At 48.9% G+C, this 70369-nt stretch overlaps 1 protein-coding gene and 1 long non-coding RNA gene across 4 annotated transcripts; one reads left to right on the top strand and one right to left on the bottom strand.

Moving 5' to 3' along the window:
* Nucleotides 1-25364: 25364 nt before the first annotated feature.
* LOC138117664 (uncharacterized) lies at nucleotides 25365-35268 on the top strand. 2 transcript variants are annotated; one of them, XR_011154764.1, is made up of 4 exons: nucleotides 25365-25503; nucleotides 29981-30033; nucleotides 34111-34167; nucleotides 35147-35268. It is a non-coding gene; the product is annotated as an uncharacterized lncRNA (long non-coding RNA). The 2 variants fall into 2 exon arrangements; XR_011154765.1 differs by lacking the exon at nucleotides 25365-25503 and adding an exon at nucleotides 29755-29825.
* A 16026-nt stretch (nucleotides 35269-51294) lies between these two features.
* On the bottom strand, nucleotides 51295-69661 carry GATA2 (GATA binding protein 2). Of its 2 annotated transcripts, none has more exons than XM_069027402.1 (6): nucleotides 69578-69661; nucleotides 62020-62507; nucleotides 60713-61312; nucleotides 57880-58025; nucleotides 54789-54914; nucleotides 51295-53960 (listed from the first exon to the last, which is right to left on the bottom strand). In XM_069027402.1, the coding sequence occupies exons 2-6, from the start codon at nucleotides 62246-62248 to the stop codon at nucleotides 53661-53663; spliced, it is 1401 nt and encodes a 466-aa protein (XP_068883503.1). In that variant the 5' UTR covers nucleotides 62249-62507; nucleotides 69578-69661; the 3' UTR covers nucleotides 51295-53660. The 2 variants fall into 2 exon arrangements, with proteins under 2 accessions (XP_068883503.1, XP_068883502.1); XM_069027401.1 differs by lacking the exon at nucleotides 69578-69661 and adding an exon at nucleotides 63054-63310.
* Between the last annotated feature and the right edge of the window lie 708 nt (nucleotides 69662-70369).

Raw genomic sequence — 70369 nt, 5'->3', positions numbered from 1 at the left:
AGAAAAGTCTGTTGGAGAGGGTTCCAGGCCAGTTATCAACTGCGGGGAGTGGGGCTGTGCACAGAAGGAAGGAGGTGACCCTGCCTTTTGCTGTGTCTTTGCAAAGCATCTCCTCCCCGACTTTCTTTTGATGCTGAGAGCCCATCTCAGACTGGCTGGCGCACTGGGTTATCTGTCTTGGATTTAGTGCATCCTACCCAGCTGAAAAGTAGGGAGTGTTTTTCTCCTGCCATCCCCGAATGGAGGATGCTCACTGCCTGTCTGTCTGCTGCCTGCAGCAGGCGTCAGTGATTAGCAGCCGTTCAAGACAGGCCACTGCTGTGAGCCAAAAGGGTTTGCAAGGAAAAAAGAGAAAGGGTCGAGGAGAGGCAGGGAGAAAGGGAAATTAGACATGCACACATCAAGTAACTAGACCCAAACTGGCCTGGCAGCCCCATCCCTAGAAACCAAGGCTTTGAAATGAGAAATGTTTTTCGTATCTTAAATCTCAAGTACAAACAATAAAAACCAGCCCAGACTGTGTTCTTTGAAGAGAAAGTACGAGTGACCTGAACAGTGGTTATCAGTAGCGTCATTAAGATAAACCCTTAACATGATTTAAAGCATCCGAAACTGAAGGCAGCACTTTCAGATACTAACAAAATGGTCTGACATTGGGGATGAAAATCAATAGTAATCTGATGTCACTAAAAATACTCAAAAGTGTCCCATGGCTGATGGAGGTGAGATTAGTGTAAATATTTGTATTCTAATCAGTGGCACGCGAGGGCTGGAGGCGGCCTTTCTGTCTATTTAATTAATGGAGTGGCTTTTTAAAAGGATCCTAATCATATGTGATTGTATCTGCTTATCAACATTTTTGCTAATTAGATGATATGGAGGCAGTCACTCTGCTAATTCCCTCATCCAAACAGCATATCCTGCACAGATAAAGTACAGTCTCTTTTTAATAAGAAACAATCATGAGACAGACTAACCTTAATGGTGCTTATTATCCGAGGATCTTTGGGATTTTCTTTTCTACCCACCCCCTCCTTCCTTTTCCTTCATTCCCTGCTTCAGTATGCCAGATGGATGTGGACGTAGCAGTCCCTGTCCCCCCAGTTCCCCACTCCAGGCACCACCATGTCCAACCTTCTCTTCCCTCCCAGCCAGACTTTGGGTCTGTAAGAGCAGGGATTGTCAGACAGGTCAGGATAGGGAGCAAAACAGAAGGCCCCACACAGCAAAATGTCCCAAGCTTTTGGTCACCCAGATGGCAGGTGACCCCAGCCATGCAGCCCCAATCCCTGATCTGGCTCTTGGCACCCCAGTGAGCCCTAGTCCAGAAAGGATTGAGTGCCTCCAAGTTGTGAAAATATTTTTCTATTATTATTTTGATTAGACTAAATATTACGAAAAGTTTCTTCAATGAAAGAACTGTGGAGAATTGGAACAGGCTGCCCATGACAGTGGTAGAGTCACCATCTCTTGAGGTATTTAAAAGCCATGTGGTTGTGGTAGGTTAGTGGTGGGATTGGCAGCACTGGGTTAACAGTTGGACTTGGTGATTTTAAGGTCTTTCCCAACCTAAAGAATAATTATTATTGTCGTTGTTACATTTTTTTTCTGTTTTAAAAGCGGCTGAGGACAGAGGAGGCCTACACAAGTGATTTCTCATCAGCCCCATCGATTCTGGGGTCCTTTTATCTAAACCAACACAAGGCAGAGACATTTGTTCCAAGTCCTTTGACTATCCAAACAAACATGAATCGTGCTTTGCTCCACCAGTCAAATTGTCATTAGATGCCTCCCTGCAGGTCAGCCCTGTAGGAGGGATGCTGTGCTCAGCCCTGGAGCCACGTTCCCGGGGATGACAGTCAGGGATAGGCACACTGGGCCGACCTCCTGCTGGGGCTGTGCAGAGGGACCTGTCTGACTTCAGAATAAGACTGAAAAGTAAATAGAGAATTTGCCCTGAAGAATGTCTCCTAAACTCTCAAAATACAAAAGCAACGTCTAGATAAGGAGAACCCATCCTGAATGTGTGTAGCTCCCATCCCTAGAGAATGTGGGTGGAGCAGTGGAGAAGGGTAGGTGCCTGGTGCTTAGTTTCAGGAGGTCGGGAGTTTGCCTGCTGTTTTTCTTTTGTGAATGTTGAGCAGAAAAGGCTTTAATGACACAGATTCCCTACTCTGTACAGGAGGGAGCGTCAGCATGTTCTGTGCATTGATCTCGTGTGTTGAGCTCAGCACGGAGGTGGGATGTGGGATGGGAGATGGGGTGGCTCTGGGGGGTGCTGACTGGAAGTGGCCCCCAGAGGCTGGGACACAGAGCTGGGTCTGTTTCCAGCTTTTCTGGGACTCAGGTTGGGGCTTAAGACTAAATCAAGGTTCAGGCAAGAAGACAACTGTCTCTTCTGAGTGGTGGTGAGGAAGGGCGGGAACCTCACAAAACCATTCTTTTTTGAGATATGAAGACAAAGAGGAGGCCTGGTCCTACTTAGTGGAGTCAAGAATGAGCATGATGTGTTTTTCATGTTAGATCATGCCCCATTTCCAGGACTGGCCCTTGCTTCAGTCTTGGAAAGCCCCAATGCTGTTGTAACTCATGTCCATGAACTCTGACCCCATCAGAACTCAGAGCACTTTTGTTGCACTGACTGGGTCATCTCCACATGTCCTCTGCAGTATCCTCTCCAGACATGGCTATGCTGAATTGTACTCAGCAACACAGCTGGCCAGTCCTTCTACCACTCCTCCTCTTTGGCACGGTCCCTGGCCCTAAATCCTCTCCATGCAACACACAGGAATTAATCCAATATTGACCACTTTCCCAGAGGGGTTTCTCATTGCTTGTTCCATGACTGAGGGCTACAACTTGAAAAGAGGAGGGACTTCTGGGGCAAGGATTGCATCGCAAGCCGTTGAGTCCTGGGGCTTAATGAGGCACTGCTTATCAGCAAAGCATGCTTATCTGGAGCCCGCTGCCGGTGTACCTGCTCCAGCCTCATCGTGAGCGAACATGTTTTACCACCCAGTTGCAGGGAGCCAGGAGCACGGTCAGATGGCACAGTTCAGCTGATGTGTGGTAACTCGTGAAGCCACAGCAACTTTATCACTTCACAACATCCATACATAGCCACAGCCTTGAGTCTTCGCAGGGGAAGAAAGGATGATGAGTTACTGTTCTGGGATTTTCTCCCTGTTTCCAGTCAGTGGGAAGTGGTATGTGGAGCATTCATTTAATAAACCAGAGGGGAAAAGCTGTAGATCAGCTTCTCATTATTTCAGTGCTGGCTCACGCCATCACTTGGGCTCGTGCCTGACAGTTCAGTGTGTTATTTGAGGCCACTCAAGCATTCTGAAGAAATGATGCCACCCTCCTCTGAAAGTGTGGGGTTCATCCAAGCAGGGAGGGCCTGACTCCATTAGTAAGTTTATCAGTGCTAATTTCATCTCAGTTTGAGGCCTGTTTACAAAGAAGGTGCTCACTTTGAAGACTCATCCCTGTTTAGATGAAACCTTCTGGAGATGTTTTACTGATGTGGAATTCTGAAGTAAAGCAAATCTGGATGGGTAAAAAATGCACCAGTGGTGCTGGTTTTCAGGGTAAGGAGGGAGTCCTAAGTGGTACAAAATTTAGGTGAGGGTCCCGGTGATGTGCACAGACATGCAGGAGGCATGGTAAGTGTCTGTGCCCCCATATTTTCTAATGTGTTACACTTATGTCTAACAAGGGGTGCCTGGCAACTCAGGTAGCAGGTGAGGGACTGACCAATCTCCCCAGTTTCTTTACTGGGAGTGGGGAATTGGAGAAGAACACTGAAGCCATCAGGAAGTGTGTTCTGGTCCCGCCCATGGGCACCTTGTACACAGGGCTGCCAGGAACAGCGAAATTTCCACACTGCCTCAGCAAAGGTTTAGTCTGAGTTTATTGCTGAGATTAAAAGACTGGAGAATATAAATTGTAAATGTGATGACTTAAGAGCTCATAAATTCAGTATACAGCCCCATTCCAGAGAGCTTGCATGCAGTGCAGCCACACTGCCTTGGGCTCACGAGTTGCCCTTGCTCCCATTGCTCAAACCCACACCCTGCAGGGAGCCCTTCTGCCCTGCCTGGCTCCCAAAATGTTGCATGTGCGTGTGTGTGCACAGATGCTTGGAAATACACACACACTGGCCAGGGATGCCGTGCACGCTGGGAGTTTGCTGCTTATGTACAAACATGGACTCCCTGCTGCTTCAGCCCAGAAACCAGCACTAGTGTGGAACAGTATTTGCCCAGAGTCACTGCAGTGAGGGAACAAGTAGAGGTCTTTGAAGATGAGCTCCTGGAAGGAGGGACAGTCCCTCCTCACTGAGGAGCCATTTGCTTGCATTTATCTGTGGTCCAAATGTCCTTGCTCGGTGCTTGCAGAGGAGCTCCATGGTCTTACCCCTGTCCTTGTGTGTGAGCAGCAGGAGTTGTGTGGGCAAATTGGTCCCACACACGGAATCAGTTGAAGCAGCATTGCTTCTGATCTGCAGTGGAGAATTCCAGAGCTTTTGAACAATGCACAAGTCCCTTCCCCAGTTTTCCACTTATCCCACTTGTGTCCCTCACCCTGGAGCTGAGTTACCCCTGTGAGCAGAGGGCTTGAGGAGAGCTTCTTGGAGCAGTGCTTAACGTGTCGAGCTGATTCTGAGGTGGGTTGAGATTAGGTTTCTACAACTGGTTTGCAGCTGTCACTGAGTTTGTCCAGGACAAAGTTCCTTGGATAAACTGCCTAAGTGTTGTAAGCACCTTTGGCATTATGCGCTTTTCCACTTTTTCTAGGAAGATGGAGAACTGGAAATGAGCCTGCTTCTAGGATTCATTCAGCCCATGCCAAGGACAAAGCTTTTGGTCTTGAAGCCCTAATGTGGGGACGTAACGCCCAGTGCCAACCTACTGTCCTGCTGAGGGCAGAGTTTATGACAGTCTGAGCAAGGAGAGCTGGGAATAAATCCTGGGAGAACACCAGAAGATGCAATGGGATGCCTTTCTTCCCAGTCAAGTGGACCAAGCCCTCAGCACACAGTAAGCATGAAGGGGATGGGCTTGGCAGTTGGTTCCCGCAGACCTTGTGGCTCCCTGTCCTTGCACAAGCGTCTGGGGCTCAGTGCTTGGGGCAGGCTGTGCTTTGGCTGTCTCGGGGTAAGCCTCAGACTGCTTTTTGAAGAACAGTGCCCTGCAGCCCCCTGTGCACAGGCCCCAACTCCCGTGGCATGTGTGGGACAGCACACTGAGGCTCCTCTGTGCACCAAGGTTCACTTTCAGGGCCCAGCACAAGGGCCAAGAGCAGCACCTGCAATAATGTACACCAGCCTTTCAGCAAAGCCAAGTCCTCGAGTTCCTGACGTGTTTCTCTGAAGAAAGTGGCTTGGGCCTCCCTGAGAGCATTGCTGGATGTTTCCCATCTCCCAGGGTGGAGCGTGCCCAGAGCAGGCAGTTTTGGCAGTGTTTTGTCCCAGAGATAGTTCTAGTCTGTGGGGACAGCCATGGGTGCTGAGGGTGGTGTTTGGTACACCTGGCGTTTGCTCTTTTCTCAGACCTTCTTTTACCAAATGAGGAACAGGAAAGGGGGAGATGGTATTTTTTAAATACTTTTTAATCATTGTAACATCCACATTCCTGCTCTTTTGCTTTTGCAGTAGATGTAGCACTGTTGCCACAAGAGCGTGTGCGAATGTAGGGCCATGGGTGCCTGTGTGCATGGCTGGGAGATGAGGCTCGGGGTGCAAGCCCAGGGGCAGAGCAGACTCAGGAACACACTGCATATATTGGCCAAACCATGCTACATTTTCCTACCCTGGCTGGACTATATTTGGCAGGTTTGTGGTCTGACAAAACTGTCTTCCCTTGCTTCCCTCCACCCAGACCCTTGAAAACTTTGGAAATTTGTCTGAAATATTTGCCATTCCTCAGCACCCTATTTGTGTGACCCACCAGAACTGTCCTTTCCCGGGACTCGGTTCTGAACGAAGAGCAGAGATAACGTTTAACAGGCAAAAGCAGATGAGAAGGAGATAAAGGAATAAGGGGAGGGAGGGGAGGAGGAATGCGGAGGTATGTGGCTGCATGTTGTACTGTGTTTATGCATAAACAGGCTTGCTTATCGATATCCAGATGTAAGCATGAGTGCAGGGTAATATCTCCCGAAACAATAGGCGCTGCTCGGCTCGACGAGCGCTGCCGGAGCCTCCCTGTCAGATGCTGCCGTGTTATCAGGTTGCAGCAGGCGTTCGCATCTAATCAGGGATCTGAGCCCCGTGAGCCGCACCCGGGGGTTTCGGAGCCTCTCCTCCAGTCTTCAGCCCACTCTGCTCTCTGAGGGGAGAGGGCAAGAGGGGCCAAGCATCTCCGGAGGTGATACTGGTGTGTCTGGCTGCCCGGCTTCACGCTTTGGCAGGGATGCAGGAGCTGGTGTTGCCGCCACGTTTTGGCAGGGATGGCACCGGGGTGACTCTTAGGACTCGGCTAGCCCTTGCGAGGAGGGGAAAGTCTGGCCAGCAGTTTGTTCAACCTGGGGCAGAGCATGTCACAAGGACCAAACCGGCCACTTCACCCCCATCCTCTGTGCTGCGACAGGACAGAAGTTGGCCCGGGGGCACCGCGGGCAGCCAGGGCTCTTTTCTCTTTTATTTTCTTCTGTGTTTTTAAGGAAGGCTCCAAGAGCAAAAAAACTTACAAAACCTTCTTCCCCCGCCGCTCCCTAGCACCAAAACGCAATGGCCACTAATCTTACGTGGCTCATAACTGCAAATAGCTCTGGAACTAATTAATTTGACAGTACCGCGGCTGCCTGCCTTTTCCACCAAAATCAATTAAGAAAACGCACATTTCCCCTTCTCCTCCCGCCCCTCCCCGCGCCACATCGCAGTGAGGCAGAGGGGAGAAGGCGCAGCCGGGACCGGGCGCTGCTTTCCCAGGGCTCCCGGGGGTCAGGGTGGGGAGCAGAGCGGCGAGAGCTCAGTGAAAGGGGATTAACAAGGTGGGGGGAGAGACGCCGCTCGTTCTCCACAACAGGAGCTGGGATGCTCCCTGGGGACGGGTGGCGGTGGGAAAGCTTGATTGCCACATGCAGCCACGCTGTGCCGCGTTCCTCCCTCCCTCCGTCCTGGCTCCCTGAAGACCCCTGTGAATTGTCATTCCTTGCCAGTGCAGGGGGGGAAATGGCCATCGGGCTCTCAGAGCATTTTTTATTTGCATGGCTGATGAGCCACTCCAGAAGGGGCTGCAAGGGAGAGGCGGGTGGGAATTTCAGCACTGTTTGCTTGCCAAGCGAGGGCAGAGGTGTGTGTTAAAAATGATTCGGCAAGAAATTTAGGGAGACGAATTTTGCATTTTGTGGGAGGCAGTGGTAGGAATCGGAGTGGGGTCTCATGCAATTTTTAAGGCTCCTGACCCTGGGGCTCCTTGCCCAGGCAGGTAAAGGCAGGGAGCGTGCCAGAGGGGCTGCGGCTCCCTCTGCCCTGCGCTGGGTGTGGGGTGGGAGGGTCTGAGCTGGGGCGGTGCATCAGCATCACACTGCTTCCCAAAAAATCCAGCAAGAACAGGACCCCCCCTCCACGTTTTTTCTTCTGGTTCCACTTCCAGATGGAAAAGAAAGCCAGGTCTGGGGTAAACGAGTTGAGTGATAGCAGGGCTCCATGAGCATGCAGCTCCCCAAAAACTCTCTTCTCAGGGAATGCAAGACAACTGTTCTTAAGAAACGGTGGTGAGACACCTGGCCAAGCTGGGTAAAACCTCCTGAGCATTATTTCTGTAAATGCCTCCATTTGGTCCATATCACCTCCTCCCATCTCTATTGAAATGCCCTTCTATTAATAAATAACTCCATTCTCCATTACCCCATCTCCACAACTCACGTTGAAGTAACTGGGAATTTGGGTTTGGTTTTTATAGACATTAGAAATAGATTTTATCTTTATTAAGGGCTCTGTCTCCACCACCCCAACCTTTGCTCCATTGCGCAGAGCATAGCAGTGGCTGGAGCAGAGGAAGCAGGTCCCTGGGCTGAAGTCAGCAAGGGGAGAGGAAGGAGAACCTCTCCCTGGCTTTGGCCAGGGCAGAAGGAGTTTAAAAGGGCCAGGTTCTTCCCTGTGTATTGGTGACCTGTGAGTATGTCTCTATAGCATGGTGTAAAGTGCTTGAGAAAACAAGGGAGAAAATGTGAATGAAGAATATTTAAGAAAATTTATATCTGAAACATTTAATTCTCAAGAGTTTGTTTGTTTTGCCTTTGTAGTGTCTTGAAAAATACCTATCAGGAAACCACCTGAATGCAGTCATAGTGCTGAGCCACCACATGAATTTGGGGAAGATTTTCTTTTTCTAAGCTGTGGGTTGCAAACAGTCCCTGGAAAATATTTGAGTTTTGAAGTGCATCGGTTGGCTGTGATGGGGCAGGGAAGTCACAGGACAGCATTTTTATGCTGGTTTGGACGGCAGCATGGTTTCTGGCATGGAAATCAGTGCATGTAAATTAGAATTGTGGTTTCCATGAATACTATCATATATGGATTGGAAGCTGATTTTCCAAGAGCAGTCGTGCCAGGAAAACTTGTGCTCTCACATAGCCCCAGGCAGCAAACACAAGTGACACAAACATGGTGAGGGTGAGTTCATTTACAACTGTGACTGTTCAAAAAGTATTTCTAAAATTTGCCTTCCCTGCTGTTCCTCCCCCATCCGTCCCCCCTTCCTCCTCCCCTCCCAGCTATGCCAGAGTGAGCTCGGAGGTTTGGTATCCAGCCTTACGCAGCAGCTGGTGCTGGGCTGCCGGGGCTCGGCGCCACAGCCGCGCACCTGGGCGCAGGTAAGGCTCCGGCAGGGTGGGGACTGGATTCTTTCCCGGCCCCTCTCAGCAAACAGCTCCTGCCCTGGAGCCCTGCGTTCCTCTGCCCTTATCTCCCTGTGCAAGGCAAAGCTATAAATGTTATTGGCCATGAAGTTATTCATCCCCTTCAAAGTTACGCATATGCAAAACAGGCTCTCCTGCTGGAATGGGAGTCTCCGTACCAAGACTGAGTGTTTAAAGTTTTTTCGTTGTTTTTTTCTTAAATAAAAACCTCCAAGAAAGAAGCATATTAACATATAGCAACATTAACAGCACTGGATCTGTATAAAGCTAATAATGTATGTTAGCACAAGTAAATAACCACAGCATTTCTTACAAGGTAAACATACTGTAGCTCCAGGGATGGCTACACTGAGGTGCAGAACAATAGCCCAGCTCGTCTGTGCAGTTGGCAGTGGAGACAATAAGGAGGAGCTTGAGTTGGGACATAGATCCTGCCTTCATCACAGGCACAACTCATCCCCTTGCCATCCCTGTCCCAGGGATGTGGCATTGGTCCTGTCCCCGGAGTGCTCTGCAGCCACACTGGCACACAGCAGCCTCCATCCCAGTTGGATGCAGTGATATTCCCACCAGAACAGCACACAGTGGTGGGGGCTGTCAGCAGAGACCAAAATTTCAAAACTCAGAAGACCCTGCTGCCCTCTGGGAGTTTACGAAATTCATTCTGGTTCATACCTGCTGTTGTTTTAAACTCATTCCTTTCTGAGGAATGACTCAGCTCAAGAAAGAAAGCAGCTATTTTACTTTACTGGTAACTAGGAGAATTCAATGATATATAAAGGGATGGGAGATCTGTTACATCTCTCTGACCTCTGCAGCTGGAAGAAGCCATTCCCCCATTTATGGCATGTCTCCTATTTTATTAGACTCATGCACAGGCTATATCAGTTGTTCCCTGTTTTTCCCCCATTCTGTTGATGGCTCAGACCAAGACCTTTGCAATGCTTCAAGCCAGCTGAGCCTGCAAACCTCTGGATGATCCAAGCAGCAGTTCCCAATCAGTCCCATCCCCTTCCCTTCTCCTGCTGCAGGGCAGCTCTCTGCAGAGGGTGGTGGTGCGGGGGTGAAGCAATGTGGGATAGGGCTTTTTGGGGAAGCAAATGTGAGACCCCGGACAGATTCTGTCCCACATTTCAACTTCCGTGGCCCAACATCAAACATGTCACTGCAGCCTGAGCCCCCACGGGTCTGATGGAGGAGCAAAAAGAGAGGGCTAGAGGCAGCAGATCCTAATCTTTATTAAATAAGAACAAAGCTTATGCCGGCTAATGAGAAAAACAAACCGATGAAAGATCCGGCGAGCTCCTCAGAAGGACACAAAGAAATTCTCTCTGAACAAGAGCAGGCTAAAAATATTCCTGAATATTTATTTTGCTGGCAATGTCTTCACAGGCTCCAGATCTGATGCCGCCTCTTTGGGGATTGGCATGGCCGTCACAGCGATTTCAGAGGAGGGTGCTCCAAGCTCTGCGTGACGCCCAGAGTCAGGGCAGAAACAGCCAAGACGCGAGAGCACAAACTGCCTCGGTGCTGTGAGATGACAGCCAGTCCCCATGCACTTCTGCTTCTCTACAGGCAACAGGGTGTTTACCATTGGTTTATGTCCATCATCTTGTTTGGAGCCAGTAAGTAAGAGCCAAATGCCACAGGCACTTTTCTCCAGTTTCATTCCCCTTCTCAACACGGGCCATTGTGCACAGGGTGCCAAGGCTTGCACTGGTGCTGAGCATCCTCTGCGTCACGACTTCAGACACATCGGGGACAACTGGCCAGAAACTTGGGGCACTAGTGGTCTTATCCAGTTTGAGCCCACAGAGTTCCCCGAAAAGATCTCCATGACCTGCTGGCCTTATCAGTCCCAGGTCTCCTCCCTGCAGCGAGCCACAGCCTAAGGAGCCGTCATCAGCAAAAGTAGGAGCATCGTTTGCAAGCAAACCCAAGACCATGAGAAGATGCCCGGACTCCACACCTAATATTACGAATTCCAGAGCACAACCGTGCCTGAGGAAACCATCAGGCCAGAGAGTGTTTTAGGAGGTTGTGATCAGCCTGGCATGCGCTGTGAACCCCAGTGAGCAAAGCTGCACCCATGCAGGGGTTTGCAAAGATTCAGCCAGCCCAGCTGTGTCATGTCTCCTGCCCTTGCCACTTCCCCTGGGCCCCCATGAACCTCTGTCCAGCCCGTTATCTCCAGAAATAGTTAGTGGGAGGCAATGCCATTGCCGTGCTGGGTCAGACCACCCAGCCAGGACAGACAGCTGTGGGGGCTGCTCAGAAATCAACTCCCAGCTTCACAGCTGCACCCCCTTTCCCATATGGGCTGAGCCCCAAACCTTAGTATTGAGTACCCACTGAACTTGGCTGAAAACATCACTTCTGAAAGCAAAAGCAATGCAGCAACAAGGCCTGCAGTTCCCCCTCTGCTTCTGCCTTCACTGACCATGAAACTTCAGCCCCTGCTCTTTTAATGTATTGTGGCTGAACTTGCTGCCAGCAGGTCAAAGGGAACATAATTTACTCAGGCTTTGATTCATTTGATACAGTTTGGGGTGAAAAGGGGGAGGGGGAGGATAGGAGACGAAGGGAATAAGTGGTGGCAGGGAAGGAAAGAGGTTGCCTGTTTGTGTGGGAACTGGATTAGTAAGAAAATGACAGAACCATTTTCTAGCCAAGAGGGATTTAGCAATATCAAGGGCGTTTTGACCAGAGCAGGGGCTCCCTGTGCTCAGATCGGCCATGGTGGGCAGGAGGCAGCCTGAGCATTTGTCTGCAGGGTCCTTTTTATCTCTTTCCCTGACTGGGAGATTGGCAAGGGGAGAGGGGTGTTTGTATTCTGTATTTCCTGGAGAGTCCTTTTACTGCTCAGGCAGGACCATGGGATGGTCAGAGTTCCCTTCCTGGCAGCTAGCTCTCATCACATTTGCATCCCCTTAACACCCTCCTCATCTTAGACCCTTTACCAGCTCCATCATGAATTTCCCTGCCCATTTTCCTGCTGGAAGGAAGCTGCAAGGCTTGGAAGAGACAAATGAACCCACGTGGTGCCACAAGTGGCTTTTTTCTAGACACACATTAGAGGCAGTGATTGTCCTACCAATACTTGGAGCATGGGGAGCTTACAGGCACCGAGGATGGACTGAAATCAGGGGAGCACAGCCCTTCCCTCACATTGCTTCTGGCTGTACTTTTTCATGGCAGTCTGGTCCAGCTCAACTCACTAGCCTTGTCCCCACTGGTGCTGTGCAACCCCCAAAATATTGTAAAAACCCCCACTCTCTGCCCTGCTCACTCCCCTAGTCATCACCATCAGCCTTGCAGAAGTCAGGGGCTATGCTGTGCCTCTCGATGTAGGTTTTCCTTCAGGTACTTAAGCTTTTTTTTTATCTTGGCTATGGGCTTCAGGACAGGACTGAACTAAAAGCAGGAGCCAGCAGCTTTTGCAGAGAGTCTCTCTTGATGGCAATGCCTTTGGGTCACCTCACTGGGCTGTGTGCACTTGGACCACTCTGATGCTTTCAGACACAGATTGTTTCCCCCTTTTTTGTGGGAGAAAATAGAGGGAGAGGGCAACATTCCTTGTAAGAACCTAAATATTTTACTCTCCTGCTTTTGTCCTGACTGTCTGGTGTTTACACAGGGGTGAAGAGGCCAGGAGGAAGCAAAGCAATGTGGCTGCTGTGGTTTCAGTTCTCACTCCACCTTGCTACTGAGAAACTGGACCTGTGGTTTGGTTTGTGGCTGGGGGGGAAGAGGAATGGTCCTTGGATCTGATCCCTGTTGGGAAGACTCTTTCAGTCCCACAGAGGCACCAGCAACACGGAGGGGGCAGGAGGAAGAGGAGAGAAAACCAGCCCTCCAACAAGGCCCAGTCCAGCAGCTCACAGTGCATTAATATTCACCGCAGAGCCAGGGGTGTAAATTCACCGCTATCTCCTCGGAGTTTGCCGTTTATGCCGTTCATTTCACATAGATGTCACTACTGCCTTATGAGCACTCCTCCGAGCCAGCCGCTTAAATGGATCCAGTGCATTATAGTAATGGAGTAACTGTATAAAAACAATGAAATCCAATCTCTTTAAACTGATTTGATGTCTGCCTGAACCACAACATTTCCTGCTAATGGCTTCCTTCATTTTGTAACCGTGATCTCCACCTGATCAGATTACAGCTGTTTTTAATTACAAAGCTAATAGAGTTTGTAGGCAGTGTCAGGCAGACAGCGCATGCCTGTGTTGGGCACAGGGTGGAGTGGAGCCGGCGGGGGCTCTGGGTGACTGTTAACACACTCAGCTCATCAAGATGACTGTCAAAACACTGGGAGCAGGGGGCAATAGGAGGGACAGTGGTATTTTTCAGCATGGAGCAAATATGCTGCTCTTCAGGTCAGTCTCTGTGACAGCAGACAGCCTTGGGTTGTGCTCCTGCTTCATGTTTTTGCCACCAGGCTGGGCAGCTGGTGATGCCCAGAAGATTCATGACATATGTTGGTGCTCCTGCAAGGCAGGTGGCAGGGTCACAGGGAGGCATGAGAAGGGCAGAAAGAGCTTTTCCTGATGATGGAGAAGAGAGAAGAGAAGAAAAAAGAAGAGAAGAAAAAAGAAAAGAAGAAAAGGAATACATGGTGCCATTTGACTTCTGCAACTGCTGGGGCAGGAAAGAGCATCACAGATAACTGACAGTGGAAAAAGCCATCGAGATTGATGTCTTTCTTATGGGATAGTGCAGTCAGCTGCTGGGTCTGCATCCTTCTCCTCAGCCCAGGCAGAGGAACCCCAGGGATTGTGTCCACAGCACAGCCCTGTCCCCACTGGCCTTGTTTAGTCCAGCAGTTCATTTGTGTATTGATTACTCCATCTCTCTGGGTTAGGGATGTGGATCAGCACAGCTGCAGGGAGAGGAGCACTTTGAAAGAGCTGTTCCCAAGTAGTGCTGGGCAGGGATGTTTGTATCCAGCAGACCATGTGCACACACTGCAGGCGAGCTCCAGTTTGTCTCTCTAGGTGTGTGTTACAGTGGTGCTGGGTACCTTGTGTTGATGTTCAAGATTCAGCTGAGGTGGTGCTCAGTTGAAGCTGGGTGAAAAGTCTTGGCAGAGAAACAGCAGCATCTTCCTCTCACACCTCCCTGTCCTGCCACGTGAACCTCTTTCCCAGCGTGGGGGAGCTACTCCTGTCTACCAGAGCATAACGCCAGGCAAGTGGGACAGCTGGATGGTGAGGTACCTGCTTACAGAGCTGGGGAAGGGAGGAGCAGGCAAATACAGCACCCTGAGGCAGCCCAATCCCTGGGAGGGTGTTCCTGGACAGTGTGACCCACACCAGAGGTGCCCTGGTCCGTTCACTCTGCTGCGGGAGCTGCTCATCCCTCGCTCTTGCCATGCCAGAGCTGCACATGTCCGGTGATGCACCAGCCTTGTAAATGATTTAGGGTCCACATCAAGAGCCCATCAATTATGTACCCTGGGACTTAATTATTTAGCTTGACAGGAGTCTCTCCCCTTAATTTCATTGTATTCTCAGTCTCCTGTTTCACAACAGAGCTGTGGATGCTCTGCTGGGAAGGGTGCATTGTCACATGTTTCTGCTTCTCCTCCGTATTGCCCAAACTCATCTGTTTCCCCCTTCCCTCAGCAGATGAGGAAAACGAGACCCCGACATGATTCCAGGGCCAGGTGAGGGTCTGGGCCCTTCCACCATCACTGCTGTGCTCTGCCCTTGACTTGTGTCAGGGACTGGACTTTGACACTGGTCTAAATGAACAAATTTAGGAGGTTTTGGGGATGCTATGGGTGAGACGGATGCTGGGATGAATTTTTGTGGTTTCTAAAGTCTTTTCTGCCAGCTGGTCACACACCAGCAGACAATGAAGAGAGTTCCAGCAGCCATTCCAGCAACCCTTCCAGGTGCTCCCTGGCAGCACTGGGAATCCTGCCTGGGGTGATGCCTGCCCATTACACCGAGAGCCACCAGCACATGCCATAATTCACTCCTCTCTTCCTCCTTGCTCTTTTCTTCCCTTCTATCTCTTTCTTTATCTGAACTTTTAAACTCCACGTCTGGTGCAGGTTTTTACAGTAACTCAAGCCTTTGAGAATTGTTAGTGCTGGGCTGTTTTCACAGCGACATTAATATGCACTGCAAAAATGCCGGGTATCAGAAGTCGGTCACTGCTGCTGGGTCGTGACAGCCACAGGAGAGCAGAGGTGAGGACATGACCATGCTGGAGGGGCGCAGCTCAGGCAGGCAAGGCCCCGGATTTGACAGGATTTTCTCTCCACGCCATCTCTTTACCACATCTTGGCATGTTTTTAAGTGTGTTTATTTTTCAACCCTCAAAAACTACCTTTTCCTAAAATAAATAAAACTAAGACCGGGAGTCTAGGATTTTAAAGCAACCCTACAATAACAAAGCAGTGTGTGCAGATCAGTTGTCACCAGCAACCCAACAAAAACAAAATAATACACGCAACCCTATACAGCACTGAAACAACTGCTACGGGCATGCAAGGAAGGAAATATATTTTCCAGTGTCAAGCTTAACAAGACTTTGTTCTGCAGTAAACTCAGGGGTCAGAAGGGGGATGTAAGGACCAAAACACCTTGAGTGGAGTAACTTTAATGTCACGCAGCAGGCAGGGTCGTGGGACACGCGGCAAACACCACTCTGTTAGCACGGGGTTTAATAGTCTGGAAAAGGAAAAGAAAGCGAGGGTTTGTGATGAAACAGGAAGTTCCCTTGAATCCTGGAGCCTTTGAAGAATTGTCAAAGGAATGAGAAGTCTGAATGTTTGAAAAGGCTCCGGACTGTGGAGCCAGAGGGGGCAGGGGGACACGGAGAGGGAGGCATCCAGCACAGACCTTCTCCAGACCCACACTCCACTCTTTGTTCCTCTTTTCTTTTTTTTTAAATTATTAGATTTTTCTTTTCATTGCTTAGCTTTTTTCTCTCTCACACACACATGCACTTTCTGAGGCCAGCAAGAATTTTCTTACAGTTTGAGCAAAGCCCCAGTCCTGCACCATGGCGTGGCATTGCCCACACCTTGCTGCGGAGCAGTACGTGGAAGTAGCTCTGTGATCCAGGCTCTGCTCATGCATGACGCACAAACCATTTTTTTGAGGAAGTATTTAGGGAGTTTGAAAAGTTCTGGTTAGCTGCCTTTTTTATATTTTTTAATTAATTTTTTTCTGCCTCGTCTATTTTTTGGGTATGGCATTTCTGTGTGGCTGCAGGAGCACTCAGGCAATGCCTCCACTTCTCCTAGTGCCTGGTCAGCCAAGAGTCACCAAAGAAAATTCCTGTATGATTTCCAAGACGTTTGCTCAGCATTTGAAATGCAAATATGCTGAAAAAGAGTAGTTCAGTGGCTTAGCTATTACTAGAGGGAATCTGGTTGCACAAAACTGGTGATGATGGTGATGATAATGATGATGATGAAAGACTGGTTCAGGGTTGAATTTAATGACCTGTGGTGTGCTAGTAAAGGGGACTAGACACCAGACCTGAGAGAGATTTTCAGCCAGTTGAAGGCATCAGGAGGATGCCCAGTGCTGGAGGGGTGCCTGCAGGCACATCTCTACAGGGAATGGGTTTTACTTCCTTTCAAGCCCGAGGTGAGGAAGACCAGCTCTTTCTTCCTATGTACTGAGGGAAACAGGATCTGCCCTTCCCAGGCAAAAACTGCTGGTGATGAGCTGCCTTTTCATCTTGCAGGGTGCCCTCCCCAGTGCCCAGAAATGGCAAGACACAAGCAGTGAGGTGGCCGAGAGGGAGCACCCAGCTGCTCTGAGGGTGAGCCTGGTGAGGGGAGGCTGGAGGGAAAGCCAAGACACTGTCATGACACTGTGCTTTCCTCTGTGCTAATTGTACGCTTGGGACCAAATTTAGACTGGTGTAACTCTGCTGAAGTCACCAGGGATTAATTTGGCCCCTGGTGGCTCCATTGTTTCAGCTAAATGAGTCAGAAGAAGCAGCTTATTCTTATCTGCGCACAGTGGGGCAGTGGCAGTGATGGCTCAGCCAGGCAGACCCCAAAAGCAGCGTGACTGGGACCTGGGATCGGGGCTTCCACGAGACGAATGGGGCTGCAAGAGGAAATGTTTTGACATTTGGGTTATAGATGGAGGCAGGCTCAGCGTGGGTGCGAGCGGCGCTCACCGCTGCTGCAGGCGGAGGGGAAGGGGGCTGGCAGGTTCCCTGAATATTCGGCAGTGCCGTTTGGAGTTCCTCAATTCTTCGGCCACCGGAGAGGGAAGCTGTGGCTCTGGAAGGGGCACGTGGTGTCAGAGGGGACTTCACACCACTTCCCGGCCCGGTGAGAAAGGGAGCCCAGGCTGGAAACGTTCAGAAAGCACCGGCTGCATCCCTGACTGTTCGTGCCTGGGTGTGGGGAAGGAGTGATGGGACTGAGCATGGGCTTGCACAGGGCTGGAGTAGATGTTTTGGGCAAAAGTTTTGACTGCTAGCCCAAGGCAGTGTGCTGGTTTAGCATGTTATGAATTCCCTCAAACTTCTGGGAAATTGAGGATGATTTGGAAAACCACGATTTTTCCAGCCCAGGTTCAGTACGAGCTGGTTCCAAGCAGAGAGGTGTTGGCTGGATGGCCTGAGGGAACTGTGTCTCACTCAGCCAGCATCCAGCCTTGTGGTGGGCAGTTTTGGAGGGGAAATGGAGCAGGCAATGGAGAGGAAAATGTTGTTCCCCTTCCCATGCCTGTTGCTGCCCCATCTCCCCTTTTTCTGCTGTACCCACTGGAAGCACAAGACTTCAGTCTCCAAGGCTGTCAACCTGGCACATTTCACCATGGCCAAACACTCTTTAAAGCGAGTACAAAGGCAGATCTTCTTCTGAGGATGGAGATAACAATAGGTAGGAAGGGCGGGGGAGAGCAGACCTGGAGCCTCGCTGCTCCCAGTGCTCCTGCACCTCCACAGCCTGAACGGGCGCATTCCCAGCGTCCGGGGCCGGATAATAAGCAGAGCCACAGCAGCTATTCAGGAGGCTCTGACCCTGGCTAGGTAACTACATAATGAGCCTGTTTGAATTGCTCCCGTCCCTGCCAAAGGGGTGGGATCGGGGGATGCTTTTGTTTGCAATAATGAACCTGTAATTATGCTACATTTCTTGGTTTTAGCCACATTTTTTGTGTGTGTGTTGTTCTCTTTGTATTGACAGATTTATGGCCAGGATACTCCACTGCACCAGCAGCCGTACGGCACCGTGTGGAGACTGTCTGACTGTCGGCTCGGAAAGGTGTGGGGAGAGGAGGAGGGGGGTCTTTGCACTACCTCAGTCCCTGAAGGGTTAAATAAATGTATTTAAATTAATACAGATGGCACAGGTGCTGCCTTTCCAAAAGTCACAGGTTTCAGCAGGGCAGGAAAAAATAAAATCTTTTGGGCTCCAGGTGAATTAAAATTTGAAAAAAAAAAAAAAGTAGGGAATGAAATAAATAAATAGCACATACCAGATTTCAGCTCCAAGGCGCTCAATAAAATTACACTTTGAAATGCAAGGATTAAGTAGAGTAGGTGACAAGGTAACTTTGTTAACAGGCTAATCTCTTGCCTTAACAGAGACAGGGGATTTACATGTGACTGCACAAAACTGCTTTATGGTCTTTTTTCCAGCTGGAGATGGTAGGAAGGGGGAAGGAGGAGATGGGACAGGGTTGGATGTTTTCGAGCCGTTTGCAAAATAGGTTTAAACTATGTTTTTCTTATTGATTTAGGTTTCTTTTGTGGGTTTTTAAAGCAAGTCTGCATGGAAATGTGTCACCAATAATCAGCTGTTTCCAAAAGGTCCAGGTAGGGGATGATGAAGATGTCACAGAATAATGAATAATTGGGTAAAACCATTTGTGGCACCATTTCTTCCTGAATGGTTTTATTTTCTTTCTTATAAAAAGCCAACAAGTATCATGGGCTATTCAAAATGACATATCAGGACTATTTTGCCCTGGGTCTTTCTCCAGATTTGAGCACTTCTTTACCAAGGAATGTGTGAATTCTAAATTCAGAGTACTTTTTTCAAATGGCTCCTCTGTTCTTGGGCAGGGAAGGTGCAAGGGGAGAAAGAAAATTAAAAATAATTTAAAAATTAGAGCTTTCGGTCTTTACATTTCTGTCCATTACTAAGATGAGACACTGATGAGCAAATGAACATGAAATGAGACCTGGATCCCCCGGTGAGGGTTTGTATCATACAGCACCCACTTCTCTGGGCCCAGGGTCCAGCCACCCCAGCCATCCCTCCCTCTGCAGCAGGCAGAGGGCCCCTGGCTTTTCCATTTACCTGCTTTGAGTGTCAGTGTGGACACTGGGGTGAACCAGGGGAAATGTGGGGAAGCAATCCATTCAAACCTTACCCAGGCTTCTTTGTTTCTGGATAAAAACGACAATGAGAAAAGCAACTCCTCGATAGGGTTCATCTGAAATTCAACAGAAAACAGGCTGAGCATGTTCTCTGGTTTTAAATAGATCTGGTGAAAGTATTTATCATGTTGTATTTGTTGCAGCATATCTGGGGTGTTTGTGGTGACTGCAGGCAGAGGGACAGATTCTGTATGGAAACTTGGTGTCAGATCCCCAGCCCATTTACAGATTCATGTGCTGGACCATTTCTGGATGAGATTTCAGCTTTTTCAAGTGGGTGAAGATGATCTCATCTATGAGGGCATGGAAACAGACATTCTAGTGAGGGAGGGGAAAGTTGCTTTTCCCTTTGCTTTGATGCCTGGGTAGCAGGAGGGAAGACAGTTTCATTCAGAAGGGTTGTGCACCTCAGCTGAGTATGACTGTTTAAACATTTCCAAGCAATCATCCCAAAGAGTCTTGTCTACTGATGCTGAAAAAAATTTTTTAATTATGTAGTTGAGCATTACCCCTCAGGGTTACATCCAGTCCTGCATTTCAATCTACCTTTGCAGGAAGGCAAGTGTAAAGGCTCAGCAGTCCATCTGCCCAAATCAGCCATGGCCAGCTTGTCCATGGACATGCCAGGAAGTCATGGAGCCGACAGGAGTACAGGCAGAGGTCAGAACTGCAGTGGTGTGGTGGGGCAGGAAGTGGAAGGATGGGACAGGGCTGTCACCCAGCATGGCAGTCACCATTTCCCTTGGGGAGCCATCCAACTCCCCTAAGAAAATATTCAGCTTTCTGTTGAGTTCAACAAACCTGATGAAAGAGCTGGTCCGAGCCCCAGCAGTAACTTGGCCAGTGAGGACCTGCAGTATTGCACTGAGTCCCCTCTGCCCCTCTGGCTATCAGGGATAGCCAGAGCACATCCTCCACACAGTTTTCAGGTGACAGTGGAACTCATCTGCTCGCCGCTGCCCAAGGGTTTGGGATTGCACAGGGGCCATGCAGGCAGCCGTGTGCCAGGTCCTAGCAGGGCTCATCAGAGGTGGACTGCTGACTGTGACCACACCAAGCACTTTCTCGAGCACAGACAGAAGAGAAAGTAAAAATTACTCATTTTAAAAATCAGGCACAACCTCAACTCTGAAGTTTATCCACTGTTTGGGTGCTAAAACATATTCAAACCTAGCAGCAGACACTTATTCTGTGCAGGAATCTGACCAATTGTTTCCCTTCTCTCTCTTGTCCTTATACCTTAAATCATTTTGACCTTTAATTGGCCCTAATTTGCCCACAGACGGCCCTGGGACCCTTCAACACATTTGCTTGTAATTGGGTCTCTTTGTTATTTTTCCAGAGAGCCACTGCTGGTTGTTTCTTTTTGAAAACACTGTGGCGTATCATTGAGAGCGGAGCCGCTTTTAAATGAGCCCTGCTGGAGGCCAGGAGAGCCCTGTGAAAGCCCAGCAGAGAGAGACAGGGCTATCTAAACGCAATTATCATATCACTGTGAAAACGTGAAACCAGCCTGAGCTTAAGCAAACATCACCCGCCCCTGGGCTGAGTGAGGGTGGTAAAAGCTTTGCTGGGAGGTGCGGGGTTGAACCCAAGGGAGAGGTTATCCTGCCATCACACCTTTCGCCCGGCAAAGCAGGGAATGTCTCTCTGCCTGTTGCTTGCTGCGGCTGGGCATGTAACTGGGCCATGTGTTTTCCTTGGTGGTTTTATTTAAATTCTCCTTATTTCAGTGTGGTGGTTTGCAAGGGATTGCTCTGGTAGAGCCACGGGCCACTGCTCTGCAGAGCAGGAATGGGACAGCCCAGGAAAGGAGCAGCAACAGCAGCAGGCGACTGCGCCAGCAAGGCAGCGCTTCCCCAGCCAGGTCCTGTGTGTGCCACTAATCTGGCTGTGGCCACAGTTTGCCCCTAGCCCTGCTCATAATGTCATCAAGATCTTAACTGTCCACAGCGAAGTTAGGACAGCGAGGGATAATACTGCAGCCAGATAACATCTGAGCTGCCTCCTGCACTAATGGACACTTGTTCTGTAACCGAGTCTCTGCTCAGTCAGCCCTGCAGCAGGAGACCTCTCGTTAATATTCGCTCCATGCAGACCTTACAATCAAGTTAAGCTACAGGGCTGTCGAGCCTCTGACCACAGGTTGTTGTGCCCACGGTCCTCTTGGAGCTTGAAGCTGGTGCTCAAGAACATGGGAACTGCAGTGTGTCCCATAAAGCCATTTTAGTGCCAGATCCCAAACAAATTTACCTTCCATGGCTTACAGGATTCACGCAGGCAGCACCCACAGACTCCACTGCCTGGGAATAGGTCAGCAAACTACATCTCACTTTGTACAGAAAGTCATGTGAGCCAAGGCTGGAGCTAAGGCTGGATTTCTGCCCTGCAGAGGAGAGTTTTTTATCGAGTTGTCTGTTCATGTGTGGCTCCAGCAAGGAAAAGACACTGCTGTTTTCACCTGGCTGACACTTGTGAGGGTCAAATGCAACTGAGGAGGACGTGCTGCTCTGCAAAGGTAGCAGGTATGATGATGCCTCCTATCCCTCGAGGTCATGCACTGAGACAGGCATGGCAAGATGGTGTAAAATGTAAGAGGCACATGTTTGGAAGGAAGAGAGTGCTGCCCTACCAGCACAGCTGTTAAATAGAGCTGAAACCAGCAGAGATGGATCTTTAGAAACAGGCAAACCTCCAAAGTCCTCTGTTGCCCCTGGATAATTCTTGATCTGTGGGGCTGGAAGCTGTAGTTTCTAATGGTCAAGGCATCTAATTGGAGTTAGACATCTAATTATGTGGATGGAATTATCTCAGTAAAGTGAGTCTTAACAGTTGGCAGCAAGACTGCTAGTTATTTAAAGTTCCTACCATAATTTGCCAACACGTAACTGGCTTTCAGGTGCTGGGGGAAGAAGCCCATCAAATTGTCCCCTGTCCCTCCCAGGTCAGATCATGCTCAGCCAGAACTGCGTGAAAGGGACAGGACTCCTTTGCCCAAATCACCACCAGCTGGGACAGCTCACCCAAAATACCAGGCTCTGAATGCAGCTGGCACAGAGAGACTCCAGGTGTGACTGGAGTGCTGGTTTCAGCCTAGGGATCAACTGCAATCCTGCAGCTGCAGTCAATGAAGGCTCTTTAGACCTTTTCTAAAGGTAACATGGAGCCAGCAGGCCTCGGGGTGAGGTTTGGGATCTACACAATGCACCCAGGCATGGCTGGGTCCTTCCTTGGAGGACAGACTGGGCACAGAGAGCACGGCCTTGCCAAAAGGCTGGACACTCTCAAGTCTGCAACACTGAAGCTGGGGAGCATTTTGTAGTTGTCTTCAAAACCTGCATCTCTCCCCTGACTTTACTGCTATTTTTTTTCCTCTGTTGTTCTGATGTTTCTGTCCAGGTTGCTTAAGATCCAAGACATTTTATTTCTGCTGATGAGGTTCTGGTCAGATGTTGGCTCTTGCTGGGGTTCAGCAGTGGATCCCTGCTGTAATACCCCAAAGCCTTTACAGTGTTCTGGTAGATGCCAGTCCTCACAAGTATATTTAGGTGTGGGATCCTTGCCCTTGACCTCCAAGTGCCCAGGGTTTTTGCATATGCAAGTATTTGCAAAGTCAGGGCTCTGTTTGTATTGCCTGTTAAATAATTTAAGTTTATATTTAAATTTCTGGTGCTGTATTCATTTTTTTTTTTTAATCCAGCCATAATTTTAAGGAAAGAGGTTTCTTGCTTTGCTTTTTAAGCAGATGTCTGATGTGTCACTCATGAGTTCAGCGTGTTGCTGCAGCAGATACAGAGTCTGGGCCCAGTGGTTTGAGCTGGGGTGATGAAGTGATGCAGAAACAGGAGAACTATACTGTACAGAGTTAAATTGTCCCATCACCATTCCTGATGCTCCTTTGTCCCAGTGGCTGCTAGGACATGCTTTCTGCTGTCAGACCACTATACAGGTCTGTGCTTGGTGCTGAGTCAGAAACCTGGTCAGCTGTCCTGCCTCTGAGCAAGACAAACACACCAGGACATGCCTGCACATGCCAGCTCCTCTGACAAGCCAACATTTCTCAGGGGGCTTGGATACAATCCCTGGCATAGGAAGGAGATGTCCATGTCATGGACGCCCTTTGCACCGCCTTGGTCAGATCTGGAGAAAAAAACACAGAAGGGGCAGTGGCATGGGAGTTTGTTCCTGCTGTTCTCTGACAGCAGTGCATGGAGCAGCAGAGGGTACTGGTTTCAGGGCTGCAGTTCAGCACTAGAAAATTCCCCTTTCAACAATTCTCTGTTTTATTAAAACAAAAAAGCTTGAATGCTCAGGCAGGAAGAAGTCATTTTTCCAAAATAGACAGTGATGAATTTGGGAAAACTGGAGGGAGGCCAAGGAGTTACAGCAGACTGAAAGCTGGGTGACTTTCCTGGGAGTGACCAGGGAAGCTTTCAAAGCCACCAACCCCCCTTTCCCCACCACTGCCACAGGAGAGCTGAAACCTTGGCGGGCAGAGGAGTCGCTGCCACCACTGCTGCCTCCTTTTCTTGCTGCCAGATAAAGAGGACAGACTCTCCTTTTTCACCCCATTCTGCTCACACAATGGGAGAAAGGGATCAGCGCCAAAATTACAAGTGTGAGTCCTTAATGCATCAGGTTGAACAATGGGCTTTGGAGGCGTCTGCCTTGTCGCAAGAAGCAGTACAGCTAGTTCTGACTACCCAGTGCCATGGAAAAAAACCTCATTGTCCTGGCAAAATGTTCCCCAGAATGAAAACACCCTCCTCCTTCTTTCTTCAGCTTCCTAATGGGAAGCAAAATAACAAACCAGGCCCACAATTAAACAAACATGCCACTAACCCAGCCGAGCTCAAGTGTAACAGATGTTGTTGCAGTTGGACCAGGCTGGAGGCCGGGAGCAAGCCATGCTGGCTGGCTGCTGCTCCCAGGATGCTGTTGCTGAAAGGGTTTCTTTGCCACACCACAGTCTCCTTCCACCAATCTTTCTTCCTGTTTCTCTGGTATGCTTTTTTCCTTGCTCTCCTCCTTGTCCTGGTGCAGCCCCATCTGCTCTACTTCATCACGTCTCATTCATCACTTCATCAATTTCACTTTTTAGCACTCAAAACCACAGGTTTTATTTCAGAAAAGCTCAAGAGATGGGGCAAAGCCACATCAATTAACTTTTTAGGTCATGTTAGTATAGGAGAAAAAAACAATTCTTTTTCTCCATTTCTTTTCTCTTGATCTGTCTCCTCATTGGCACCTGGGCTCTGCAAGGATGCTCAATGACACCTCCCAGTTCCTGCAGTCCCCCTCAAGTTTGATGTCTGTGGTGCAGGTGACTGTGGGGCTGTAGCTCAACACACCTGTAATTCCCACCCCGAAAGTGCTTCTCCTGCAAATATTGCAGGCATCTCTGCAACACAAGAAATTTGGTGTTTGAGAGGTGAGAGACGGCTAAAGAAGGGCAAATGAAAGGGAAATTGTGTCCTTTTCGTATCTGGCTGAATCCATCTTCTCTGCGGCTTCACAACTCTGGTGCAGTCCATGATGGGACTCTCATCACCTCCAAGGCTTAAAGTCCCTGAATCCCCACCTGGCACCAACTGACTGATGCCTCTGATGGCCCACACACCCCCTCACTCACTGGGATCTGTTCCTTCCAACTCCTCATCAAAGGGATCAAAATAATTTGGCACATAGCAGGGTCAGAGGCTGCTTGGCCTTGCTTGTTCCCCAGGAAAGCTGTGCCAGGGTTGTGTCACTGCTGGAGGAATGAGAGGGACTTGGGGCTGGGTGACAGCCCCGTGGCACTCCAGGGCTGGGGAGAGGCTTCACAGGCCTTTGGGTCACTCCCTAGAGCAAAGCCTCCTCTCGTCGGAGAGCCATGGTCACCAACACCTTGCTGAGGTGTTTTGAAGAGGAATACAGGGCTGTACATTGGAGCATCTGTGCCCACACACATCTTTGGCTTGTCTTTTGTTCTACTTGCTCTTGCAATTACAAGGCCCTGTGCAGTGGGGTTTTGTTTTGCCCCAGGCTGCTGCAGCACTGCAACTTCTGTGACTATTAATAGGAGTATAAGGAAGTAAGAAAAGTTAACTTCTCTTTCTCCTTCAAGCAGGGAAGCTGGAAGATCCCTGAAATCTTTCCTGAGGTGTCTCAGAACAGGGACTGTGCCAGTACAGAGGCCCTGAGAGCCAGATGTCACCAGCACTGTTTGGAACTGGAGCATCCTCCACCTGCCACGCTCAGAAATTCTATACAGTGGAGCAGGTAAGGAACTCAGAGTGAAACCTTGCTTGGTTTACCCTGTTTGTTAGGCAGGACAGGCTGCATACCCTGGGCACTGGCAGTATTAAGCCACCACATCTCAATGCTCTGCTGCGGAACCAGCCAAATACACAACTGTTATGGACCAGGTCTGCCAGTTCAGCACTCTGATGGTCAGAGTGAGAGCACCACAGACACAGAGAGCTCCAGCCAGAACAGGCTTTCACTGCTCCCAGTGCAGTGATGAGTGGTATTTCCACTCATATGACAAATTCATGAACAAGCAACAAGGAGCCTTTGGCAGAAACTATCCCTGTTGTCAAAACGCCCTTCCAGGTGAAAATGAAAAACAGTTCCAGGTGAATATCCAGGTATTCCAGATGAGGGAGGTACTGGAAGTAAATCACAGCAAGCCAACCAACCACCTATCTGTTTACCTAAGATTTGGGGACTTTACACTTTTGAGCCACTTATACTGAGATAAAGCACCTCAGATGGAAAATTTGATGGAGTTATTGGGTTTTACTTCCTTTTTCACAGTTGATAGACACAATGCATGCACATAATGTGACTGCCCATTTGATAAAAACAGCAGCAATTTGACAAGGTTGACTTTTTAAAACAGTTAGATGACATGAGCTAAAATGACTAGGAATTACCATCCAGAAGTGGATGCAAAATTATCAGACTTCAAGTAACTCAGGAGTTATCCTGTCTTATAAAACAGTGGTGCTTTGTTCAAAAAATGCATCTTTCTTCTCACTGCCCTTTATTCTTCACCCCACCCCCTTTCTCTCATTTAAAACACAAATTTACCTCTGTTCAGTTCCTGCTCTGTTGCCCACAGCATCTTTTATTTCCACAGCAGCTTGGAAATGCAGATTTTGTGACTAAAACCTAGAGAGACACATCTTGTTACAGCAATGTATGGGCTGTGGCTGCACAGCAGCCTCCTTCCTCTCACTGGCTCTGGGACTCACTGGATACTGCTCTGAGCCTGTTCAGGATGCTGAGCAGCAGAATGAAAGCAATTCTTGGTTTTGTTAGGTTTTATGCCAGCTCAGTGTATTGAGGCAGTTTTTTACAGGGTCAAGTGAGAAGGAGGGGAAAAGAGGGAGACCAAGTAGGAGAGTGTGCTCAGCAGAGAGGTTGGCTGGGGATGCTGCAGAGCTGCTGCCTCCAGCCCTGTTTCTTTAATGATGGTACATTATATGTCTTGTATGGATGCTTGTTCTGGTTCCTGCTCAATGCATTGACCTGAACATGCTGTTTAACAGCAGTTCTTCCCTTAGTCCCATGCCAGTGAAGACCTCTGTGGTATCTGTATTTTAAAGCTGATTTAATTTCAGTCTGCTTTAAGCAGGACTATTTTGATAGAGCCGGGGAAGTGATGACACAAATAGTTGATAGCACAAATAGTTGTGCTGGCAGATCAGAAGAGGTGGCAACCTGTGGGTGAGAGCCATGAAAAGCAGCTGTGGACAGGCTCCTCTGCACAGAGTTTGGCTGCAGCTGGAACAGGATGCACAGCCTAGAGCTTCAGTCACCATTCTATCAGGTCAAAGGAAGGGGAAGAGTGAATCAGTCCAGAACAAATGAAAACTATTCTGGATGCTGCCTCATAAAATGAAAGGGAATTTTAAAAATCTCAACAAAAAAAGGTTTGGCTAATCTTCCACTATTCTGTTATTTCTGTTGTCAATCTAGCACCTGGTTTAATTCCCATCCCAGACAAAAGCAGAAATACCAGGATACCACCAAGTAATTGTTGGTTCTGTAGCTCTTCAGGTCAGGAAGAAGCAGAAGTAGTGGGGATTTCTCATGAATTATTCTCCCAGTTTCTAAAAGTGCATCTGTACAGTCTTGAGTGTGTCAGCCACTTCTAGAGCAGACACTGTAAGGCACCAGCAATAGCACCATTTCTGATTGTGACTCAGTCCAGTTTGGCTGCAACATCTTAGATGCTCTGGAGCTCTCTATGCATTGCTTCATGTCCAAATGAACATTTACTGGAAAGAGAAAGTAAAATGAAGGGGAAGCACCCCCTGTGACACAGAGAAAGAGATGAAGGCAGGACTGAATGAGATGAAAAATGCTGTGTGGTGGCAATTCTCAACCACCGTAACAGCCCTCAGGAGAACTGCTGCAAACCAGAACTGCTGGTAACAGCCCTGTGGGACCAGGGCCAGAGCAAGGAAGGTATCAGCCAGCTTTGTCCCCCTCACAGAAGTGAAGTTTAGCATGACCTGGAAAGCAAAAGATCTGTTTTTCTCTCCTTGGAAATGGGGGTCTAAGGATGCCAGATGATTAGGGCTCTTTTAACAGGAAATGCAAAATAGAAGTATCTCCTAACCCTGCAACCTGCTCATCTTTCATCCAGTGATTACTTTCTCTTTTAGATCCTTCTTCTGTCCCTCCTGGATGGAGCCCTCACTTTTGCAGAGCACTGGCAATGTGATACCATGCTCATGCAGGCCCGGAGGAGCCTTGCTTTTTCCAGTACCACCATCAGGATGAAAATGTGACCTTTTGCTGCAACCAGACCTGCCCTTAATCCTCAAGTCACTGGTGACAGCATGCCTGACATCCACGTATGCCTACAAACATTCCGGGAGATCTCTCTGATGCAAAGCCCCTTTGGCCATGTGCTGCTATGTGAGGCAGCCTCCGTCTCTTTGCATTTCAATCGCATCCATCTACAGCCAATCATCCGGGAATCTTGTCACTTGCATGAAGTCCCCTCTGCTCCATAATTACAAGGGCCAAACTAAGGTCTTTAAAAGGCTTGTGAGGTGATCCAGGTGATGAGGATGTGACCTAAGGTATCAAAACTTCCAGCAATAAAGGGGCATCATCGTTAGTTAACCCCCTTCAGGGGCTGGTATGTGGCAAGCACTGGAATGCACCACTTTTCTTCCTCCTGGCTTGATATAATTACTTTCAGTGTTATTTAAAGCTCTGACTAATCACAGGCAATGGCCAGGTTTATAATGCAACAGTGTGTAGCCTGGAGCAAATTCTGACATAATTACACTGTATAAATTCCCCCATTAGAAATGACACTGCATTGGCATTGTGTACAAAGCAGCCATGGTCCAGTCAACTGGCTCTGTGAAAATCTGTCTGACAATTGTTTACCCTGTTGGTATCTTATTGACACTTCTTACAATGATGAGACTGTTACATGACAGCAAATGGAAGCCAAAGGCTGAAGAGTCTCTCCTTTCCTCTTTATGGCTTCAACTGTGGTCCTTTGCTTGCCTGGTTTTCTCTGGGTGAGGCCTTGCTCAGCTCTGATCGCTCTGAAGTAGAAAAAGAAGCATGTGGTTATGGTACAAATCACAAAAGCCCATAGAAATCCTGACTGGGGTTGCATCATCTCCTTCAAGGAGCAATTACTCCCCTAGGTCCTATCCCTTCACTGCAGTGGGATTATGGGCTATATTAGGATTTGTTCCGACCTGGCATTGCCTTGCTCCATGGCAGGGTAGTGAGAGCTAAGCTGCCCTCCTGCTGGTTTTAGCTCGTGCCAACAGAGCAGCAGGGTGTTGTGATGGGCTAATTTGTCAGATCCTGGTATGTTACTCTGCAAAATGATTGCATGATATATTTGTTTCCTGCTGCAGTGTCAGGGCTGTGGCACATTTGGACAGCCTGGAAAGAGGGAGACTGCGCCCTTGGTTGGGAGGAGGATGATAGAACTCTCAGGACTGTGGCCAGTGTCATTTGGGCAAAGAAAACCAAACACATTTCCAGTTTTGGAGCACTGATTCAATGTAGGTCAAGGAAGGACTTTGACCTTTTCGGCCATTATCTTACATAAGGATCAGAAAAGAAAAAATAATAACCCAAAAAAAATCAATGAATATTGGTTATAAAAACAAAAGCTTGTAGAGAACTTCAAAGCAGTTTTATCACCTCCCTGAGGAAGGTTCAGGAGGGACCCACTGAAAACATATCTTAAACAACAGGCTTTCTAGCAGAAGAATAGCAACAAATGGTGATATGGTTCAGAGGTTGGGATAGGGCAGTATGATTCCAGCCTCACTCTAACCTGGGACACCTGAGCTAATTTCAAGTATGGGGAATGGGATCTGGAGCCTTTTAAGATCTTCAGTTTCAAGCTGGCTCCGGAGAGCAGGAGGTCTCCAACACTGGCAAGATAAGAGATAAATGGAGGGGTTTTTTTTAGTTATAGCTGAAAAAAAAATCCTACCTGTAGAGGATTATCCCTTGCAGTATGTTGTCTATACCAGTTAATTTACAAAACCCCAAAGACTGAGTTTCTTTGTGAAAAAAGTGAAAAAGACTATTCTTTAATGGAGGTATTGACACAACTATGGAAATCTTTTGGGCTTCATGCAATACAAGTAACATGGCATTTGTCCATTTTCACCAGCTAAGAGATGAACTCATTAACACCCACCCTCACCCCAAAATCGGAGGCAATAATGCCTGTCTTTTGTTTGCTTGTTTTCAGCATCATCAGGAAAGCTGTGATCCAGATGCACCACACAGTCTCCCTCTTAAGCAGTAAGTAATGCCTCTATGAGATTCTTCCTAATGGTATTCAGAGGCTGGAGCAAAGTACTGAGATGCTGTTGCATGTATGGAGACAGTGGGGTGGTCCCCTGCTTGTGTTTCCAAATCCCAGTGTCCCCACACTGAGCTCCACACTGGGTCCCTACGGGAATTCAGTGCTTTCCCTAGTCCCCGCCTCTCTGGGGTGCATGCCCTTGCCTGGGCCAGCAGCAGCATGGAAGAAGTTAGCACTGCTGTTCTCTATGGCAAACCAAGCTGTGGCTAAAGGAGTATTTGGATACCCTGGGCTGCCAATTCAGAACTTTCCTAAAACCAGCAGTAAAATTTGCCTCAGATTCCTTTTTAGGAAAAGAAGGCTGTAGTATAAAGTCCCATTTTCTAGGCATTAAAAGTTTACAACCCACGCCATTAAAAGCAACATTCTGTGTCTAACTTAATATTTGGTCTTCAGGAACAGCTAGGAGGAAAAGAGAAGGTTCCCTGTTTGTTCTACAAAACAGGAAAGTGGTTGCTTTCTATACTGTAAATATGCATTAGAAAGCTCTTATAGGCTCGTGCTGGGGATTTGATGTTTTTAACTGACTACATTCCTTACATTTTTGTATAACTGCCAAGAAAGCTAAATAAAATGGCTTTTTTAGTGTTTTCTCTAAGAATAGCCCCGCTTCTTTGTAAATATAGCAAAGGAATTGTTGATAATAATTCTTTGGGAGAATAACTGGTGTTATTGATGTTAAAAGTAGAAAGATTGCTGTTTCTCTGTCTCAGAAACAGGGCTAGCCAAGTAGGCTGGGACTTCAGAAAGCCTGAGCATTCCTTGGCCAGTTACTGAAATTAGGCTGGTTTCATTCCTGTGCCAGAAGGTGTAGAATCAGAGAAGACCAGCACTGAAACTCAAGTAGAAACAAAAAACCCAAACCCTAAGATTTGCATTTTCTTTCAGGATGCAAAACTGAACTTTTTTTCCTTCTTGTTTGCATTTCTCCATTTGCAGATGGTTCTGCCTTCTGCCAACTTACCCTGAAAAACTGGGGTTAATTTACTCAGTCTGATTCAAATATGTACAATTAACACTTGGGCACCCTTAAACCTTTGCAGGTTAGGTGAAGTCCCACTCTCCTGAGATACCAGCATGCAAAGTCATTCTCAAGTTGAGCCAAACTTTAGACTACAGGACCCTGGCTGTTGCTGGTTTGACACCCCTCATATATATGCCAAGACCTTAGATGTGTTTTGTAATGCCATGCAATAAACTGGTGGTAAAACCAGGATAGCAGCATGAGAATTTGAACCAGCCTGTGCAATGCTTTGACTGCTAAACATTCCTGCCATCAGGATTATGAGAAGGTGGAAGGCTCTTAATCTACTTGTATGTCACTTCCAGGGGAAAAAAAAAGCTACAATTATTTTTTTAGGGTTGACTGAAAGCATCTGTCTTCCCTGCAGCTGAGACAACCCCTCACAAAGGCTCCCTGTCATTAACCAGACCTGTCCTTCAGTTGAGCATGCAGAGATTTGGTGCTTGTTCAGCCGGGCTTCGTCAGGGCTGGTGGCCCTCGTCAGGATTATTTTTCAAAACAGAGACTTGGCGGGGCCAGGCTGTAGCATACACTGCCCAGACACTGCCTTCTGTTTGTTCTGAGTCTGCCTCCTCCCAGCTTCCCCAGTTGCTCCCTACCTTTGCCATAAAAGCTGCTCAACGGTTGTTCCTGGTTCACCTTTGCCAGTTCCACACAGCATTTTATAGCCCTCTACGATCATTTACTGTCTCATTTACTTCCCAGACTGAAATGCCCCAGTCTCTTTAGTTATTCCTCATAGAGGTATAGTAGGTTAAAATAGGGTAATTTTAGGAAAAGCAGTAAGCAGTCAGTGCTGTCATGGTTGGGGTTTTTTCCTCTACTGTCACTTTGGTTACTTGCTCTCTTTGTCAGTGAGATTTCCACTGTGCCAGATGGCATTTGAGACCAAGCATCCTGGCATCTTTTGAGGCAGAGGAAGGGTTCTGTGTTTTACCTTCAAGCCTGTGCTTGTGCCACAGCTTTGATGATATCCAAAGCTACAATAGCACAAATGACAAAAAAATCATGCAATCTATAAGGGAAAGGCTTCTCATCATCTCTACAAGTGACTTGTGAATGTGAGGTGGTGAAGGATGGAAGGCAGAGTTCCCACCCCATAAGGACTTTCAAGATTAAAAAATTAAAACAGCTCCTAGTGGTCCCTGTATTTACCAATTTAAGAAAATAAAAACCCAACCAACCAAAAACCAACACCACCAAAACCCACTTTGTTTTTATCAAGATTGAGAGATGACACACAGGCTGACTGCAGCATTAATGAGCTTGTCTGTGGTTTAGGAAATTCAGATTCAGATCCTTCTACTGTTGTTTCCATTAGGCATCTGGGCTGGTGTCCGCTCTGCTTGTCTTCTTAGATTTCATGTTACCACTACTAGTTCCAAAGTTGGGTGGATTTTAGCAGATAGGACTTTGTTTGGGTCTGAATAGCAGCTAATTTAGCAGGCTCATAGAACTTCAATCCCAGATGAGGACAGAATTATGAAAATTGATTGTCCTATGAGATTTCTGCCATTCAAAGCCAAATTCACATGCTTAGCTTGATTTGTCTGTTCCTTTTATTACTCTTTGGAAAAGTCTGAGCACTGTGATAAGGACTGTGTGGAGTAGAATGAGAGCAGAATAGGTTTAATGTTGCAGATGTGCTCAAATTTGGGTTAAGGAGAGACCCCAGCCTGGGATCCAAACTGCTTTATGACTTCTGCATAACTGGATAATTGAGATGTAATGGGATGCAGAGTGGTTTCATGTTTGTCTGCCCATGAGAGGCACAGCTTCTTTTAAGTTGCCTGGACTACAGGCCCAAAAAGATCTTGTACTAGCTATAGGATAAAATATCTGTTGCCTCCCTGAATCCCTCCATGCACCCCAGTAAGAGGGATGTGAGTGAGGGCTGAGTTCCCAGAGTGGGTGCAGGGAGCACAGTGTGAGAGCGTGCGATGCTGTTCAGAAACATGGCTTAAGGTCAGACTCCACTCTAAAGCTTCCCCAGAATCCCAAATCCTCTTTTTATATGAGTTTCACTCAAACACAAACAATTAAAGAATTTCATCTTCTCCTACTACGGTGGGAAAGCTTGGATGCTTCTCCAGTCTCTTAACTTTATTAAACAGCCCCAGAGCGTTCCCTAGAAGAGGGTCCTGCTTGGCTTCAGACGACCCAGATCTTTGTGTTTGATGTGGGTAAGTTGGTCACTGATGCCAATTGGCAGCAGGGAAGAGAAATAACGCAGCTTGTTGCAAAGAAGAAAAAAATGAGGGGCAGCTACAAGCTTTGTGTCTGCTGATGTGATTGGAATGATGTGGCAAGGACTCCCATCAACAGCAGCGTTTCAGAGACCTCAGCATGGGCCACTGCACATCTCCACTATCTGTGTCCTTTTATGTTTCCCCTCCTAAAGACAGCACCCATGCCAGCTTTGGAGCTTAAGCACCATATGTTCTGACCCCTGCCTGGAGCACGGGGAGGTGCTTTTTGTAGTTTTAATTTTGGAATTTGCCCCATTAATAGCCATGGTCTGGTGGAATGGGGAGAAACATTCCTCCTGGGCCAGATTGCTCTGGTCTCCAGCAGCTCTCTCATCACCAGGGGTTTGTCAGGGCGTGCAGTATGCTAACATCCTGCCAGCTCACCTTTCGAAGGCTGACTCAAAGGCATTAGTCCTACCAGTGCAAATAAGGTGTCTGCCACATGTCTGCTGGTTTCTCCCTGGTGCACTCAGGCAAAGCAGCCTTTCCTTGTCAGTCATTGACCAAAACTGTTGATTCTGGAACAACTGACTGTGCTGGTTGTAGAGGATCCAAAACCTCTTTAAAGCTGGGAGGCAAAGGTGTTTTCTTTTTAAATGAATTAAGCTGTAGAAGGAATTTTCCTGAGAGCTTATTTGATATCTGGAATAGAAATGGCTTTCCTTCTCCAACTCCACCTACTCAACACTCTGAGCCACATCCAGAGAGCCTTTAGACACATTTCTCCTCTTCCTTTCCAGACTACCAGCATTGGAGTTCTACAGCATTTATTTCTAGACAGCTGACAAATATTCCAGGTGAGTCCAACTTGAATTTGCTTGCTGAGTTAGTGTAATGGACTTAGTCCAGTCCAGGGCGAATGTAGCAGTTGGAGGGCATTTTCTGGTCTATCAGATACTTCTATCAGGGCTGAGCTGGAGGAAGTTTGGTCCAGTTTGGTTAAACTGTTAAAATTGCAGCCAGTTCCTGAATTGCTTGTTAAAACTCAGGTCTGGTACCTCCCACTTGATGTAGGTGTTTTCCAGGGAACCACCCCTGCTCTGTTTAGCAGACAGTTCCCCCCCTTCCACTCCCCAAGGGCAGGCTGACAGGGATTTCTGGGTAGCTCCAGGCCCCTGGATCACCCAGACACCTCATGACCTCCCTGCCTCCCAAGAGAAACACAGCTGTGCCAAAGGAAAGCACAGCCCAGTATCTGCATATGCCCAAAGCAGCACAGACCTGTCATTGCTAAACGCTGTCGCAGGTTCTGTGACTGAGGAAGGGCCTTGCATCGCAAAGGGTGCTTTGCAGACACATAGAGAGCAACCCCATGATAAGAGAGGCTTTTAAAAAACAAATCTTATTGAGAGGAGTGGTAAGCCCAGCTCTATCTGTACCTAAAGACACAGATCCTGGTGGCACTGATAAACTGCTGGAGTGAGAGCCTAATGCCCCTTGGCTTCTGTAGGAAATAGGACCTCTACTAGCATCTGTAAATAAATATCCCCCTGTGTCTTTATACACTTAAATACCTTTGCAAACCTGGCTCCTTGCCTGCCTCCCATACTTGGCTGCTGCTTCTTAATGTTTGCAGGGTAACAGGAGCAAGAGCTCAGCTGTAATTTGGGGTTGTATTGTGCAAATGCTGTACAGGCACAGAACAAAAGACCTCTGACCCTTCCCAGCATCCAGGTCTTGTTGTTTTAAAAACAACCTCCCCTGTTTTGTTTGTTTGTTTTATCTTTTATTCATTGTTTTCTTGTTTCCTTTATATTCCTGATGCCTTCAAGCTAGAATACCTTTGCTGAGCTCCTGACTGAGCCAGACCAAGCCTGCCACATGGAAAGGACTTTTTACCTGTGTCCTGCTTATCTGCAAGTGGTGACTGTGGCTGGAGTGAAGCTGCAAGGGCTGAAATGAAGGGTGTTAGGGGTAATACTGCACAACAAACTTTGTGCTTCGAGATTCCCACTGGGATTAGGGAACATGAGCACTGCTGGAATAAAAAGCAAAAGTTTAGACCACAGAGAACTGAGCAGATGTGAACATGTGACACAAAACTGAAAAACTGTGCTCCAAGAGAGGCAAATGCACTCCAGCTGTGCCCAGAGTGGGTGGGTCATGCTTTTCCTGTGCCCAGGCTGTTTATTCGACAGCAACTACCAGGATGGGATTTCCTCCAGGTTTACGTCAAGGAGCTTCATGTTGTGTCTCTTGACCCTTAACTAGGTAAAAGTTACTGTCTTAACAATCAACCAACCTTGGGTTCCAGACTGAGTGACAATTTGCATCCATCCCCAACTTACATAAACCTAAACTACCATACTTTAAAGAAAAACTTCTTGAGCTGGTGTTTCCTGTGAAATCTCAATAGGACAAGTGTGTCTTCTGGGTGCTTTGATGCATTTCAGGTTCATTTTGGGGCTCTGTAATTCATGGCAGCTGGTTCTCTGATTATTTTATATTAAGGACCAACTTCCAGTAACATCAGTGGGAGCAGGATTTTAGCTCTAAAGCTATTATTAACTAATGCAGCACAACAATGCCTGGCTTTCGTTCTGTTTTGTTTTCTCCCAGGGTCGGAACGTGTGTGTATCCCATTAACTCTGTCCTCGCTGCTCTCAAGATGTTCTGCCCAAATGATTTTATTTTTTTTGTAAGAAAATATATTTTACTAGGCAGTTTTATGAGAGCTGACAAAATGCCTCGTAAATAACCCAGCAGGAAATATGGGGTAAATAAAATTTTTACAACTTTATCATAAACCTGAGAAGTCTTTGGTTCCTTTTCGAAAGGAATGAGCAAGGTATTTCATTAAAGGAAAAGACATGCTCTCTAAAGCCCAACGATTATAGACACAATGCCTTTTTAACCTGCAATTCAGTCAAACAGGTTTGGTGGCAGTGGAAAATGTTAAAGGCCCTGTTTTGACACTTTGGGTCATGCTCCCCACAGATCAATTTGTGCTGCAGGTTCCCAACACAGCAGAGTTGGAGAACTGGTGTGTGCCTGACCTGTCCCCAAAGTATCCAGGACCTCTAAGGAAATACATATCTGGGAGAACCTGCCCAGGACAGGCTGAGGCTTTCTGCTGCCTTTGTACATCTCTGAGTATGGGGCTGTGCCTGGGCCCCTAAATGCAAAGGAAATGCAAACAAATACGGTCCTCAGGTCTTCAGCACAAGCCTGAAATGCAACGATTTGGTCAAAGACCAAGAGTCTGAAATAGAAATGCTTGGAACAAGCCTCAGTCCTTGAACTTTGCGTGAAGGGGGAATTCAGCTCTCAGCAGGAGGATCTTTGACGTGTGATATTTTGGTACTGTGGGAAGACAGGAGGGGGTGTCACTTTTAAGTTCTTTTCACTAGTAAAAACTCATATTGACATCCATGCCTATTTTCTACTTGCAGTGAAACAGAAATTGGGCAAAATACAACGTGGTTTGGGGTGCATAAGAGGTAGGGAAACCACCTCCCAAAAGAAGTGATAAGGTGTCATTCTAGGCCTGCATGGTGTGATGAAATACCAGATGAGGTGATCTGTAGTGAAGGTCTTTGCCATTCCTCATGCCTCTAGTTCTCTGATCCCCACCCTATTTGTGCCTCCAGCCTGGCTAAAAACTTGAGAGAGAGCAATCCTGGAAAGGCTGGGTTTCACAGAAGCATTGGAGATGTTCAGATACCCTTGTTATCTTCCCTGCACTGAGAGCAGACCAGAGTGGACACCACCACCCAGGCCTCACCTTGCTGGCACCACAGGTTGTACTGTGCACCCATGGCCCCCGCCTGTCCTCTGGGGCATTCTTGCATAAAGCCCACCACCCAAGGTGGTATGGGCCCCACCTTCCCTTGGAGGCACTGCTGCATTCCCTGCCTTCCCTCCCAGTCCCTCCCTGCTAGATAGACCTTCCCCACCTACCCACCGGATTGCCTGGGTCCTCAGGACATCAACAGCAGCTTCCTGCAGGAATGTCATTTGAGGAAAGCATCTAAAGCTGTTGCAGCTAAAATGGCATGTAAACAAGGAGGTAAGTTCACACCACCCCACACTCAAAAGCTCTTGTGATGTTTATTTTTTTAATGGCCACCAGCCATCAAAAACTTCCCAGCCACACTTTGGGAACAGGACACCTTCAGGAGAGCTGGTCCCTGCACCAACAGGTTTGCAGTCCTTCAGCGTGATCCTCCATAATGCTGAGTACTTGGAGCCCCACCTGGCTTCCAGGCCAAGTCAGGGTGTCCCTGGGAGATTTGCCTGTATAAGGGCTCCAATATCTGGCATGTTGTCTGGAAAGCACTGTGTAAAGAGAGACAATTACCACAGCCCTTTCCCGAAAGGAAATTCCATCTTGGCACTAAACAGCACGGTGGTATGGCAGAGCACAGCCCTGGCAGAGCTGGCCAGGCTGCCTGCAGGGCTCTGCCCTCCCCCAGCAGTGGCTGACAGCATGTCAAGGGAAATTGGCTTTTCGGTGGGACATACTGCTTTAGTGAGAGCCCATATGTTCCTGAGTTATCTGTTCTGAATCCCCCTTATTATCCCAATGCCTCTGTCACCACCCCCATGCCTCTACCCTCCCCTCAGGCCCCCACCGCGATGCAGAGGTTAAATAAAATATCATTTCCTTCTAATTTAGCCTTTGTCCTTGGCAATCAAAATGCCCTTCAGGCCCCTGTGGATTCAACCTTCCAGGTCAGGGTAGGACATGGGAAACCCCTTCCCAGGCATTTCACTGTAGATAATGTCGTGGCTGATTCATGAGATCATTCGAAGCACTGCTTTCCGCTGTGGCTGCTGCTTTTGGTGTTTGGGCTCTACCTCCTTTTCCCTCCCCACAACACCACCTCTCCTGGCCAGATTTTGCAAACCATCTCCTGGGAAACTGGGAGCCACAGGAGGAGAAGAAAAATAAGAGCAGGTTATATCTACTGCAGCAAAGTCTCTGTGCACTGGAGAAAAAAAAGCTGTGTGAGTCCAGAGAGCAAGAGAACTCTCCCTGCTCCACGAGGGGCTGAGCCACGGAAGCAGCAATACTTTGCAATTCTGCCACTCCTGTTTGAGCCCTTGAGTGCCAGAGTGAGTGGACAGAAGAAGTGGGAGGACTCACATTGTGATACTGCTGGGCAAATATAGCAAGAGATGGGGGAACATACACAAGTCTGCCTCTAGAAGCATCACCTGTGTGTTATTCATTAGGCTGAGAGTGCAATACAAAGCAGCGGCATATATTTTTATTTTTTATAAAATCCAGTATCCTGTTCAGCATCTTCCTGGAGACTCCCTCTAACATAACACCCAACAGAGATAATGCTGGTAAAAGAACCAATGGTGTAAAAGGAGGACAGTATATAATTTATAATGGAGTGTTGTTATTTTAACCTCTCCTTCCTTGTGCAGTTTTATGTATTTGAGTTGAAAGTGCAGAGGCACCAGGGAGATAGAGAGTGTTAGCTTCACCCTGTAACATGCAACATCGGTAAAAAGGGAGGGAGGCTGACTTGGTTCTGGCTGGGTTTGTCCATTTCTGACACGGCTGAGTGTGCAAATGTGTGGCTGAGGAACAGATATGACTGTCCTGTGTCCTAGGACTTGGCCCCAAATATCTCCTCACTGTCTGCTCTCGGCAGGAGACGCGGTAGGGATGCAGAAAAAGGCAAACAATGAGTAAAGGACAAGCTATGGGTTGTTTGTGTGCATCCATGGTTATCCATGAATTAAGAACCCTGTATCATTGGTGGATGGAGCTGTAGGGAATAGTATCTATCTAGCTATCTATCTATCTATCTATCTATCTATCTATCTATCTATCAGCAGCAGCCTCCTAAATAACTATTTAAAGCATTTCAAAAAGCCAAACTGGCAAGACACGAAAATCAGAGGGAGACAGCAGGGTGGGGAAAGCGCCTGAGAGCCGGGAATAGAGGACAAATGGTCCCCACCCCTGCAATGGTCCCAGCCCCCATTCTCACCCTGCTAACATCCCTCCCTTTGGTAAACAGAGACAGGCAGGTTGGCACCTTGTCTCCTCAGACAAAGGAGCTGGCCCTTTGTTTCACTGTGTGACTCCCTGGCAGATGGGGGCTGGAGGGTGCCTGAGGGGTCTTGTTCAAGGAAAGGCTCCAGTATGCAAAACGCGCCCACAGGCAGACAGGAGAGGGGTGGGTTTCCTCCTGTGAAGGAGCTGGGTGAAACAGTTTTTGTCTCCTGATGGTTCTTTTTTGACTTTGAGAGGACATAAGTAGTCTGTAGTTTTACTAACTGAGCCTTTTGTTTTTATAAAGGAACTGAGAGGGAAACCTGGCATCTGGAGCCAAACTTTAGCTCTGAAGAGGGAGAAAGCCAAAATCCTGACGTCAGAAATGTGCGCATATTTCAAATATTTAAAATTCTTGCGCAAAATTTCTTAGGAGGTGAGAATCTGACCCATAAATCAGTGAGATGCAAGCTTTGCAAAGTCCTAATATTTGCCAATCCTGGCTTCCAACCCCAGGGGATTTACTGGTTTCTATTCTTGTTGCTTTCATTGGAGGTAAGAGAGGCAGACAGAGGAAATAGCCAAGCCAAGGTACAAGAGCTGATGAGAAGCCCATGGTTAGTTGGTCAGTTCCTCTATCACTCAATGCTGTGTTTTACCAGGTCTTCTTCCAAGGCCATTGCACCACATGTGTGGCCTAAACTGGGTGTATGTGCTGTCTCCAGCCTCCTACAAAACAAAAAGCCAGGCTGAGGCACTTACATCTCTGAAAACATATTGATTTCTTGTAGGAAGTGTTAGGCACTGCATGATTCATTTCCATACCCATCTCTATTGTGATGGCAGCTCAGATCTGCCCCTGTGAATGGGGAGTCTCTGGGTTGAAAACAGTCACCATCAATGGATCTGTCGTGCTGGTTTGGAGGTCTTGGACTGGCTGGTAACAGGAAGATGCCCACACTGCTGTTGGCATGATTTGTCCCCTTGTTTCATTATTTTCCTTCCCTACTCTGACCTATTATTAACAGACCCACCTTCTACCTAGTGTTTCTGTTTCCCCTGATATATTTGTAAAAGGCCTCTTATTCTCCTTAATCCCTTTGGCTATAATTAACTCATTCTGCATTTTTGCTGCCCTTATCTTTTCCCTGCAAGCCTTAACTGACTGAATATTCTTGTTTGGTTGCCTCCCTGTTTTCCATTTCTACTAAAGGTTTTCTTTTTAATCCTTAGATCTCTGGGTAGGCTTATTTCTTGCATTTTTCTTATTTATTTACTCTTCTTTTCCTCTCCCACCTTGCTGTGTGTGTAAGGACCCCATCTGCCTTACAGACATGTAGATCTCAGGACTGAGTCACATGGCACAGTACTCGCTCAATTTCTTAATTCCCTTCAACTCATTCACCTTTTTCCTTTGTCACTATGTAATTTTTTTTGCAATGCTGGATTTGCCCTTCCTTCTTGGGAGATTCTTACCTTCTCAGACAGTTCCTTTCTTTCACTCAATACCTTTTGTTCTACAGAAAACATGAAGTAAAAATTATTTCTTTTTTAGAAAATTTTATTTATGCAGGGTTTATTTTTGACCCAGAAAACCAGAAGGGATGAACGTGGACTCAAGAGCTCTCCAGCACTGTCTGGCTGTGGATTGGAGTGGTAAAAGCCCACAAAGAATGGTGCAGACCTGTTCACCATCACCGTGCTTAGGTAGCCTGTCCTGCCTGATATTTTAGGGTGCAGAAGGAGGAGGCTTGGGTCACCCTCTCATTCCTCAGCCCACTGCTACCACCTGCCTCAGGAGCAAGCATGGGGAGAAGATGATTTTACTGCTAACAAAGAGATGAGATATAAACAGAAGTGCAATCTCCAGCCATGCTTTTCCTCTCCCTCCCAAGGGCACCCGAAGGAGAGGCCACCAGGCCATGCAGGTACACTGTGTAATGCAGTGAGGGGGGATGGGGATGAACAGCCCATTCTTTTGTTCCTGTTATTGTGGAAACAGAGGCTAAAGCAGACGCCCTTGGTGGAGAGGGCTGGCTGCCCTCTCCACTCCATGCTCCGTCCTGGGTGAGGGCAGCAGCAGCTGCCCATGGCCATGCCCACAGCCAGTCTTGCTGGCCTTGGTCCCTGTCATCACTCTTTACAATGCCCATGGCCACTTTTTTGTCCTTTGCTTTCCTCCAGTTTCAGGCTCTGCTGCTCTAGCACTGCGGTTCAGCAGGGTAGAGAGGGGGAGGGAAGGAGGAAGAAGTTTGGGGGGGTTGCTTTACAGAAAAAAGAAAAAAAAAAAAAGGTGAAAAGGCAGTTCTCCAGGGCCTGGGCATGTTGGTGGTTTTGCCACTTCCTTTGCCTGATCCATCTTTTCAGACACGCATGAGGAGACTTCTGAGAACAGCCCCGAGCCGGCCCCGAGGGCTCCGGCGTCTCCGTGCACGGGCCAGGGGACACGAGGTGCCCGGGAAGGGGAACAGCGAGGCCAGGCTGCTCCCAAACACACACTCACGCATGCACACCTACCAGCCTCCCTCCACAAAAGAGGGTTCTTTCATTTCCTGCGAGAGGAGGAGGTGGGAGAGAGGGAACTTGAAGGCTGCAAATTCCTCAGCCACATATCTCGCCTCCCTCTCCTTTCCTATGCTGCCTGCCAGCTCCACGTTCAGGAGCTGCGGCTCCTGCTTCCCATACAAACAGGCAAGGCTAAACAACTGTGCTTTTAAACCTTGAGAGACATTCTGTTGCTTTGGGGGTTGTTTTCTTATCACAGCATTTGTGTGCTTTGCCTGTCAGAGCCACCTCAAGGCTGCTCTAACTCATAGGGCCAAGTTGCTGGGTAGCTGGTTTGGAGCACAGGCATGCCTTGTGCTGTGGTTTAGGCGTTTTTTCCACCCAAGCTGCCCCCTTCTTGCCCCCAGCCAGCCCCAGGAAGCTTGTCTTCATGCATATTGACAATTGCCCTGTGCTGGAGCAAGGCTTTTCCAAACCTTCAGCGCTATACCTGCCATTTCAAAGGGATATTGCTGTCAAGCACACAGCTTGTCACAAAACTGTGAGCTGGAGACACTAAAGCAGCAGGTGGTACCCAGGTGTGTTAGGCTAATCCTCAGCTTTTCTAAGGCAGGGTTAGTTTCCCTCATGTGTAACTAGGACAAGCACAAGAGAGGCAGGAGGTGTTTCTGTTTCAGGCCTGCAGGCTTTCCCTTACTCTTTATGAGGTAGGCTGTATTGCTTCTCCTGTGTCAAGGACAGAGACATTAGGGGTAATGGGTGAGATCTTATTCTTTCCAGAGGTGTGGCAAAGCAGCTCTCACCAGCCACCCTAGGGCTGGCGTGGCTGTGAGGTGGTGGTGGTTCTTAGCCCGTTCAGAGCATCCTGATGCTGTGCTGTGGCTCACTTAGAGCCACTGCGGATGCAGGAGGGAGTCCAGCTGCCTCTTCTGTTTCTTTGCCTGACCCTGCAGGTATAAACAAGTGGTATCAATCAGAAACAATGCCTGAAAATCAAGTAGATTTGGTGTTCATCTAAATAGGGGAAATCCTGTGCACTGAGATTTCAGGACCTGGTGGCTGGAGTGCAAAATGCATGGAGAGAAAGTGCACTTCTGCAGAACGTTTCCCAAGGCATCCAAGGACTCTCTGAAACCCACAAAGCCTGCCCTAAAACCACAGCTGCAACAAAAGAGGAAGAGTCCACAGCAGAACTGGGAGCATATTAAACCTTGCCAAATCGGTCTCTTTCTGTGGTGGGAACATGTATAAATGCATATGTACATATACATGGAGAGAGAGCTGTGCTTGTTCAGCATCGGGGCTAAAAGTGATGGCAGAATGTAGGAATGCTGAGCAGGGGCAGTGATTTCAGGCAGGACTGAATCAAGTGGAGTGGCCTGAACCAGTGGCTTCACAAGGAGAATGACCAGTCTTCCCAGGACCTAGTGGATTTAAAGGATTCTGGGTGGTTTGTGAGCCACAGAGGTAAATTCAGCAAAGATGTAAATGGGAGAGTGAACCATCAGAAAGAGAGCAGCAAGGAAGAGGGTGCAGATGAAAAGATGTCGAAAAGGTGCAGAGTGCATAGGGCAAAAGGAGTGTAATTTCCAAATGACACTAAGGAAGAACATAGGAAAAGAAAGTAAAAAGATTGTGTTAAAATATAGCCAGCTGTCTAACATTCCAGTACCATCTCTGTTCTTATCAGTCCTGACAACACTGAGTGCAGCCACTCTTGAGTTCTGAGTTGTGCAGGGTCCCATGAAGGCAGTGTTCAAAACTGACCCCAGTGAGACTCTGCCCAAAGTGGCTGCTTTCCTGGGCATTGAGTCAGGAGCTCAGGGTTAACTCTGTGATGCAGGGCCTTTGCTGGGCAGGTGTGTGTCCCTCCTGAACAGCTTTGCTGGAGCTGGAATGACTCTGGCCACAGGGATCTTGACAAAGAAAGGAAATTCACAAGGCCTGTGCCTGGACACATTGTCTGTAAGAGCTGTTGCTTATATGGACAAGCCTCTGGACCCATAGTGCTGGTGCATACTTCAGGAACGTGCCCACGTGCCTATGGTATGGTTTGCAGTCAGGGCTGCATATTTTGCCTGCTGCATGTATCCAGATGTAAGTTTCTGTTCTTCGCATGTGACCATGTCCAAGGCCTGCACTAACACAGATTAATGGATTGCCACAACCCCACATGATGTAGAAAAATCCTTCCTTAACTGAGCAGGCACAGACAGTAGGGCTCTGAGTTAAGCAGGTGTGGAGCCTGTTCTAAATCTCAGGAGTCTGTATGTCCTGGGCACAGCGCACTCGCCTCCTGGAGGATTTTAGAAAGCACAGAAGAAGGAAATGCATGGGAGGTCCTTGCTGCTATCTCAGTTCTTCTGAGCACAAGTTCAGAAGAAAAACAGCTACACCATGCTATGTCTGGACTACAGGCAGACAGGCTCCACTGGGCAAGCCACAGCCCTGGTTCCCTGACCACCTCATCCAGGCCAGGGATGTGGTTTGGAGCTCCCTGACCTCCTTTAGTGCACACACCCAATCTTCCTTCCCAGGAAGTCAGATCAGAGCTGCTGTAACCCTCAAGATGGAAGGTCCAAGGAGGGGCTGAGATCAGGGGTTACAGCAGTCTTTCTATCTCGGGGGTTATCCATGTCTTGCCTTCCACTGGAGCAAAATTCACTTTCATACCCCTCAAAGTCAGTTTGCTGTGGAATTGGTGGGGAAAGAGAGTAAAGCAAGAAGATAATGCAGCGGGGCAGCATTTCTTTGCATCTTTCCTGGGTAGAGGCATTGTCCCCGTTCCCATCAGTTGCAGGACCAGCTGTGATTTCTGGCAATGCCAGACACAGCCATCACTCTCTGGGTTCCTTTCCCTTTCATTGTCCCTCTGGAGAACAGGACTCCTGTTAAAAACCCTCCAAGTATCATTGAGAGCCAGCTCTATTATTCACTAGCCAGTGAAGCAAGACAGGCATACTCTCCCACAACCTAGGGATGCCCCTCTGATCTATTACCAATGGGGCTATCTTTAATGGGATCAGAGCCTGCCCTTTTTCACATCCCACAGGGACAACACCTGCCCACCAGAGAACAAAGAAGAAACCTGTTGTGATGGGAAAAAAGACAGAGTTCTCTCCAGAGAGGCATCGAGGCTGTTTGATTAAGAGCATCTTTCTCCCAGCCAGCTGGTTTGCTAGCAAAACAACCAACTAGACTTCATCTTTATGCAAGAGAGAAAATCTCTGTGAAGCAAATGCGACGAGTCCCATTTTACACGCCTATATAAACCACAAGAAATCTGGGGAAATCTTTGCAGAAAAAGACTGTAGGAGTAAGAGGGAAAATATTTCTGCCTAAACCTAATATTTAAAAAATATTTTTAAAGGGTAATTTCAGCGCAATATTTGAAATTCTGCAACAAGGAGATCTATCTAGAAGCTTCATCTCTAGCTTGTCTTCCTCAAAAGACACAACAGTTACCATTGCTGTATGTTTCTCTGTAGCCCCAGTCTTTGCAGAGGTGCAGCATCCCAGTCAGGCAGGTCTGATTCCAGCTGTGTTTTTTGCATGAATGTCCTCTGGAGACTGTCCCATGTGTGCATATCTGCCCAGGAGTGCCCTTCACCTGTAGTACTCCCAGTCCTGAGGCAAGAAACCAGGACAGGACCAAACAACCCCCATCTCCTTGACAGTGGTGCCAAACTCCAAACCAAACCAGGACTTTTTTTTCTCTGCCTGTTTCCCAAATTGGAGACCAGGCTTTATTGCTGGTGCTTATCCCATGAGCTGCCCCAAGCAAAACTGGCATATGAGCACAGGTGCAAGTTCCAAGGGGGTCAGAAGAAGGTTGCCTATGACCCAGGGGCCTTTGTGGTAGATGGTTCATTAGCCCTGTCCAGAGTTGGAGTGGAAGGACTCAGGCATGCATCCTAGTTTCTTTGGCAGTTTGGTGACTCTGGCAGAAGTGTAATTGTGAGCAAAGCTTTATTCCAGTGGATGCAGCACGTAGCAAGAAGTTCACTTTCAGTTAGAGAGGATCTTAATATGACCTTCTCTAAAAAAGGGGCATTGTTTTGAGTTGTTAAACAGCTGCTGTGTTCCACCCCACTAATGGTTGCAATTCAGGAGTGAATAATATAAGCCTTAGATAAACAGCCGGTAAAATAATTTGGGATCTTTCCTGGTGGGGGGAAGCAGGCACGTTACTCAACAAAAAGAAATTATTATTCTCACTGCCTAGGAAATGAAGTGTTCTCCTTTTCATCATCAAGTGGGCTGTCACACAAAATCTCTCCCCGCCCTTCTGGAAACAGCCCAAGCCATTTGCACTGCTCTCTTGCCATCTTCACTCTCATAGGAAGCAAGAGATGATTTTAGTTTGGATTCACGCATCTTTTCTGTTTTTCCTTCCAACCTTTGTCTCCTTCTCCATCCCATCCCCAGTCTTCTTAAAAATAACCCTCCCAACTGCCCTTCTACTGTTCTGTATGGACGCAAACACCATCTCCTTTCTTGAAGCAGCCAACATGACTGCAAGAGAAGCAAAAGTTTCCCCCAGTCTCTCCCTCCTGCCAAGCTCCCGGTGTCCGCTCGGTACGCGCTGTGTCTGCTGGGCTGGGGCAGGACTGCAAAGCACCGGGCCTTGGGTCTTGGCCTCCATCGGATGAACAATTTCCCGTTGAAGGTTACTCACTTCCTGTTTTCCGTATTTAGACAATCTGGGCCTATTGGGAGCTTTGATTTGTTCTAAACTTCAGCTGTTTTAAACGTTAAGTCGCAGGAGACTGAGGTAAGGGGGAGGAGGGGGAAAGGCCTGGAGACAAATTAGGGCTATTTAATACCAGGACTGTGTTCTCTCCGCGGTGTTCCAGTGACCATTAGAGCATGTGAAAGGAAGGTCAGGGGCTGACAGCATGGGAGATGGCGAAAGGGCTGCTTCACAATGGGCCGGGGCTGGAGGCGCTGCGTGCGGCGCTGTGTGTGCGTGGGGCTCTCCGTGAGGGAGCGCGGTCAGCGCTTGGAATCATCCGGGGGATGCACTCCAGTGACTAATGTCTCCAGTGTGTCATTTGTGCCACAAACAGCTCTGTGGAAGTGGTAACAGCCATGCAGCAGCTCCACAGAAAAGGCAGGGAGGAGCCTCTAACTTAGAGAGTGTTGTGGCCTTTCCCTGTGCCTATCAGTGCACACCACACGCTGACATTTGTTAGAACTTGCCCTGAAGTTTGCTAGGCTGGAGCAAGTTAACACTTGTATGTAGCTGATAGGGCAGGTCATGTCTTCTTCATGCCTGTTTTGCACGGGTAAACTGAGGCACGGAGCGCTGTAATTCTGTTTTTTATCAGAAAGTGAGTGTGTGAGGGAATGGGGTGAGTCCTGGCACCAGTCAGGCAGTGGTCTGCCTCCAGAGATGTGCTTTCTCATCGAGAACATCTTTCATGTGCCAGTGGGAGTAATGCTTGGAAAGAGAAAAATAGTGTGCAGTCCAGAGTGCCTGTGGGCTCAAAGGTTACGTGAAGGATTTTGGTCTGTTCCTTTTTGTTCATCTAGTTCTCTTCTTTCTATAATTAACTCTCCAAATTGGGTGGTTTTACTTTCAAATTTTTCAAGGATCTACAAAAAAGAAAAGAAAAAGAAAATAATGGATGGGCTGAATTAAAGCAGGAGATGGTAGATTAATCTGAATTTTACAGCAAAATCCAGTAGGGATTGCCTTGAAATCACCCTGGCAGTATAACCTGCCACCAGAATGCCAATGTGGGCAAGTGGGAGTGAATTAAAGAACCAGAGATAAAAAATCACAACCAAAATAGACAATAAAATGCCCCAGGTAAAGAAATCTGCCATGTACTCTCTGCATGACAGAGAACAGGCAGGACCTGAATCAAGAGCCAAAGGAAAATAAAAGCACTGGGGAAGACTCTGATGAAGCACTGAAGTGTTTAGAAGAAACAAGGGTCCATGTTCACACTCTGGCATTGATAGGCCCAACTCTAAATGATTTACACAGGCTCTTGACCCTCCTGAGCCAGAGTCAACTTTCCCCCAGATAACTCCCTGCAGCCCAGAGTGCAGAACCACAGAGAGAGGCGCGTGCAGGATACAGGCAGGTGGCTGGTTTCTGCCTGGCACTGCTGCACAGGCTAGGTTAACATTATACTTCCCTGATTCAGGTTTTTATAGACCAAACAGTAGCAGTTCCCTCCCTCTGTGGTATGTTGAAGCCATTTTCTGAAGGAGGGGTTAGTTCTCTATTGTCTTTCTACCTGCTGGATGTTTTCTCTGCTGTATCTCTCACCCTGAGACCGCATTTTATTGAGATGCGCTTTTGGTGCTCAGAAATGCAACTTAGTTCTTACTGCAAATGCAGGGCAGTTCTGCAGTGTCTCCCATAAGTTCCCTCTGATGGGGGTCCTCGACCTCCCAGCAGCACCTTGGTGCAATGTGAGCCCTGGATTTAGGACAGGCTCTGGATCTGACATGGACACATCAGACTGAACCACCAGGATTGGCTGCAAAGCCGGCACCATGGAGAATTGCACCCAAAGCTGTTCTGGCAAATGGTGTCTCTGAATTGGCACCAGTCGGCTGCCCTGATGCTGAGGTTTGATCTGTTAGACCCAGAGCAGCCTGGTTTGCACTCATATCACCATGCTTAAAGAACAGTCACTTAATCTCACTTAGAAATGTTTACTTGCAAGGACCAGATGGCCCAGGGAGTTGGACTAAACAAAGCATTTTACTTCTAGGTCATGCATTCTAATCCAGTCCAGGTTGGTGATAAATGAACATACTCACCTGATAGCCACTCTTGGCTTCATTTTGGTTGTTTTTCAGGCTAATTTCCAAGGGGAGATGCCACTCCACAAAATCTCCCTCTCTGCCCTGCCACAGTTGGTACTGATTTGACTGTCTCTGCGGAGAAGCCAAGGATCAAATGCTCCATGGCGCCAGACTGTTTTCTTTTGCAGCCTGCTGCAGGTAAGGGGAAGTTGTCCTGTGTCTGGCTGTGTCATGCCTGCTCTGAGGATGGGCAGGAGTTCAGTTTGTAAATCTGCCGCTCCAACCCCCTCCACCAATGTGAAATTAATTTTTAAAAAACTGGGAAAATGCTTAATTGCAGTTGACATATAGGCACTCTCTGCTATGAACTTTACATGCAATCACAGATAACAGCATCAAAATTAACGCCTGCTTCCCACTTGTCCTGCTATAAGCAATAAACGTTTGGCAAGTCAGTAAATAACAAAATTCTCATGTGGCCATCTACAGGTCACCAGGATACTTAAGAAGTTTGCGTTAATTATACCATGTTTGCCATCAAAGAGGGGATATTAACCCTTTTGAGCTGTTGCAGGAAAGCAGTGGAGTCATTTGAAAGTAAGTAAATGAAGTCTTGTCACTAAAAGTGCAACATTTGCAAAATAATAATAATAAAAAGGGATGTTTGAAGCAAAAACCTCACTAAACATCATGGAAAATATAGTACCTTTTCAGCTTTCCTTTTATTTATTTTGTATTTTGACATCAAACACTCCCTGTAACCTAATCTTCTTGGCTTTTGATGTGGCCGTGGAGACATGACAATTAAGCACGGCTTAAAACAATAATCCCAACAACAGGAACCAAAGGCAAGTAATGTCAGGGTTCCCCCCCTCACAAAAAGCTTGTCCCCCAGTGTTTGGTGGTAGTGAAAGGACTGTAAATCCCAGTTTGTTGCCTCGATATCTGCTCTGTGCTTACACTTTACGTTGAACTTTACACACTTGCTCCATTTCCATTCCCTGCTGTTTGTTTTTCTTCTGCTATGCAAAATGTCTGGAGACAAACACGATACACACATTGCAGAGAGATGGTTTGATCTTTCACAGATTAGTGCCACCTGACAAACACGGGATTATTTATTATCTGTGTTGCAGGAACTGCTGAAGCCCCCGCTCAGAGAGGCACGCTCCTCCAGGCGCAGGGGGATGCAGCACCCCTCCCGACAGCCTGATGGATCGTGGCCCCAGTTCTGTCAGCAGATCCCACCAAACCAACAAAATACCGGCAGAGAGGCAGCCCCCAGGTAAGCCACCATCACAGCCTGGGATGTGTGCTGTGCAACCAAAGCTAACAGCCTGATTATTCCATGTTTTAAAGAGATGTTGCTAGTTCTCCTTTCTCAGATATTCAAAGATGGAGGGAGAGAAGCTGAGATTAGTTATAACCCTGTTTTAAACCTGTCTGAAAAAGAACATGTTTCTTTTTAAATGAAGCTTGCATGGTATGCTATAAACTGCCTCTTTTTTTTTTTTTTTAATGGGTGTTTGCACTAAGCCTTGCTGAACAAGTTGGAGAGATGATTAACTCGTCTGAAATGATGCGGGAAGGCCTCGTCCCAGTTGCGTGTTCTTCCTTCAGCACATCGAGAGCTGCTGCGACTCCGTGGTATTCACGAGCAGGGCTTGCAACCAGGGCTGGGCAGGAGGCTGCAGGGGGAAAGAGGCACTGCTAGAAAGGGCTGGAATTTACACACACACACGCTGAAAAAGGAACTCAGGTTATTTTTTTCCTTAATGAGTAAAGAGTTATCCCCAAGCTGGTTTCCACAGAAGTGAGACACATCTCCCAGAGGGTCAAAGGAGGAAACCCAAAGTTCATTAGCAATTTTCTTGAAAATATTGTTGCAGCAGTAGCAGTGCCCACCTCTATGTGTGGCAGGGTGACTTTGCTTCACTTTGTAAGGCCCCAAGGAGCTCCCTGTGTGGGTCAGACTCGACTGTGTGATGAAAGCAGCTGCAAAATTTTTGGTCATGGGAAGATCTGTTTGGTAAGCGCTTTTCTCCATCCTCACATGCCAGCCCATGTGCACACACCCTGCACCCACGGTTGCAGCCCTTGTTCCCAGGGCAGCACTGAGCAGCTCCAGGCTGGCCATCCCCCCTTGCTCCCTTCATGCCACTGATAATGACAAATGGCAAGAAACAGGTTTCCAGTTTGAGAGTGTTCCTTTGGAGAACTTTCCCTGGTCTAATACAGGTCCTGCCTTGAAACCCATTAAGCAGCTGGCCACTTTTCTACGTTTACAGTGCTTTTAAAATGAGTTTTTAACGTAAAAGTATTTCTCCAAACACTTTAAGAGAAACAGCACAAAAGAAAAAACAACTCAAAAGAAACCACAGTTCATCATCTACAATGCGGCTGCTGCCTCAAATTTTAAACTAGCTTAGAAACTTTAGCGCACTTAACTGCATGACCTTGTCACCCCAAAACAACACTGGAGAATGAGCTTTTGTACCTGTGCTTTTAATACTAAATCATTCTTTAACTACCTTTTTTTTTGTCCTACCCTGTTAGGTTTTTGAAATATCAATAGTGTTCTGCATAAAGTATTAGCTAATAATTCTACTGGCAACAATGACAATAATTTTTCCTCTCTCCCTACTAAAAGCAGCTTTTATGACATGAAGCAGAGCACAGGTAGTTTCACAAAAAAGGTATTTTATTATTCTTAGCAATATTCACCTTGAAGGAATATGAGGAAAGCATACACTTTTTACAGACAATATATAAACATGTTGTACATAATTAACAATAACTTAGTTCACTAATCCAAAAATAAGCAAAATAAAAATTAAAATAAAAACAGAAAATACTGAAGAATTTTATGCTGATACAAGTACAAAATAATTTAAATCTCAACTGCTGTTGTCTATGCTGCAGTGACTGACAATATATTGCACTTTGTCAACTGTATCAGTAATCCCTGTCTTTCACCCACATCCCTTCCCCTCTGCCCAAATCCTACAGAAATTTGAGTTGGGTACAAATAATGTACAACTGTACCATTGTAAAAGGTAAAAAGTAAAAAGGACCTAATTTTTTACCTCAGTAGATTAAAAATTCATATGATTTCTCCCAACCAGTTTAGTTTCCCATTTATTTCCACTTCTTTACAAAGTGCACCTATATGCCTACGCAGACCAAAAAAAAAGGAGGAAAGCAGGATTTTCATGGCTGCTTGGTTCTTAATTATAAAATACTAGAATTACAGGTTTAAAAAAAATTTACATACACCCATTTTTTGTTTCATTCTGTTTTTTTCTTTAAAGCAGGACTTTTGCAGTAAAGATACAATTTGGCTTGATCCAAAAAAAAAAAAAAAAAAAAAAAGAAAAACCCAACAACAAAATAGTTAAAATTTAAAAAAATAAAATAAAAAGCTTGTCACAGAGTTAAGCTTACGTGGTTTACATTATCAAACCCCTCTGTTCATTGGGGCATTTTCATCAGAAGTATAGCTAAATATGTACACTGTATGTTATACTGGAGCTTGTGTTCACGAGAGGCATCAGATCATAACAATCAATAGAATACACTTCACATTTGCAATAGCTCTGTTTTCGGTCATTTACGTACAATACGGTTTACTAACGGGAGATTTAAATTTATTTTTTTCTTCTTTTTTTTTTTTCCATATAAAATCCGCTACGGAAAACAGACGTTCCCCTTAGAACGATGCTTTCCCCTCATCAGCTGTCGCTGTGTCTGGGATTTGACGGATGTGTGAAGCTCAAACTGATTGTCTCTCTTTTTCCCCTCTCCAGTGATCTCAACCTCATTTCTGCCCTTCCTCCCTGTGAAGTCCACCGGGGCCTGGATGCCTGAGACAGCACGCGCTGGCTGTGTGTGGACATGGTGGCCACACTGCCCAAAGTTTACCCAAGCAGCTAATCTGCATTTTTAAGCGACAGCTGCCAACACAACAGAACAAAATGCTTCAACCTCTAAAGTCTGGGAGCAGGATGGTTTTTGTGCCCCGTGATGGTTTTGGCTGTGCTAGAACTTAGCTGCGACACAGTTTTGGTAAATGCCTGTATCTCACCCCTTGCTAGTGCAGGATTGCCTTCCCCAGAGTTTTCCCCAACAGTTTGTCTGACCTAGGTTGTCTGGTTTGAGGAACAATAGGGTAGTTGGGAGAGGGGCTCTTTTTTAAAATAAATCTTTCATGTTAGGGAGAAGAATGAAGGAATTGTGTCAAAATAATCACCATCTTGGGCATATTAAAATCCCATATTACGGCTACATTTTTGCTTTGTTCCTCGCCCTCACAATCTTTTCCCCCTTGCTAGTAACTTTGGTATGGAAGATAGATGGAGCTAATCCAAGAGGGCTGTCGAGTACATTTCCCCTCTCCTCCTTTCCTCCTTGTTTTGAAGGCAGCTTTTCTTACAGGGTAGCCATTGCAAATGACAGCACAAAAACATGCAATCAGAGGGGCTGAGGCTTTTTGTGGAAAACAAAATAAATATGACTTTGTGTCTGATTTTAAAAATTACAGTTTAATAAAGAAGTCCTTTTCTTTCTTTTTTTTTTCTTTCTTTTTTTTCGAGGGCTTTTTTTCTTCTTTTTTTTTTTCCCATCCCAAACAAAGTCCGCAATAGAAATCCAGCATGTCTGGCTTCCAGTGAGCCAATTCCATCCTGGGAGGCTGCTTATATCTCTTTACAATATTCACAGTAATAACAAGGAGAGAAAAGAAAGGAAAGCCAGTTCCAAGCCTTCTCCTTCAGCTTCTGCCATCTTTTGCTTCCTGCTGGACCATTAAGTATCAAACAGGTGAGTTCTTTTTTCTTATACCTGAGGGGGCAAAGTGCATTACAGGCACCACTACACATTTCTGCAGAAGACCCATCACTTGCAAAGTTTTAGTCCAGCATTAAGAGTTAAACCACATGGGAGCAAAGGTCTCCTTTTGCCGTCCCTACATTCTCCTCTTGGCAGAACATTGTCTTACTTGGTGTCATCTTAGGCAAAGTCCCATGTTCTTAATATCTGGGTGGGTCTCTTGGTCATCAGGTTTTATCCCATGGCTGTAACCATGCTGGATGGGTGTGGGTGTCCAAATGAGATGCTGGAAGATGGGTGGATGGGGGTAGGTGTTGGTAGGATGTGTCCAGAGTGGCTGAAAGGGGGCAAATGCCCCATGGGTGCCATGTGACTGGCAAGGGCAGCAGCGCTGAAGGGAGACGACTTCTCCTGCATGCACTTGGACAGTTCCTCAAAACACTCAGAGCCTTTCTTGCTTTTCTTTGATTTGTTGGACATCTTCCTATTCCTGGTCTGAATTCCTTCCTTTTTCATGGTCAGAGGCCTGTTCACCTGCAAGAAATGAGAAAATCAGGCTCATGCAGACAAAATGACCTTATTGTGCAAAAATGAAAATATTTGGACAGCCCCCATGTGTTTTTCCTGGATGGAGACCTTTTTCTGGCCAAAAAAAATGGTGTTTCTCTCTGCAGAACTTGTTTATATTGATTTGTTTAATAAAACCACACACAAAAAAAACCCCTAGACATGAAAAACAAATTGAACTGAATTTGGCAGCTGATGACTCTCTTTCCCGTAGGCTTACCCTCAGTCCTCATTCATTTCCTAACAGAAGATCAAACTAGGAGGCACATGCTGACCCAAATTCAGTCCTAAGACATGAGCAATTGTATACCAGTAACCTCTGTTACTTACAGTGCAAATAACGTTCCAACGTATCAAGTGTTCCTGCTTAGGATTAATTTCTTTAAAAAAAAATAATACAACAAAGCCTTAGATATAATTACTTTTTTACAAGTCAAAATGAAGATAGCCCATCAGGATCAATTTTTGCACAGAGCCCATTCTGAATGGCCTCTGATTCTGGAGGGAAACGGCACACAAAACCCGCTTAGTTAAAACCAAGTGTGGCAGTTCTATTTTGCCTGGTTTGCCCAAGCGTTAGAAGCCAAGCTAATACATTGTAATGTCACTGAACTTAGCATCACTATGCTGACAAAGAACGGCTGTCACTTCCCAGGGGAACCTTAGAGACGGGGGGGGAAGGAATAAAACAACAACCAAACCCCTGAAACCAATAAAAGCCTAGTGTACACCATGCAGTTAAGACATCAATCCAGGCTAGGCAAGCAGCGACACATGAGATGAGTAAATACTCACATTGTGCAATTTATAGTAGAGTCCGCAGGCATTACAAACTGGGTCCCCGTTTGCATTACGTCGCCATAAGGTCGTGGTGGTTGTCTGACAGTTGGCACAACAAGTCCCTGCTCTCCTGGCCGCTGACTAACCAAAAGAAAAAGAAAATTAAAATGTATCACCAGGCGGAGGGAGATCACGAGAAAGGTCAAATTGGACTCAATATTTAGTTTGGGGAGAACTAGTAACTAAGATTTTACAGAGCATCAGGGCTGGAGGAAAGCTGCTGTCAGTTTTACGTTTTATGGCCGTTACGTTTTTGTTTAAATTTAAATATTCTCCTATGCAAACTGCAGTTTTAAGCCCCGTGGCACTCTGTGTGCAAGGGAAGTAAGAAGAGAAACAATGAATCTCCGATTCCACAAACAAAAATTTTAGAGGGCGGAAAAATATTCTTGACTTTTTCAAATTTTCCCTTTGCAGGATTCTAGAATGCATCATGAAAAAGCATTTGCCTTTTTTCTTTTTCCTATTTAGTCTGTGCCAATGTTGGGACTGTGCTTGAAAACAGGGAATCATTAAGAATGTGATTTTTACCCCTACTCTGGCCCTTGAAAGATGGACACAAAAGAAAATTAACCACATTACTTAGCTGGGTGCAGTATTTATCAGAGCCATCACTGAAAATTCAGTTTGCATTTACAAGTGAAAGGGAGAAAACAAAACTGGCTCCAACTTTCTTTAAATATTTAGCAAACCAAATTTCATGCCTTGCAGCAATGATTCCGCTGACGCTGACCCGTCTGCCGCCTCTGTCCCTACTTAGTTCCTTAGCTGACAAGCCCTCAAACAACTGTCTTAAAATTAAACAAAACCACCAAAAATCAACCACCCTTTCCTAAAACTATTGTTCTGCTGAAACCAAGGTGAGGGGAAAGAAAAATGCCCAAACATTCACCCACCTCCCAAAACAAGAACAGGAAAAGTAGAACAGCAGGCGGCCGTGATTCCTGGATGGGCCCTTGTCTAGCAGACCCCACGATAAAGCGTCCTTTGTGCATGGACAGTGACGTATAAAGTGTTATGGACAGCCTAACTGCACCCCGTATTTTGGGAAATTATTTTGTATTAGAAACCTTCAGCCCTGCCTCTAGAAGTGGTCAAAATACCAAGTCCATTTTGTACTACTGAATTAATGCTGAGGAACTCAGTATTTTCTTAAATTGGAGTTTACTTCCTAGAGCGTATCAATCGTGGTTGTTCCCCAGGGGCCTCAATCCCTGGATATTTCTGCAATTAGCCATGGAGAGCCGTGGGGTGAAGCAGCAACAGAGCTCACAGCAAATCTCCGTGAGCACAGAGCCAGTCCCGGGGCAGTGGGATTCCCAGAGAACTCCGTGCACTCCCTGCTCGCCGGCCCCGGTGGGGAGCTGGCGCCGCTGGACGCAGCCCAGCCCGCTCACCAAAAAGGAGCACAGGGTTCTGTTCTCACTTGCTCCTGATTTACATCATGGCCCTCTGTAACTTTCCCAAAGCTGATGGACGGCTCAGCAGCTTTAGGCAAGAATCAGGCCCTCGGAGACTCATATATTTCAGTGCCTTACACGCCTGTGAGAACAGGCCAAATGCAGAAAGAGGGGGTACCCCCTACTGCAAATGCACTCATGCAACCCAAACACAATTAATGCCAGACGTCCAAACGCTGACATTATTAATACGATCACTTTGCTGTTGCATGGCAGATGAACAAATTCCCAAAGATGGCCATCTCCTCTCCCCCGCAAACAAGCAAACTACAGTGGAAAAAGGGGCAATAAACAAAGCTGTAAATCAATTAAAACAAAACTAAACATTTGAACAACTACACTAAAAGAAAACCTCTCCAGTGCCCCCCAAACCTTGCACAGTGAGCTAAGTATAACAGTCTCCCAACACACTGGAAGGTGGAGACCTATGTTTGCATATTTGAGATGGCTTACTGATACTCAACTATGCTGCTTAACTCTATGGCCTGTCCCATTCAGTCTGGAAAGCACTTGAGCCTGAGAGACGATAATGTTACACTGTTGTCTTAACATTTTTCTATATGTCAGTCACTTTAGAAGGCAAGTCATTAAGAAGCTTGCATAGCTGAAATTCTGACTCACGACAGAAATCTTCTGTATCCCATCCCAGTGTTAGAACAGTAATGCCAATTTTCTGCTCTCTAAACCTCATTGAAACTTGCCCACGAATAGCTAGGAGACTTAGGCACCATAAATCACAAAGCTCCAAAAAATATATTTATTATTCTTAGCATTTTACGCATTATTTGTGGAGTAGAGTGTATTAGAAATTTCAAAACAGCAAGCATGACTGGCAAGGCTTGCCTATAGAAACTCTCTAAAGCTTTTAGAGTCAGGAAACAGATACACAAAGTTTCCTTATCTTTAACGTACAGATATCCGGATAGGAAACTACTACCAGGAGCTTAGAAAGGACTTTTTTTTTTAAATCAGTCAAATGAAAATACAAAGTATAGGTGACTCCATGGAAAAATAATGGGATTTTTTTTTTAACAGTAGGGGATTGTCTGGGGAGGGAACCAATATTAATATTGCCAGAGAATATAAGAGTGAAAATTACTTCATGGCTTTTATACAAATAATTTTTAAGTAGGGAGCAGTAGCTTTGACTCATCTGATTTGTTTTGCTTTTCTGGAGCTGGAACTTTTTTTTAGTACATGGTGGAGGACATTCATGCTCATAACCCTTTCGCTCCCAGTGTGTGCCCAAACCGTCCCAAGAGGCCAAATAAATGAGGAATTAAATTAAAAGCTGTCATCTGAGGATAAACGGGGAGACGGACACACGATATCCCGCATGCACTGTGAGCGGCAGGGAGGCTGGGGACGGAGGCAGGCTCGGTGGTCTGAGCCGGGATGGGGCGGAGGGGTGGAGGGGGAGATGTGCCCCGAGGCACGGCAGTGACCTCGCCGTGACTGACCCCCGTGTACAGTACAGCTCGGCTCCACGCAGGGGCCGAGCAGAGATGAGGCACGATTGACTTGTGCCTGTGTGTGGTCCTTTTGCCTTATTTATCCCCAAACCCAGGAGAAATAGAGACACCTACCAGCCTTCGCTTGGGTTTAATGAGAGGTCGGTTTTGACCGTTCATTTTGTGGTAGAGCCCGCAGGCGTTACACAGGTAATGCCCGGTGCCGTCTCTTCTCCAGAGAGGGGTAGCAGTGGCTCCGCAGTTCACACACTCTCTGCCTTCTAAATGGAAACACGAAGAAACCGGATTTCTTTCTTTAAAAACAAATTCACAAAGTCTTTTTGCATTATCCTTTAGGCATTTTTCAGGAGTCAAAACAGTGTGTTAATTCTGTTAATTAAGCACAATCAGACAGCAGTGACATCTACAGCACGTGCAGCAAGGAGCTCAGTGTTTCGAGAACTCCCAGGCTCCAGTGAGTATTTTATGTCACGATCAGGAACAGGCAGTGCTCTCTGCAAGGTGAGAAAGAGTGACACTCGTACTGTGTCAGATGGAAGTTATGGTTTCAGCAAGGAGAACTCCCTCAGTCTGCACTGGGCACCACTCCCCTCCTGTATCTATTGCACTCCCGTGGTGAAATCCTGTGTTCCCCTGCCACAAAAACACCTGTGCACGTGCACACAAGCACACACACCTGCAAAAACACAACACGTTGAAAGAGCGAGTCAGAGGAAGAGGTTTTCTAGAATTAAATCTAAGCAAAAAGACCTTCAATTTTGCACTTTCCTTTTTGTTGCAAATGCTACAGGATGAGAAAGCAGAGCCGAGCAGACTGGGAATGGATACAGAATACCAGAGACTCACTTATGATTTTTGTTCTAAAGGCAGAAAAACACTGTTAATGCTGTTCATTGAGAAAGTTCAGTTTCACTGGGTATTACTGTAAAAAACAGGCTTATGAGTGCTTTTCTGTTTCTGTGATTTTTCAACAATCCAGTTTGGATTTGGTAGGGAGCAGTTTACCTTCATTATTAGTTTTAGTAGTACAATGTGATAAACATGGCATTGTAGAATGGCTGTATTAAATAAAACACAACATGTAACTCCTAGATATCTGTTTCTCCATCAGAAAGCTTCCTGCTAAAAGTTCATTTGCCTTGGATGGTTTGACGGCAGGTCTGCTTAATACAGAAATCTCTCTTAATACAGTTTATGCAAATCCTACAGTATTTAACTGGAAAGGAAATTCTTTTTGCTAATAACTGAAGCAGGCCATGTTGAGTTCAGCGAGGCTTGTGTCTGCTTTAATCTAGGGAATGGGTAGCTTTTAAACAACACAGTCTAGAGTGAAAAATGAGGGGAGCTCTGCGGCGCTGCATTTGTAGCTTTTGTCCCTCCTAGGGCAGGAAGCTGCAGGAGTCGTCCTGTCGTGAGTCTTAGTTTTCCTACAAAAACACTCAGTGGTCACGAACTTTCCCCAGTTCCTTGCACTGGGAGCTCCCTTACAGAGGGGGGGAAAAAAAGAAGCAACTGTAAAACAAAACAAAAAGGGTCCTTGCTTCCCCCTTCTAAAAATCATCAGCAGCTACAGGATAAAAATTTTTTAAAAAGCTACTCAGGATGCCTCTATCTTTAGAGACCTGGATCTTGAATCAGTTTCCAAACTCAGGAGGTTTGGGCTACCAATTGCCTGTAGTTTCTCTTGCATGCACTACCGAAAACTACATACATGTACATACATGCAACTGCCTGGAATAATGGCAGAGAAAGAGTCTATTTTTTTCCCCTCCGAGGAATTATTTGAAACAGTAGTGATGAGCTTGTAAAATAGCTGGTATTTTTGTTGCAAAACTCATAAGAGATCACATTTCTAAATTATTGTCTACTTAAATAAAAACATGTAGTGTATTCATAAGCAAATATGTTCAATAGAATACATATGCAAATGCCTATAGAGCCATTTATTTTTAAAGAGCTGTCTAAATTCAGTCCCAATATATTGCAGTTCATTTTCTTCCACTGGTGAGAATGTTAAACCAAGAAGGTCAGTAGAATTATAGAAATCGTCATAATTTGTGTCTAGCTGTATAACTACTGCGATTTCAAAGTGGGGTCAAAACTTGGTTCATCGCCTAATTTGCGGATTTAGGACTGCACTTTTAGAAGAAATGCAAGAAAGGGTTGTGAACACGGAAAGGTCTGCAGGCAATCGTTTGGAAGAAGAGATATGTCTGATTCAGGGTAAAAAAAAGCGGGGGGGAGGGGGGAGGAAGTATCTTCTGGTTAAAGTTAGGCCGCAGTAAGTTAGCAATGACTGGACACCTTAGTCTTTTGCACTGGTATGTAAACTATATTTGAACTTTTGCTCTTGTAAAATGCGAAGGGAAGAAGGCCCTCTGCGATCTGAAGGGGACCGACCAGGGAAGTTTCGCTTTCATCTTGCACTGCGCGGCCTTGGGTGTTGTTAATGGAGAGACGTGGAAATTATGGAGGGAGAAGTACCTATCGCTGGGAAGTCCCCATGTGTCATCCATGGGGGTTTGCCTGACTTGAGGGAGCAGGGTCGAGCCTGAGCCCCTCGGGAGGCCGAGGCCTCCTTTTCTCCGAGGAAAAGGGTTTGGGTTTCTTTCTCCATATAAATCCCTCTTTGTACAACGTGGTCTGCTGGCTCAGACTGCCCTGGTCCCGTGCCCCGCGGCCCCTTCAGCGGCCCGGGGCCAGTGCCTGGGTGCATTGGCACCCACAGGAGCCTGGTCCGAGCTCCATCTCCTAGTTTTAAAAGCCCAGAAAAGCAGAACCAAGCAGTCACCTGTCCTTCTGTCCCGAAGAGGGCCAACACAAGCACGCAGCCTCGCAGCAGCCCACACCCTCACCCCAACAGCCGGCGCAGCCACCCGCACGCAGCCCCGGGAGCGCAGCCCTTCAGCCGGGACACGCTGGGGAAGCCGCGGGGTGCGACACTTACCCGAACAGGACCTGGCCTTGCTCCGCGGCTTGGGGGTGAAGCTGGACGCGGGGCCCCCCAGAAAGCTGCCCGGGTGGAAGAGGCTGCTGCTGTAGTCGTGGGCTGCTGGCACGTAGGAGGGGTAGGTGGGGATGGGGTGGTGGGTGGAGGGCTGGGCCCCCATGCTGGTGAGGCTGCTTCTGAGCGGGCTGGCGCTCTCCATCTTCATCCCCTCCGACAGCGACACTTGGTACTTGATGCTGTCTTTGTCCTCCTGCCGAGCCCCGGCAGAGGAAGAAGGGGAGGCGGCGCTGGTGGAGTTGGGGTCTGGGGACACTTCCTTGGGAGGGGTCGGGGGGAACCCGAAGAGGTGGGAGCCGGAGTGCGAGGCCGGGGTGAGCGAAGACACGGAGGCGGTGCTGGAGGTGCTACTGCCCGGGTACACCGAGATGGCTCCAGGCGCTCCGGCCGCCGAGGGGTGCAGGGGTGTCTTGGTGAAGGGGCTGACGGTCCAGGGGTTGTGGTGATGGGCAGACAGTGCCGCCTTGCTGCTGTCCAGCCAAGGGATCCCGGGGCTGTGGATAAGATGAGGCCGGCACATTTGACTCCCGGTCAGGCGGGCTGTAGAAACACAAGAGCGTTTGGAATCAGCGTGGGGCGGCTCAGCCCGGAGCGCCTCGGAGAAGACCCCAGCTCCCCGTGGCTGGGGCAGCTCCTCGGTCTGCAGCCGGAGGGCAGGCAGCTGCGGGAGAGACTTCACAACTCGGGGAAGAGCAGCCAGGCTGATGCAGCAGCCCCTTCGCCCTGTCCCATCCGAGGGAGACACCAGCCAGCCCGGCAAGAAGGAGCAAGGGGAGCAGGAGGGGGACTCAGGCACCCCCTTTCCTCCCACCCCATTCCTGGGAATAAGCAGCAAACCCCTTTTTGCTCTATCTTTCTGAGCTGCCGTAACGCTCTCTCTTCGGCTGCTAAAACCATCCCCAAATAAAATCCATCGCCGGTTTGAATCGGTTTGTATCGGTTTGTATTTTGCATCCGGGAAGTAGCCGTGTCTGAGAAGTTTTAGCCTGTGCGCACACTATTTCCCCTTCCTCTCTCACCTCCCCCCTTTCTTTCCCTCCCCTCCGCTATCCCTAGGATATCCCTAGGGTTAAAATTCACCCGTGCCTGGCTTTCTATCCTGTTTTCGATCTCCTTTTCCCCGGCTCCGACACACCGAAGCGGCCCCGAGTGAAACTTCTCACCCCCGCGCAGGACACCCGCGGCCCGTACGGCGGGGCCCGGAGCGCTGCCGAGACGGCGGGGAAGGGGCCGGAGTGCTGATTTACCGTGTGCCTGGCTGTAGGAGACCCTGGCCCGGGCGTGGGCGGAATTGGCGTAGTAAGGGTTGCCCTGGGAGTCCAGGTGGTTGAAGAAGACGTCGACTTCATCCGGAGGTAGGAGCTGCGCTGGTTCCATGTAGTTGTGAGCCAGCCCGGGGTGGTGGCTCTCGGGGTGCTGCCCGTTGAGCACGGCGTGGTGGGCCATCCAGCGAGGCTGATCCGTGGCCACCTCCATGGCCTTGGGCCTCCCGTCCCACCCACCCCCAGGCCAGGAGCGAGCTGCGCTCGGTGGGGGCGGGGGGTGCTGCTCGGAGGGTCGCTTTTGGCGCTGCCTGGTGGGTTTTAAGAGATTGGGGTGGCTTTTCTTAGAAAGAACACCGCCGGGTGACTGGAGCGCGCCCTCTGAGGCGCGGGGGAGGACCCCCGAAGTCAGCGTGTCCCTCTGTCAACAGGCGGGTAGCGTAGGCAGGTCCGAGGAAGCGCCAGGGCAGCACCTGTAGGGAGAGGCGGGAGGGTTTAGCAGCTCGGCAGCCCTGGGTGCGCTGCTCGCCGGGCCGGCTCCCGGCCGGCTTCTTTTCCCGGAGGTACATGGATGGGGAGGTGGAAGCAGAGCCCCTCCTCCCTTCCAAAAATATCCTCTCCCCAAAAGTCCTTGTCTTGCTCCCTCCCTGCTCATTGCCCCACAAAATAAACAGAGATCCCATTTCAAACTCTTAACCAAAAACAAAAAGGAAAAAAAGGAGAAAAAAAAAAAGAAAAAGGAAAAAAAGGGAAAAGCTTCCTTTCCCCCCCCTCGCTAGAAACGTCAATAGGAGTTTTTCCAGCTGGCTTCAAAAGCGGGGTGAAAAAGGAAGAACGGCAGAACTAATATAGCGTAGTTCTAGCAAGAACTCCAACTGACACAAAAGGAAAAGGAGGGGGAGAAATAGGGAGGGGGGAGAGAAGGAGAAGAGCGGAGAAAAGGGTGTTTAGAGAAAGCAGCGAGTGCGCCCTGGCAGTGGCGCGGCGACCCCCCCCCCCCCCCCGCGCCCCACACTTACCCGGCGCGGGAGGCTGGGTGGCGATGGATGCCGGCGTGGAGGATGCGAGTGCCGCAAAGAGGGGGAGAACGGAGGGGGAATTTAAAAAGCGAAGAGGGAGGGGGGGGGGAAAGGCAGAGCGAGCGCCGGAGGAGCAGAGGAGGTTGGCTGGAGGGTGTTACTCAGATGGCAAAGCCGCTGCTCTGGCCGGCTCGGTCCCATCCCCGCGCATCCTATATGAGCGCTGGCGCCAGCTGGCCGCGGCGCCGCAGACGGGCCGGGGCGCGCAGGGCCGGCGGCCGGGCCAGCCAATCCCGCTGCCCCACACCGCCCCCAACCGCACCCCGGCCCCAAACGGAGCCAGCCCGGGGGGGGGGGGAGCGCGGCAGACCCCCTCCTCCGCCCCCCTTCCCCTGCTCGCAGCATCCTCGCCCTGCAGCGCCGTGGGGGCTTTCCCCGCCCGGGCGCTGCACGCCCCTGCGGGGCGGGGACGGCAAAATAGAGGGGGTCCCGCCGGGGAGTGCGGGGATGCGGAGTGGGGAGAGGGGGGGCCGGGGGGGCCGAGCGAAGATGGAGTGCGGGAAGGGCTCGGCGATGGGGCCGACTCTGCCGGGTGCTGGCCCGCCGCCGAGCCGCGACTTCCAGCGCCGCCGCCGGGATGCCCGGGGCTGGAAATCGGCACCGGGGAGATAAATATGCTAAAACCCCTTAAATCAGGCACAGCAGAGCGCAGCCGGGAGCGGGACAAACCTCAGCGTGGTCATGTTAGTTTGAAATAACCGTCTGTATCAGGAAAGAATAATTAAAAACAAATAATTGCGAGGCTCTGCGCCGACCCCGGAGACCGACGGGACGAGCAGGGCCCGGGCAGCGGGGCCGCGCCGGGCCGGCTGCGGAGCAGGGATGGACCCTGCCTGCTCCCCGGCCCGCAGCGCTTGGGACGGACCCGGACTGAGCTTGGCTGGCGACCGTGGGCCCGGGTAGCCAAGCCGAGCCGAGCCGGGCCGGGCTGGGGCACAAGGACGCTGGGAGGGGGTACAGCCTTCGCGGTGGGTCTGCCACATCGCTAACACGGGTTTTTTTTTTCCATTTTCACACTTTTTTCTTAAAATAATTAATAACGAAAACCAAACATCACTGTTTTAATATTTGCAATTACTCATGTGTTTTGGGGCGGGGAGCGGAGGTGCATCCCGAATCAACAGGCGTTTTCGGCGCAATTCAGCGGCAGCAGCCGGGGCGCGGGTCTGGCTCCGCCACCCCCCGAAGGTGCGGATAAACCGGTCCGCTTTGGGGGCGGAAAATAATAATAATGGGAAAGGCACGACTCCCCCGAACGCCGCAGGGCTCTGCTGCAGGTCCCGTTTCCCAGGCGCTCCTCTCCCGTTCCTCAGCCGCTGCTTTCGGGGGAAAAGGGAAGCGCTGATCGCAATCCTTCAACCCTCCTAGCTGGGCGCGGGGCGAGGACGCTGTCCCTGCCCGGGGATCGCGGCGGAGAGCAGCCCCTCCGCTCGCCGGGCAGCGGCCGCGGCTCCAGCCCGACGGCGCGACCAGGGCAGGGGGCACGGGAGCGGTCGGGGCCGTGCGGGCTGCGCCGGGCCCCACCGGGGGGCTGCGGGCGGGGGGAGAGGGGCGGCCCCGAGGATGCTGCTGCTGCCGCTGCTGCTGCTGCCCCCGGGGCCGCCCCCGCGGCGGGCAGCGCTGGGGGTTGGGAGCCGGAGCCGGCCTCCCCCGGCCCGACCGCCCCAGTCACTACGACGCCGGGGCTCTGACGTCACCCGACACTGCCAAATTCGCCAGGAAATGAACTTTTCTTTTTTTTTTTAATAATAACAATAATAATAATAATAATGACGGTAATAATAATAAAACTCCCTTTCCTCGCTGCGGAGCACGTCTGGCCGGAGCGACATGGGGCTCCCTCTCTTACTATTCCCCCATCACCACTCGTTATCCCCCTATAACCTTCCCCCAGAGGACCCTCAGCGCAGCCCCCCGGGGGGACCCACAGCGCAGCCCGGCGGGGCGGTGGAGCGGGGACTGTACTGGGGCGGCTAAAGGTTGGGACAGGGGGAGGCGATTATGCTCCCCCCGTCCGCATCCTCTCCTCTGACGCCGCCTGCACCCAAAGCCCGGGCGTCCCGCTCCTCCCGGCCCCCTGACCTCGGGGCTGCGCGGTGGCGCCGGGACCGCGGCGCCCCTCGCCCCCTCCTGCCGCTGCGGGGGGGTCGCAAGCGGTGGGGCCGGGCAGCAGCTCCTCCGGTGGCTGCCGGGCGCGGAAGGGGCGGTGGAGCCGGCTTCTCCCGGGACGGGCTGGTTGGCCCGGGCAGGCCGGGGACAGGCGCTGGGCCGGGCTTGGTGGGAGAGGGGCCGGGGCTCGGGAGGGCAAATGCCCCCCGCGCTGCGGAGCGTGCCCGGGAGCTTTAGTCCGGTGGTGCCCGGGAGGAAAGGGAAACAAAGCAAAAATTTTTTAAAAACAATTTTTAAAAGGGAAAGTTAAAAGGCAGAGAGAAAACCAAGCGAGCTTTCCAAAAATCCGGCTTTTCCTTCCGAAGCGATTTTCTTTCTACATGCACCAAAATCACCCAAGTATCACCCGAAAATGGATTTTTTGATGTTTTTAAAGAAAGGTGAGTATAAAATAAACTCGAGCCGTTGCAGATAGATCCCCTCGGCGTCTCGTTCTACCCACAGCCGGAGGCTGCCGGGGCCGGGGTGCACCATGCCCGGGGAGTCCCGGCCGCTAGAAAAGGGCGGCGGTCAGCCGGGATCACCAGGGCCTCTCCGGCTCCCGTTCCCGACCGCCAGCGAAATGCAGCTCCTCGCTACACTCTTATTAATTAATATGGATGTTTTAATTACTGCCCTCCTGCCATCAGCACGGGGACGCGATTTTTGGGTATTTTTGGCGGGGGGAAGCGGGGTGGGCTGTTTGTTTTAGGCAGGTGATAAAATCGCAGTTAACGAGCTGATAATTCGTTCGTGTTTGTTTTAAAAGACAAATTGTAAAGATTAATCAGGCGGCTTGATTTATGGCGAGGCAGACCCCGGCGCTGCCCGGCCAGGGCTCCCTGAAGCCCCCGTCTCGGGTTACCCGAGGCCCGGCAGGCGAAGCAAAACAAAAGGGGCGAGCGGGCGGCGGCGGTGGCTCCGGCCGTGCCGCCTCGGGACCGGCCCCCGGCGCCCGCCCCACCTCCGGGCCGGGGGTCCGGCTGCCAACTCCCCGCCGCCGGGTGCCGGCTGCGGCCGGCGCCTCTCCTCTCACCCACCTCTCGCCTTCTGCAACCCCTCCCATTAAAACCCTTTGTAAAATAAATGACCCCTCCAGCAGGGATGAAGGATTTCTGCTGAGAGACCGGCTGAGCTGGGAGATTTCCTAGCCGGCCGGCTCGCAGTATGTTGGTTTATTTTGTTCTATTTTTTAATTGTATTTAATTTAATTTTTTTTTAAATTCCCGACGCGTCCCGTCCCCGCTGCCTGATTCGGGCGAACCGGCTGCCGGCTCCGGTCTCGGCCGCTGAACGCCCCGGCGGCACGGCTGAGGTTTTTAATTGAATTAATTCACCCACCGGGAGCAGCAGCGAACCGCGCTGGCTGCTGGAGGTGAGCGGCTTAGCTCCGCTCCGCAGCCCGCCGCTCACACGGCTGGTTAAGCAGCTCTTCCCTCAATTTTCTGCCAAGCCTCCCGGGAGAGGGTCCACCGGGCCCCACTGCTTCACCCCGCGGCTGCCACCCCCCGTTTACCTTCTTTCCCCGCTCCTTTCCCCGGGCACTACGGGCTCCGTTTTATTAACTTTATTTTGTTATTGCTGTTGGAATTTATTTTTCTCTTTTAATAAGGGAGCTTCCCCAGATCTGGAAGCACAACTGGTTATTTTGATTTGATTGACAAGTGATGTCATATCGTTAAGGGAGGGGGGAGACGACAACATGTTTTAGCAACAGTTAGTAGTGCCATGTGATGGAGTTGACACCTATTCTTGGGCAGAGGCGAAAGCAGAAAACAAATAAGCCGGCGCCGCACACGGAGCATTTATTTACATGTCCGGAGAGGGGATCCTTCCTCTTTTTCCCCCCCTTCATTCTGAGTGTTTGGATCGGAGAAAAATTGTATCTGAGGAGAACGGGGGTGGGACCCGCAGACCCCAGGGCACGTTCCTCCAGACACCCCTTCCTGGGGTGCCCCCGGCAGCCCCCTGAGGGCCACTCTCTCTCCCGGTGAACCGAGACCTGGGGGTCGAGACCTCCCGTGCGACATTGCCCCGCTGCCTCCCCGAGGTGCAACCCACAGCCGCACGCAGGGAGGGCAGGAAAACTCCGTGAAAAGAAAGAAGAAGAGGGAGAGAAGTGCTCAGTGCTCAGCCGCGCACGGGGCCGCGGAGCTCCCGGTGCCGGCGGGCGATGTGCGAGCCCCGGGGCGGACCGGGGAAGGAGGCTGCTCGCCGGCGGGGAGGGGGCTGGGAGGGCCTGCCGTGGGCGTCCCGCCCCGGCCCCCCGCCCCGCCGCAGGTTGGGGAGCGGCCGGCTCTGCCAGCGGCTCCCGCCGCCCGCAGGTACGAGCCCCGGACAGCCGGTCCCCGCCAGCAGCCCCCCCGCCCGCCTCGGGTATATTTCGGGATTTTTTGGGAAGGGAAAGCTCTTGCTTTCTGCCTTTAAAAAATTTTTTTCCCCGATGTTTTTGTCCCTCTGGTCTTGTCTCCGCTTTGCTTTTCTTCTCCCCCGGCCCCCCCGTCCTGCGTTACTGGCACGTATTAATGGCTCCTGATAGCGTTATAAAGTGACACAGTTACTTCGTAACCACAAGATCTTTACTTAAACTGCATTAAGGAAAAACAAAATGAAAAAAAAAAAGCGCGACAGATACGACTAAGGGAATAGATCACAGAAATTTTAATTCTTTTGCTTGTTTTTTTAAATACGCTATCCCCCATCCCGCAGAGGATTTCTGTGGGGTATGTCCCCCACCGTGGGAACCCTCGGTCCCAGTCTCGCTCCCGACACGCTCCCGCACACGCCTTCACCTGCGCTTTGTCCGCAATTTGCCTGGTGCCCACCGCCCCCGCAGCCCCCCGGCTCGCTCAGCTGCAAAATAAAGGGGAGGAAAAGCCTCAAGCAGACCCCAGCCTGCCCACAAAACCGCCTTTTGTGCAAGTTCCCGAAGAGAAATGCGTGCGTGGGGAAGGGGGGGGGGGGTTGCACACGCACAGCTTTGTCCAGAAAAAGGTATAATTCTCTTTTTCAGGCGCTGCCAGGAAATATTTCGTTTGCAGGATCTCTCTTTAATTTTACGTATATATATATATTTTTTTTTTCTTTCTTTCTTTCTTTCAAGGTTATTTCGGGAGCTGCGTTGCAAGAGGGACGAACGAGGCCGATCCCGCAGGTTTGATTTGTTTCTCCTCAGGCAAAACTTTGCTGGGGAGGGACCGACCCGACACGGTGAACGGGACTCGACTCACGCCCGGCAACGGCAGTGCCCACGGCCGCCTGCCCCTGCGAGCCGCGGGGCTGGCTGAGCCAGGCCGGAGCTTAGACTTCCGAGGAAAAAATAATTGCGTTTAATAAAGATGCTCCATGCTCCGGGGATGAACAATTCCAGCGACCGAAACTCGCACCCCCTTAGTGAAATCGCTTTTCTTATTGAAATTGCATCAATCCAGGCAGGCTTCGCTCCTGGACGCTTCTCCCTTTTTTTTTTTTTTTTTTTCCTCGCCTTCCAGCCTGAGCACCCCAAAGCAAAAGGAGGATAAAGAGGGGAACTTTGCACATACAAAAACAGAAAAAAAAAAAAAAAAAGGCGAGGGGGTGAAAGAGCCGGCGGAGAGGAGCGGCCGTGTCCCCGATGTGCCTGGGTAATTTTAAATCATGCAAAGCCCCGTAAAGCTGCCGCACGGGACTGGGACGGGAGGACTCCCCGGCAGGCAGGTGCAGAGAGAGCGGGGCCGGGCCCTGCCGGCTTTCGGGGCAGAACAAACCCTCGCATCTTTTTTTTTTTCTTTCTTTTTTTTTTTTTTTTTTAATGCCCAAATCTGCCAACAAAGGGAGAGAGGAGATAGGATGTAGCTGCGGGGAGGGGACGCAGGGCTCTCTGCACACCCTGTCTCCGGGAAATCTCTGCCTGGCCGCCCTGGGTGAAATGCAACTTTCCAAAATGGAGATTTAAATAATCACCCCGGTGACAATGGGAAAGAATAATTAAAAAAAAAAAAAGTCAAAACAACCAATCTCAGATCCAGCCACGGCCCGACGGCCCCACTTCCCGCGGGGTGCGGTCCGGGGAGAGCCCCGCCGGGGGCAGAGCCGGGGGAGCCCCGCGGTGCCCCCGGGCCGGTGAGCGCTGCACCGGGCTCAGCCCGGCCGGCTGGGAGGAGGCAGCCCGGGGGGTCCGGCCCTGCCGGGGACATTTTTTCGTTCTTTACAACCCTGCCAGATTTGTCCCTGGGGAAAACTGCCCCGAGCGAAGCGCTCCCGCAGCGGGATCCGCACCTCGGTGCCGGCAGGGCCGCCCCCGGGCCGCGCAGAGCCGCGCTGCCGCGGCCCCTTACCTTGCCTCTCGCCTGTCCTCGTTTTCCTTTCAGTTCCCCGCACGGTGCATGGGAAGCGTCAGTTCTGCTCCTCGCGGGGCCGCTCCGCGGGCTGGGGAGGGGTCCGGCCGCCGGAGCTTCCCCTCCTGCCCGCGCCGGGAGCGGCGGCTCTGCCGCGGGCGGAGGGTGCGCGCAGTCCGGCGGAGGGGCTGCCGCCGTGCGCGCTGCTGAAAACTGGCAGCAGTTTCGAGCTGAGCCCTTTTTTTTTCCTCCCTTCCCTCCTTCCCCCCTTCCCTTCCTCCCTCCTCCCTCCCTCTCCTTTCCTCTCTCCCTTCTTTCCCTCCCCTTCTCTCTCTCACTCTCCTGCATTCACGGATGGCACAGCGAGCCACTGTGTATTTATGTACATAATAAGGCAGCTCGTCCCCTCCACTTCATTTGCATCATTACAATATCTGTACAAGCACATCACATTGTCTGTTGCTTGCACCTTTTGTTACGGTTGCTGTCACAGTCTACGCGACTTGACTTTCATATTTTAAATGAATTGATATTATACCAACAACACGCACTCACATCCCAGGCGCTGGGAAACCGGGCTCCGGCGCGGCGGGCGCCGCAGCCCCAGCCTCTCCCGAGCCGCTCGCTTCTTCCTCGGATCCCAAGGAAGGTGGGCTGGGGGGAGCCGCTTCGTAGGACCAATTATTCCTATAAATTACTCCTGTTCGTATTAATTTTGTTTCCACTCTCTAGTGAAGGGAATGCTTTGGGGGTCTTGGATTTTTTTTTCCATTGACCAGCCTGGCTTTTGTA

The sequence above is a fragment of the Aphelocoma coerulescens genome, chromosome 12 (assembly GCF_041296385.1).
Source record: "Aphelocoma coerulescens isolate FSJ_1873_10779 chromosome 12, UR_Acoe_1.0, whole genome shotgun sequence".
NCBI classification, from domain to species: domain Eukaryota; kingdom Metazoa; phylum Chordata; class Aves; order Passeriformes; family Corvidae; genus Aphelocoma; species Aphelocoma coerulescens.
Note: the sequence above shows the minus strand (reverse complement) of the source record. Positions and strands in the feature narration are given on the sequence as shown.

Bases quoted from the DNA above. Each gene is read 5' to 3' on its own strand.
- GATA2 (XM_069027402.1), bottom strand. From the start codon at position 62,248: ATGGAGGTGGCCACGGATCAGCCTCGCTGGATGGCCCACCACGCCGTG. The intron at 58,026-60,712 runs GTAAGTGTCGCA...GTTTCCATTTAG, and splicing joins CAAGGCCAGGTCCTGTTCGG to AAGGCAGAGAGTGTGTGAAC. The intron at 53,961-54,788 runs GTGAGTATTTAC...CATTTCTTGCAG, and splicing joins TCTACTATAAATTGCACAAT to GTGAACAGGCCTCTGACCAT.